Source organism: Hyperolius riggenbachi, chromosome 3 (genome assembly GCF_040937935.1).
Source record: "Hyperolius riggenbachi isolate aHypRig1 chromosome 3, aHypRig1.pri, whole genome shotgun sequence".
Lineage (NCBI taxonomy): Eukaryota > Metazoa > Chordata > Amphibia > Anura > Hyperoliidae > Hyperolius > Hyperolius riggenbachi.
In genome coordinates this window covers 139,844,711-139,916,799 of record NC_090648.1, presented here as the reverse complement: position 1 = coordinate 139,916,799, position 72,089 = coordinate 139,844,711, and the positions used below count along the sequence as shown (strand labels likewise).

At 44.4% G+C, this 72,089-nt stretch overlaps 2 protein-coding genes across 4 annotated transcripts in view; one reads left to right on the top strand and one right to left on the bottom strand.

The window, feature by feature from the left end:
- The window catches only part of SLC51B (SLC51 subunit beta), a 49,707-nt gene extending 38,337 nt beyond the window's left edge, over window positions 1–11,370 (top strand). For all 3 annotated transcript variants that reach the window (XM_068274991.1, XM_068274993.1, XM_068274992.1), the window contains exons 3-4: window positions 10,464–10,554; window positions 10,674–11,370. In XM_068274991.1, the coding sequence (XP_068131092.1) occupies window positions 10,464–10,554; window positions 10,674–10,890 (308 nt within the window). In that variant the 3' untranslated portion in view covers window positions 10,891–11,370. The remainder of the gene's footprint in view (window positions 1–10,463; window positions 10,555–10,673) is intronic.
- Window positions 11,371–22,872: 11,502 nt separating this feature from the next.
- Window positions 22,873–70,348, bottom strand: RASL12 (RAS like family 12). The gene is made up of 6 exons (XM_068274990.1): window positions 69,758–70,348; window positions 52,567–52,693; window positions 45,550–45,606; window positions 35,463–35,536; window positions 30,411–30,601; window positions 22,873–24,199 (listed from the first exon to the last, which is right to left on the bottom strand). Exons 2-6 carry the CDS (start codon window positions 52,688–52,690, stop codon window positions 23,812–23,814), a joined length of 834 nt encoding a protein of 277 aa, XP_068131091.1. The 5' UTR covers window positions 52,691–52,693; window positions 69,758–70,348; the 3' UTR covers window positions 22,873–23,811.
- Between the last annotated feature and the right edge of the window lie 1,741 nt (window positions 70,349–72,089).

Genomic DNA, 72,089 nt, shown 5'->3' with positions numbered 1-72,089 from the left:
CCACCGACAGACAAACATGAAACAGAGGACGCAAGCGCTTGCTTAACGGTTACCTCACCGAGCCTCCAGCAAGCGTTCGTAGCAGACAAGACAGACACACGAAAACAGGGACAAGCGAGAGATAGGATCCACAGCACTAGCGAAAAGATGCCAGTGCGATCCAGGGAGACAGAGAGATGGAGATCAGACGGATCCACAGCACTAGCGCTAGGCGAGTGCGATCCAGGCAAGACAGATAGAGGAGATACGAAACACACCGAAATTTAAATATTAAGGAAGTGTAGCCTTATGTGCAGGTACCAGCACTGGTAACTAAGAAATATGAAAACACAAAGAGGACAAAACCAGTATATGCTGCTCAAAAAAACTGCACTTTATTCCAGATAATTAAAAAGGCACACACATATATAATCAGAAAAATGTCAGGGAAATAACCTGGCATGTAATTTTATGTATTGACAAATACAATACTATGTGCTGCAACTGTCAAGGACAGTACAAACAATCCAATATAAATAGCAATTTAATAGATCGGGTCACATCCAACTTGCAGTGGCGTGATATATCCCAACAGAGCTGTAAAACACACAATACTGGCTAAGAGCTAGATAAAGCTCAATGGGTGTAGGCGATAACCATAGACCCTACTCCAGATGGTTCATTGCACCTTGGTGACACCACCATAATGTTCCCGTGAGGAGACCCAGGTATATAAAACAGCTATGGTCATAACCACTCACAGAGGGCAAATGTTGGTGCAACCAATATGGTCAATGTCAAGAAATGCCAGTATAAGGTGAAATAATCAAATTAACCCCAAAAATCTTAGTTATCTTTTGGGGTTATTGAAGACACCGTAGCCATAAAGACTACTACTCCAGATGGTTTATTGCACCTTGGTGGCACCACCATAAAGTTCTCGTGAGGAGACCCAGGTAGGTAACACAACTATGGTCATAACCACTCACAGAGAGTAAATATTGGTGCAACCAATATGGTCAATATCAGAAAATGCCAGTATAGGATGAGATAATCAAAGTAACCCCAAAAATCTTATTTTATTTGATGTAGTTATTGGGGACACCGTAGCCAACCACTGTGAGGAAACCAAATAAGATAATGAGTATGGTTATAACCACTCACAGAGTATAGAAACGATGTGACCAACATGATCCAACATAAGCTATTCATAGAATATCAGGGAGCCGAGAACTGATAACAGTAATTGAACCGCTTCATAATCATCAAGCCAGAGCCACATGTAATAATCGACCAAATTGAATAACTACAGGAGCCATAAGAATTCTTATATCAGCAGCTGCTAGGTAGAGTCAATCCAATGAGCTTAGATCCTGTCACAGTACAGTTGATGGAGCAATACTGTTAATAAGGCAATGCTGCCTCCATTGTGACACCGATGAGCCATAAGATTGCGAAAATTAGCTCAGAAAGTTCTCAGTTCAGTGATGCGTTTGAGATGCTGAAGAACATATAGACAGGAGGGCTATCCGGATCAGGGCTTATGCAAAGCAGGAATCAGAGTATTCAAAAGGTGTCCTTGTACCAGACGTCCATTATAATCCAAAGCATACATATGGGTTATCAGGCAAATGTTAGTGGTTATATGGCGGCTTTTTAAACCAAGCAGTATTGTGGAAAAGCTGGTAGTAACCCACTCACGCCAGACCGCCTGATCTGAAACGCAGTATTTTGAATGCTGCAAACAGGCGTTTTGGATACAAAGTCATTGTATTGCAGACATTGTCCTTGCATATAAGAAGATATCACTTATCTGATCCGGTAATGTAGCTCCTAAGCAGCCAACTCCATTGGTTGAAAAGCGGCCCGTAATGACTCCAATGTGTTGGTCGATCAAAGGCTCATGCATGCGGCAATGGCGGCGGCCTGTATCAATCAGAACACGGCTCCCAATAGCGTGTTGCGTAGCATAGCGTCTACGCGTTTCGCTCCGCCCACCGGAGCTTCGTCAGGACGTGCTACGTCACCACGGTGATAACCCATATGTATGCTTTGGATTATAATGGACGTCTGGTACAAGGACACCTTTTGAATACTCTGATTCCTGCTTTGCATAAGCCCTGATCCGGATAGCCCTCCTGTCTATATGTTCTTCAGCATCTCAAACGCATCACTGAACTGAGAACTTTCTGAGCTAATTTTCGCAATCTTATGGCTCATCGGTGTCACAATGGAGGCAGCATTGCCTTATTAACAGTATTGCTCCATCAACTGTACTGTGACAGGATCTAAGCTCATTGGATTGACTCTACCTAGCAGCTGCTGATATAAGAATTCTTATGGCTCCTGTAGTTATTCAATTTGGTCGATTATTACATGTGGCTCTGGCTTGATGATTATGAAGCGGTTCAATTACTGTTATCAGATTCTCGGCTCCCTGATATTCTATGAATAGCTTATGTTGGATCATGTTGGTCACATCGTTTCTATACTCTGTGAGTGGTTATAACCATACTCATTATCTTATTTGGTTTCCTCACAGTGGTTGGCTACGGTGTCCCCAATAACTACATCAAATAAAATAAGATTTTTGGGGTTACTTTGATTATCTCATCCTATACTGGCATTTTCTGATATTGACCATATTGGTTGCACCAATATTTACTCTCTGCGAGTGGTTATGACCATAGTTGTGTTACCTACCTGGGTCTCCTCACGAGAACTTTATGGTGGTGCCACCAAGGTGCAATAAACCATCTGGAGTAGTAGTCTTTATGGCTACGGTGTCTTCAATAACCCCAAAAGATAACTAAGATTTTTGGGGTTAATTTGATTATTTCACCTTATACTGGCATTTCTTGACATTGACCATATTGGTTGCACCAACATTTGCCCTCTGTGAGTGGTTATGACCATAGCTGTTTTATATACCTGGGTCTCCTCACGGGAACATTATGGTGGTGTCACCAAGGTGCAATGAACCATCTGGAGTAGGGTCTATGGTTATCGCCTACACCCATTGAGCTTTATCTAGCTCTTAGCCAGTATTGTGTGTTTTACAGCTCTGTTGGGATATATCACGCCACTGCAAGTTGGATGTGACCCGATCTATTAAATTGCTATTTATATGGGATTGTTTGTACTGTCCTTGACAGTTGCAGCACATAGTATTGTATTTGTCAATACATAAAATTACATGCCAGGTTATTTCCCTGACATTTTTCTGATTATATATGTGTGTGCCTTTTTAATTATCTGGAATAAAGTGCAGTTTTTTTGAGCAGCATATACTGGTTTTGTCCTCTTTGTGTTTTCAGATAGAGGAGATAGCTGGTAGCAACCGCTGCTCCAGCTAAACTCCAAGAACAAAGATCAGAATGACGTCCTGTCGACCACCGCAGGGACAGGACAATCGCAACAGACAAACAAAACAGATATGCAATCCTAACTGCACTAGGGAAACCTGCCTAAGTGCAGTCCCAAGAATTACTCTTAAGCTATCTTCAAACAATGAGCAAGGCTGACACTCTCCAGAGTGTTTCACAGGAAGACTCCTTATGACCAGCGCAGTACTGTGGAATCACATGGCATATATAGGGCAAGCCCACAATGGATGTGGCTAGGCAATCTGCATGAAAAACGTATGCAAATTCCTCAGCAGAAGCAAGCTGCAGAACTGACAAAAGGTCTCTCTTAAAGAGACCTGCAGAATGCAGACCTGAACAATGGTAAAAAAGCTGCCTGCCTGCACAGGCAGCTGAGCAGATCATCACAGTACCCCCCCCCCCCCCCTCTAGGGTCGAATTCCAGACGACCCTCAAAACTGCTATTAGCAAAGGACTCTAACTGAAGACTCATGAAGGTAAGGACAGCCCGACAAGGCCCAATTCCAGAGTCAGTCCAGCCGAAACTGACCTCATCGGAAGCAAACGCCACCGAAACATGCCCATCAGTACTACCAGTCTCAGTATAACACCCATCAGGACTGTGAACACCAGAGAAGAAGCCATCGACACCCTCCAGACAATACCCACCACCTTCCAAGGAGCGTCCGAAAACACCATACCTGCCACAATACCTGTTCGAAGTGTCTCTTTCAAAACAAAAGCCACTGTTGATCTTATCCAGGGTACCAAGCAAACTTTCTTCCGGAATCTCCCAGAACCTTTTGAAGCTCCACAGAGATCCCAAGAGGGCAGAACAATCACCAGGCTCACATGGAGAATTACCAAGAACCCCCATGGAACCAATGACAATTCCGGATTCAGAATTACGAGGACACCCATCAAGATCAAGACTTTCAGGGACCACTTCTGGGCATGCAAGCAGGCAGGCCATATCAGAGCATGTCTCCACCGAGGAAGCATCTGAGCATGCTGGTAACCGAGGCACACTTGGGCTTTCTGGGTCACAGAGCACATTGGGGTACACCAGCACAGGAGAAACCTCAGAACATGTCGGGGAACTGCCAACCTCAGAGTCCGGCACGACAGGACCAAAACCAGTACCGGGCAGAGGATCATCATGAGCAGTGGTCTCAAGCACTGGACTTTCAAGAAAAAACTCATCATTGACTACGCATAACTGAAGCTCCACCAGAGCTGAAAAAGTAGTCTGCAAGGCAGTAATGCCTACTGAAGTGGGCAACACCTCAGAAGGTCTTGGGTGGCAGGAGACGTCTCCTACAAGTTCTGCACCCTTTGGGAGGAACTCGGAGGTCTCCAGGACATCAGACAAGACCTCAGGAACATCATTTTTCAAGTTTTCTGAGAAGGATTCTGAACTATCCATGTTACAGGGCAAAACTGGAACTTTATTTTGTGAACAGGGCAGATGTCCCAGGGAAGGTTCCACCATAAACTGAGACTGAATTTCATCATCAGGAGCGGAACGTACAGGAATTTTTGCTGGAACACACACTGACTCCCTAACTTTAATCTTGCTGCACCCAGAATTCTGCGTAGCAGTCAACTCTAGCTTGCAACTCCAAAACTGCAGAAAAACAGGTGAGTATAGTGGCAATGCCTAGACGAGCCTCTAGGGACACTGCAGGAGACTCTAAACAAGGCCATCTTAACTCATCCAGAGTACAGGGTGCAGAATCAGCATTTTCCTCAGAACAAGAAAGGGACTCACAAATGTCAGTGTGATTGGACATCATTGTGATGATCCGCTCAGCTGGCTGCACAGGCAGACAGCTGTTTGTCCATTCCTCTAGTCTGCGGGCTGCAGGTCTCTGGAACAGAGACCTGTCTTTTCATTGCAAGTTTCTGTTCTGTTCTCTTGCTGGGGAATTTGCATACATTCGTTATGCAAATCCCCTACCTGCCTTCTTTGATGACTGGCACTATAAGAGCTTTATGTTTCCCAGAATGCTTTGTTGGTCATTTCCCTTCCTTGCTCAGTTCCTGATGGACACTGCTGGAGTGTCAGCCATTGCTATCTAGTATAGTTAATTCCTGGGGGTTGCTTTTAGCTCCCCTTCTAGCCCAGTCAGGTTGTATTATCTGTATTGCCTGTTCTGTCTTGTCTTGCCTGTTTGCCATTGTCCTGTCCCTATGGTGGTTGACAGGAAATGGTTCTGATCTATGTTCTTGGAGTATAGCTGGTGCAGCGGTTGCTACCAGCTATCTCTTCTGTTCTGTTTCCTGGGATCGCGCTAGCTACTTTGTGCTAGCGCTGGGGATCCTTCTGTTCTGTTTCCTGGGATCGCGCTAGCTACTTTGTGCGAGCGCTGGGGATCCTTCTGTTCTGTCTTGTCGGTCGCGATTGCGCTGTCACCAACGGCGGTTGATAGCGAATCGTTCTGTCTTGCTGAGATCGCACTAGCCGCTAGCGTTAGCGGCTGTGGATCTTTCTGATCTATGTTCCTGCTTGGATCACACTTGCTCTGGCGGAAGAGCAGTGGATCCTTCCTGCCTAGTTCTTGTTTTTTTGTGCGTCTGTCTTGTCCGCTGCGCTTGCTACAGGCTCGGTGAGGTAACCGTTAAGCAAGCGCTCGCGTCCCCTGTTTCATGTTTGTCTGTTTATGGTTAGTTAGGCGTGCTTGTCTCTATTGTGCTTATCACGTGGAGATCGCGCATAACCGCGTGCACTGTTGCGAATGAGTGCGGTGTTCGCGGTTAGCTAGCGGTTGTTATTTTCCGTATCTCCTTATTGTATTTGCTGTGCCTTTGCTACCCTTGTATTCTATTCTGTTCTGCCTTGTGTCACGTCTCGCGATCGCACCTCTCGCGATCGCGTTCCTATTTCGTATCTGCTGTTGTGTGTGTGCGCGGTCGCGGAGTGGCGACTGGATTGGCGCACACACATACAACCTATCCCTTTTGCTCAATCTCATTCACAATCGCCTCTCTTGCGATTGCATTCTGCGCTTCGTACAATTCCTGTCTGGCACTTGTGGAGGTACAGAGGATTGGTTCCTCTGCACTCCCCAGCGCCATCTGCCGACAGGAATTTCCCTCTACAGGTGCGTAGCACCTTTTGCTGGGTTCCTGCAAATTATACGCTTGTGGAGGATCTCCGCCGTGTCAGCGCACGCGTTGTGCGCTGATCACGGGGAAAGTTCCACAATCGTGACAATCATATTGTTATTCATGGTACAGGGCAGGCTCAGAGAAACTTTCTCTGGACCCAGCAAAGATGTTTCAGAGTCAGATTCGCAAAACCGAAGCGCTGTCTCACTCTTAGATTCAGCTAACAATGTCAAATCCGAGGAGCCAGAACGCAAAACCTGCGAATCAAAAATCGCTTTAGGTTGTGAAACTGACGCTTCCATAGCGCAAACCTCCGATCTGCGGGGCAGACTGTAAGGTGTTCAGGACAGAAACACTGGAGCAACTGTCACCAGGCAATGGGCCCCTACAGGTGTGAACAAGGTGAGACAAAGACGCATCTGCAGTAGAAATAGCGACAACATCAGGAAAAGTTTTATTAGACATATTACTTTTACTTTTGATGCTGCAAAATTTAGGAATTTTCCCCATGGCAGAATCACAGATGGAAGATCTTAAAGATCTGTCTCTAAATGATAAGGGGTCCCACACATCCTTGAGAAAACTGGCACATTCATGCTGATCACAATCTCCAGAAACATCAGAGAAACAGGCATCAGATCGCACAGATTTAAACTGCACGCAGTCAGGAGAGAATCCTCCAGGATTCGCACAGGAATTAACCACAGTGGCACACCCACTCATTTCAGATCGCACAATGTCACGACTCACATGCTTTACCCCAGAAATGCAGGAACAATCATCCGACAACGATGTCTCTTTATTGGAATCAATTGATTGGTGTGTGTGCAACTCATCCAAAATCTTCTGCCACACATACAACACCGGATCCACAAAGCACCTGTCACACTCATCAGAATCTATCAAAGTGTACACGGAATTGAGACAATCATTCAAGACATCTTTGCTTTTTGCGATGTAAAAATCGCAAAAGGCTTTCCAATCAAAATCGAATTCCTCCATCAAGGCCCCAATGTCCCATGAGGCAAATGGAGGTTCAAACAGGCCAGTATCCAGATAATCTCCATATGGGTGGAGTTCAGGAACCAGAACAGATTTTTTAACTGCTTTAATATAGTGCGCGATCCTACCTATAATAGGATCCACATAAGCTTTGGATTGGGGCAAAAAACCTGGAGACTGAGCAAAATCATTGCACACATCTTTAGGGAGTGTTTTATTCAGATGCTTGCGCTTTTTAATTTTTCCCTTTTTAGCCACTTTGCATGTCTGGTTAAATGCAAGAAACGTATCCAGGCAGTTCTCTTGCATTTGTTTAGAAACCAAAGTGGCACGAGAAACATTGAACTGATTATCATACTGAATGGTTTTGCACATTTCAGACTTAACAGAAACAACCTCTTTATTTGTGGTTGCCATGGGCAATGAATCTTTTGACTGACAAGCCAAATCAGCAGATTGGCCTGCAAGCACCAACTCATTAACATATGATAATGACACAGAAATGTTGCATAAGCTAATCTGATCAGCATCATGCTCTGCAGGAAAAAACTCCTAGAAATGCCCTGGCAGGGGAATTCTAAGCTTACGAGAAAATACATGACTCAGAAATCTGCGAGGATTATGTCTCAAATTCACATGTTTGGCGCACTCATCAGCCCACATGAACAGATCACCTTGGAAAAGATTGTAAGCAATCTGAGCACTCCAAGTGGAAATGCTGGTGGCCTGAAATTCAGGATTTGCCAAGAATCTGGAACATTCTGATATAAAGTCATCTCTGGTTTCAGAGTCCAGTATCTTAAACCTCTTAAAGATACAGGACCCATATTCAACAAAATCGTACAAATCAGAAATTCCCTCTACACTGGGAAATTTGGTTTGGCTGGTCATACTGTAACGGTTGTGGAATTCTCTCTGTGATCAGCGCACGAGACGTGCGCTGACACTGCGGAAATCCTCCACAAGCGTGTAATTTGCGGGAACCCAGCAGAAGGTGCAATGCACCTGCAGAGGGAATTTCCTGTCGGCAGATGGAGCTGTGGAGTGCCCTACCACACACGCCAGACAGGAATTGTACGAAGGGAAGAAACGCAATCGCAAGAGAAGCGATTGAGAGTGAGCACAGAGACAGATTGTGTGTGTGTGCACCAAACTAGTCGCCAACCCGCGACGGTGCACACACCACAGCAGATATGAAGTAAGAACGCGATCGCGAGAGGTGCGATCGCCAGACGTGACACAAGGCTACAGCAAGGCGGAGCACGAGAGTAGCAAAGGCACAGCAAATCATACAATGGGGAGATAAGGAAAATAACAAACGCTAACTGAACACGAACACCGCACTCATTCGCAACAGTGCACGCGTTCATGCGCGGTCTCCACGTGATAAGCACAATAGAGACAAGCACGCCTAACTAACCACCGACAGACAAACATGAAACAGAGGACGCGAGCGCTTGCTTAACGGTTACCTCACCGAGCCTCCAGCAAGCGTTCGTAGCAGACAAGACAGACACACGAAAACAGGGACAAGCGAGAGATAGGATCCACAGCACTAGTGAAAAGAGGCCAGTGCGATCCAGGGAGACAGAGAGATGGAGATCAGACGGATCCACAGCACTAGCGCTAGGCGAGTGCGATCCAGGCAAGACAGATAGAGGAGATAGCTGGTAGCAACCGCTGCTCCAGCTAAACTCCAAGAACAAAGATCAGAATGACTTCCTGTCGACCACCGCAGGGACAGGACAATCGCAACAGACAAACAAAACAGATATACAATCCTAACTGCACTAGGGAAACCTGCCTAAGTGCAGTCCCAAGAATTACTCTTAAGCTATCTTCAAACAATGAGCAAGGCTGACACTCTCCAGAGTGTTTCACAGGAAGACTCCTTATGACCAGCGCAGTACTGTGGAATCACATGGCATATATAGGGCAAGCCCACAATGGATGTGGCTAGGCAATCTGCATGACAAACGTATGCAAATTCCTCAGCAGAAGCAAGCTGCAGAACTGACAAAAGGTCTCTCTTAAAGAGACCTGCAGAAATGCAGACCTGAACAATGGTCAAAAAGCTGCCTGCCTGCACAGGCAGCTGAGCAGATCATCACAGCCTTGCTCTGTATTGTCATGTCTGCTGGACGTTTACTGACCTGCAGGGGTCAGTGAAGTCCTTCTGATCCTGATAGTTAGATTCTGCCAGCACCACATTGGTGACTGGTAGTATTCCTTCTAGCATTGTTCTTGAGGACGAACTATAACAGCGGTTGCCATTAGTTCGCTGCTACCTGTTAGTCTTGTCTATCTCAGTGTGAATGTCGCCGTCTCTGAAACAGCGACTAGATTGGCTGAGCATTCCATCTGTCTGTCTGTCTGTCTGTTGTCTGTCTTGTTAATTGTCATTACTTGTGCTTTAGCTAGTGAGTTATTTGAGAGCTACATTTCATATATTGCGCATCAGCACAATATATATGTACTCTAGTCAGTCAGTATTGTATTATTGTAATATTGTATTGTGTACCAACCTTTGCCTGCCTCTCGACTACGAATCTGCCTAATCCTTCCAATACGACTTACATCTGAATTAACTTTTATGACCCAAGCCTGTTACCGACTACGTCTGTTGTGTATTGTATCACATAGCATCTAGCCTGATAGGTGGCCCAGAGCTGCAGTTGCTCTGGGCAATCTTGCTCCCTTGTTTATTACTCCTGTGTCCACCCAGCGCAACAAGGCTAAGTAGCTGGATAATGGAAGAGGCTCCCTCTTCCATTATCCAGCTACTTAGCCTTGTTGCGCTGGGTGGTCAAAGTATGGCCCCCCAGCATTACAGCTGGGAGCAAGTCCATAAGAAGAGGGCCCTGGCCAGCAACACTGGGCTTGAAGAGGATCTGGGAAGCCTCTGGACCATCCAGAGGCTTTACAGATACAGAATTTAACCCTCCTTCTCCTCACAGGTTTGTTTTAATGGTTTACCTAGAGAATGACAATCCTTTTCTTTCACAGTGACGGTTTGGAACTACGTCATCCTTTCTCTGGCTTTCGTTGGGTTGTTGTTGGGTCTGTTTTTTCTGACCAAGAACATCTTGAATAACAAGTAAGTTCACGCTTTTGTTGAGCAGTGTTTATTTGTGCAGTTTTAAGCATATCATATTTTATGAAGAGACGTACTTTCCGCTCTTTGGTATACATATATTTGTGTGTATTGTGTTTCAGGAAGCGGAAGATGATTGCCTTGTATCAGATGAGGATGGCTGCTCAGCAACCGGAAGAATCGGATGGCAAGCAAGCTGTGGTGACTCTGGAGAAAGAAGATGCATCTCAGGAGGCCTCCCCTGTCCAGAAGCAGCCTCAGCCTGGCGACATCACAGTGCAGTGGAGGGACGGGCAGATCTCAGCCCTGTACACAGAGGTGCCAGAGGCAGATGTGTAACATTCCTGGACATATTTATTTAACTGGCACTGGAGAGCACCAGGCTCATTATTTTGTTATTTCACGGAGAGCCGTAGGAAACCACTGTTAGGAAATAGCCATACTTTTACTAGTCTTTCTGTTTATCCTGTTTACAGTATTGCCACTTCTGACCTTTTTTACTGCTCAGTAGAAAAACGAAATATTTACATTTTAAGGGACATCCGCAGACGAAACAAAGTAGTAAGTGCATTAGCAATGGCAGAGGAAGAAGTTTATAGGAGTTTAGTGTACATTAGCGGCAGACTCGGAAGTGAAGCTAGGAAAAACATTATCTTGGAGAAAAGGATTACTTTACAAAGCATTTACTGTATGATACACGCCGTGTGTGAGGTTTGTAACTTATCTGGGATTTTCAGGTGTTTTTTAAATGAATTCATGATGTGTTCTCAATGAATTCTTACTAAAGCAATAAAAGAAAAAAAACATGATAGAACAAAAGATGTGCTACCAGAGGCATAACTACAAATCATGAAGCCCCTCCCCCCGCCAGAGTGTCGTGGGCCCCCCAATGTTCATACTATTTTCCCAATCTCCCACTGCCTGGGGGTCCCATCTGCTGGGGGTCATTTATAATGTGGCCATCAGGAAACCCTCACCCATGGATGGAACTCTGTATCAATGAGAGGAAGGATAAGTAGCTGGGCCCCCCAGAGCTCTGGGCTCATCTGTGTCTGCACCTCCTATATTGTAGGCAACAGCTGCATAAGGCAATGCGATAAGACAGAATGCCCACAAGTGTGCCATGCTTCAGAAGGGATGGAATGGTAAAGAAGGACACCTTTAAAGTGTACCGGAGGCAGATTGTGACCTATGATCTTACCTATGAAGAGGGAAACCTCTGAATCCTCCAGATGCTTCCTATGTTCTCTTCTCCCCCACCATTGCCAAGCACAGATCCCCGGAACATATCCGAGCTGTTCGGATACAGTATAATCTCATAGTAAACACCAAGGGACCAGGAAAAGTGGTTTGCTATATCAGAAGTTTGCTTTATCAGAAATTGTGCTACAAATGGCCCAGCATGCCAGGTACATTCTCTGCTGCAAAGGACCATCTCTGTCCCACCATTAGAGGTACAGGACAAGCACTTGCACATTTGGTGAATTACAAAGTTAAGTATACTTTAGGGCTGCATAGCCAGGTTGGAAAAATGTAGTATAGTTTTCGGGGCTCCTTAAAAATTGCAGCCATCATTGAATAAAGGCAGCCACTCTCTTCCTGTGAATGGCACTGATACCTCGGTGGGCAGAAATTGCAGCACGTGCCATGCAAAACTTTCTGCTTACATTTGAGCCAATCATGAAGCCTCTCTTCAAAATGCAGCCAATCATAAGCCACTCGCATCTGTAATGTGAGTGGCTCCGATACATCCATGGGCGGGACTTAGCACTGTACTCTCCACTCTACTTAGTTTTGCAGCGAGTAGGCCTGCTCTGATCTGCACTACAAGTGAAAGTAGCCTTTACTGTACTCCACACGCTACCAGGAGCGTAATCACTAACAAGGGAAGAGATACCCGGGAGTGTGAACAATCCCATGGGAGCACTGTGATGATACTTTTATCAGTGTTTGCAAAGTGGAAGTCGTAGTTCACTTTATTCATCATTTTCCTTATGTATACAGTACTGTATATCCAGCACTGGTGCCATTCTTCTTGTCTTACAAATGTTATCAGACATCAACTCACTTGCCAGAAGAGAGCAGCAGATTATGGGTTTCACACTAACGCATGGCGCATGCACCGCCCACTGTTTATTATTTCCAGAGTCAGCATCACGTGGCGGCCAAAAAACATGTTTACTTTAACAGAAGTTTTTTTTATATCAGAGATTACTATACCAGGCGTTGCTCCCATAGACTTATAATGGAGATTGGCCGAGACGTGAAGATGTAGTTTACTATACCCAAATGAGTACTATTTCAGAGTTTATTATAACGAGATTATACTGTACTAGTAAAAAGGCCCGCCTGTTAAAAAACGGGCACTAGGTCACAGCCGCTACCCCCTGCAATGCGCGCACATACGCGTTCCGCTTGCTCGTTCCCCACCACTGTCTGAAGTATACGCACACAGGGAACTGCTTGCTTGGCAGTTGGAAAAAGCTGTTATTTCCCACAATGCAATGAGAACCTCTGTGAACCACACACAGCAAACTGTCAGATCCGGCCCTGTGTCCTAACTGCCCTGGCTGCGCACATGCTCAGTACAAAGAAACCAGGGACACACAACCATTCAGTTGATGACGCAGGGACACTTGCATTTTATTGTATAGGATACTATCATGGCCACACTCCCAGCCTTGTGCGACTGCGGCCATACTGTGTCTGCACAAGTACAGCCGCACGCTCCATGCTAATGGCCTTGCTGCACATGCGTGAGTACGGACTCACGCATGTGCAGCAAGGCCACGCTTGTGCACAGCGGGGAGCATGGATCAAACTTCAAGAGGACGGCAGCCGTGGTCTGTAGGAGGGCTTGGAAAGCCACTGGAGGATGCAGAGGATTCCCTCTTCCTGTCTGTTTTTTAGGTCACAATCCACCTCGGGTTTTAATGCTTGATTCTCATCACAATGGACCCAGCTGGAGCAGTAGCGTATCTGATTTAATACAGATATGATGTACTGCTGTGGAGGTTCATTGTAATGTCTGCTGCACTGTGAAGAGGTGTGCCACTCTATTGGATGAATAGTAATGTATCTGTTGATAATAAAAGATGTGCAGGCCTGTTTTATCACAGATGCACCTGGACATGGTGAAAATGGACATGTTTGAATGAGCCCATAGGAAATCATGGATCCATTCCGTGTGTCCATTTGTCCGCTGCCATCCACTTCAGGTAACAGCCTGACTGCAGAGTTCTGCAGAGTTAGTGTGAATCAATCCTCAGTGCAAATATATTTTGGCAAAGAACATGCCCACTACCACACCTACAGATATGAGGAACATGGCAAATTCATACGTTAAAGTCAACTTTCCCTCCCCCTATGTCTGTGATGCTCAAACCTGCTTTAGAAACATATACTATAAAATAAGCAATACAATAATTCTGAGGTTTTGTGTAAAGTATTAACACTCAGGGCTTGTTCACACTAAGGGCGCTTTCGGGGTTTTTTAAGCGATGGCGATTTCTGAAATCGCCCTAAAAGCGCTTGCACAATGATTCCCTTTGAGAGTGTTCACATATGAGCGGTTAGTTTCCGATCCGCTCAGCAAAGCGCTGCCTGTACCATTTTCTGAGTGATTTGGCTCAATGGAAGGTATAGGGAAATCGCTTAGCGCTTGAAAAAGCGCTTTGTATAGTGATTTCCCAAGCACTTTTAAAATTAAATACATTGTATTCATTATTTTCCGGGTCAAAGAGTTCACTTCCTGACTGATGTCAGGAAGTGAAAAAACGAATCGCTCTGCAAAAGCACTTAGAAAACGCTTTACAAAAAAAACACTAGCACGTAGGTAAGCGCCGGGAGGCGTTAAAAAAAAAATCGCTCGCAAAACACTGGCGTCGGGGATTGCGATTGATAATGTGAACAAGGCCTTATAGTAGTAAAGAAATGTTTTAATTGACACAGTCCTATGCATAAGACCTGAAACTGGAACAGCTGAGGAGAAAGGATGGACAGAGGAATGTGGTTCTAAAATTGGGACAATCCTTCAGAACGTGAACAGTTTGCTAATGCACACTGTTTAGTTTTCTACATACTATTTTCTACATATTCTTTCCCTGATGGAATATGAAGGAAACTATGAATTTCCAGTATTTTTTTTTACACATTACTGCCAAGTGTGCTGAAAATACTCCTTCCTAATGCTGGAATACATGGTTCATTTCTGGCACTCGAATCAGCGGGAGGGAAGGGATGCGGGCGGGGAGTGCCGATACGGAGGAGGCGGGGGAGCGGCGCTAACAGACAGGCAGAGGTAAACATTGTGCTGGCGACACGCTGTGTGTCGCCAGCACTGCGGGGGGTATAGCGGCGCGCAGAGGGGTCCTGGAGGCACACCATGGGGCGACAGAGGCTGGTGTTAGTGTGCACAACCAGTTTCTATGCCCCATTGACATAATTAAATCCCACCTCGGGTTCTCTTTAACACGTGTATTGCTGATATGCAGCCGGATCTGAGATTGGTGAAATGCAGGTGAAAAATTAACTGAACCTATTTAACAATGCAGATATGTCAGTAATTAAAGCAATGATATCCTCAGAGATGGTGAATGAGATGCTTTGAAGGACAGGTGTCAAACTCAAGGCCCGCATGTGGCCCTCGAGAGCATCCAATGTCCATCATTGTAAGCAGCAAAAGAAAGACAGCACACTTCCTTTCCATCCAAGAGCACACTGGTGACAGTGATTCTGATTGAAACATTGTCAATTTGAGCCCAATTTCAGCAATAACCCATGGGACACTGCCAATAAAATTAGCATGGGTCCCCCTCCTTGGATCCAACAATGCATAGTGTCTCTCCTTTTCCTCCTGGCTGTCACATGCCCTATAGTTCCACACCTCCATACCTTTTCCCAATCACATGACATACCGCAGGAGCCTGAGGTAAGCAGCATACAGCGTGTGGCTGACAGGAAGATCAGAGACCCGAAACACCAATGGAGCAGGTAACTATTAAACTTCTCCAGGGGGCCCCTCTGCAGAAGGGGGAGGAGCTGGCCTTCCAAGTCGCTATTGATCCACCACTTTGTGTGAGACTCTTCAATAAATGTTAAATCTTAATAAACAATTTAGCGCACGATTTAGGCTACGTTTTAGATTTTAGCCCCTTAGTAATTGAGTTTTTCACCCCGCTTTAAAGTGACATGTGGACCACTGTTACTGTCACAGCTGAGACCCTATATATGATGTGTGGGACAGACACGTGGACCACTTAAAATGAGAAGTGGGACATATGAAATGTGGCACAGAGAAGAAGTGGTGCTAATGAAACCTGAAAAAAAAGCTAGAAGTGAGGATGGACATGGTCATGACACGAGGGGCTGAGATGTAAAAGGGGCCCTGAAATTGGGAAATACATGAAGTGGGGGCAAATAACATGTGGGCCACATGTACTGGGAAAGACAAGCGAGATTTGGGCCACATGTACTGGACAGGCAAGGAGTGGGGCACATGAAGTGGTCAACAGGCAAGAAGTGGAGGACAGACATAGTATGGTGGGGCACACAACATGAGTGGGTGCAACGTAATAGTTTCTCATTAAATGGGAAAACACAGTAAAAGTGGTGCCACGTGAAGTGGTGAGGGGTGGTGATGGGGCACATTTGATGGGGCTCAACATTTGGTTTGAAAGTAGTAGAATGTTGTGGGAGGGAGTAGAAATTATGGAGATGTTATTTGGGAATGGCACATGGAATAGTGAGCAAAACTGAAACACAATGTATTTGGGGCTCATGTGTGACAAGTTTGCCTCCCCGCCCACCCCTCATTGCTGTAAAGCTGTGATGCTAATGCAAATTTACCCTGTCTGCCCACAAGAGGGTGCTGCCACCTCAACACTGAAATTACCTACAGCAGACGTAAAGTCAAAAGAAAAAGTCTTCATCTGTAGACTGGCTAGATTGCAGCATTTCAGAGAATAAAATATTCTCTTTTTTAAATAAATCTTACATTTTTTATAATTTTCCTTGAAAACATTTGTTTACTGCCTAGTTTGCTGTTTATTTTGGAATTGTATTAATATTAGTCTCAGACGACACTGCCCCCTCCCCTCCTTCTGCTTTGTTACATATAGTCAGGCCGGCGCTTCCATACAGACAAAGGGGGCAATTGCCCTGGGCCCCAGAGCCTGTAGCGGCCCTCAAGGTATGTGTCACTTACCTTCCAGCTATGGTGACCCATACATGCCTGCAACTGGCTACCTAATACTGATATACACTCACCTAAAGGATTATTAGGAACACCATACTAATACGGTGTTTGACCCCCTTTCGCCTTCAGAACTGCCTTAATTCTATGTGGCATTGATCCAACAAGGTGCTGAAAGCATTCTTTAGAAATGTTGGTAGAGTTGAGCCGAAATTTTCGTAATTTCGCATTACTATAATTACGCATGCGAAATTTGCGATTACGATGCGAAATTACGGTAGCGTAATTGCCATTAAAATCGTAATTGAAAATACCGTAAGCGTAATTTTCAACACGTAATTTCACGTTTCGTTCATGCCGTAATTTCGCATTAAACGCTACCGTAATTTCGTATTAAACCGTAACGCTCCGTATAATATAAAAAAGCCGCCGACTTTAAGGGTTAATAGCAAAGCCCCCTTAAATGCTAAGAGCCTCAAATTTGAAGAATATATTAAGGAGATCAGGAGGAATAAGAGGAAAAATTTTTCTTTCAAAAAGACCTTATAGTTTTTGAGAAAATCGATGTTAAAGTTTCAAAGTAAAAATGTATACATTTAAAAACCCGCCGAATTTAACGGTTAATAGCAAAGCCTGCTTAAAGTTTAGGAACACCAAATTCCTATGGTATATTAAGGGGATCAGTGGGAATAAGAGGACATTTTTTTTTTCAAAAAGACCTTATAGTTTTTGAGAAAATCGATTTTTAAGTTTCAAGGGCAAAAATGTCTTTTAAATGCGGAAAATGTCAGTTTTTTTTTGCACAGGTAACAATAGTGTATTATTTTCATAGATTCCCCCAAGTGGTAAGAGTTTTACTTACTTCGTTCTGAGTGTGGGAAATATAAAAAAAAAACGACGTGGGGTCCCCCCTCCCAGACCTCTTTAACCCCTTGTCCCCCATGCAGGCTGGGATAGCCAGAATGCGGAGCACCGGCCGCGTGGGGCTCCGCACCCTGACTATACCAGCTCACATGGTCCATGGATTGGGGGGTCTCGGAAGGGGAGGGGCAGCCAAGCTTTCCCCTCCCCCTCCGAGCCCTTGTCCAATCCAAGGACAAGGGGCTCTTCTCCACCTCCGATGGGCGGTGGAGGTGGAGGCCGCGATTTCCTGGGGGGGGGGTTCATGGTGGAATCCGGGAGTCCCCTTTAAAAAGGGGTCCCCCGGATGCCCACCCCCCCTCCCAGGAGAAATGAGTATAGAGGTACTTGTACCCCTTACCCATTTCCTTTAAGAGTTAAAAGTAAATAAACACACAAACACTTAGAAAAAGTATTTTAATTGAACAAAAAACATAACCACGAAAAAAGTCCTTTAATATTCTTAATTAACCACTAATACTTACCTGTCCCTTTAAATAAATGATCCCACGCAATATCCTCGGAAATGTTCTATCAGTTACAATGTAACAAAGTTATTACAATGTAACAACTTTGTTACATTGTAACTACGCCGCACCCGACGTCACTCGCCGCTCAGCCGCCGCACGGACCCGACAGAGCTCTGAGCTATATAGCTCAGAGCTCTCTAAGCATCTTTGTATTTGGGCTCCAAGGAGCCCCATTGGTCCTTAGCAGACCAATGGGGTTCCTTCTGATTTGAAGGAACCCCATTGGTCTGCTAAGGACCAATGGGGCTCCTTGGAGCCCAAATTCAAAGATGCTTAGAGAGCTCTGAGCTATATAGCTCAGAGCTCTGTTGGGTCCGGACTCCGTGCAGGACGCTAAGTCCCCGCCGGCTCCGCTGCCCTCCCCGCCTCTCCCACATGTCACCCACATGTCACCCATATGTGGGTGACATGTGGGTGACAGATGTGGGCGGGGTGGACAGCGGGAGCTGCAGGGACTTAGCGTCCTGCACGGACGCGTAATTGCTGCGGCGGCTGAGCGGCGAGTGACGTCGGGTGCGGCGTAGTTACAATGTAACAAAGTTGTTACATTGTAATAACTTTGTTACATTGTAACTGATAGAACATTTCCGAGGATATTGCGTGGGGTCATTTATTTAAAGGGACAGGTAAGTATTATTGGTTAATTAAGAATATTAAAGGACTTTTTTCGTGGTTATGTTTTTTGTTCAATTAAAATACTTTTTCTAAGTGTTTGTGTGTTTATTTACTTTTAACTCTTAAAGGAAATGGGTAAGGGGTACAAGTACCTCTATACTCATTTCTCCTGGGAAGGGGGGGTGGGCATCTGGGGGACCCCTTTTTAAAGGGGACTCCCGGATTCCACCATGAACCCCCCCCAGGAAATCGCGGCCTCCACCTCCACCGCCCATCGGAGGTGGAGAAGAGCCCCTTGTCCTTGGATTGGACAAGGGCTCGGAGGGGGAGGGGAAAGCTTGGCTGCCCCTTCCCTTCCGAGACCCCCCAATCCATGGACCATGCGGGCTGGTATAGTCAGGGTGCGGAGCCCCACGCGGCCGGTGCTCCGCATTCTGGCTATCGCAGCCTGCATGGGGGACAAGGGGTTAAAGAGGTCTGGGAGGGGGGACCCCACGTCGTTTTTTTTTATATTTTTCACACTCAGAACGAAGTAAGTAAAACTCTTCCCACTTGGGGAAATCTATGAAAATAATACACTATTGTTACCTGTGCAAAAAAACTGACATTTTCCGCATTTAAAAGACATTTTTGCCCTTGAAACTTAAAAATCGATTTTCTCAAAAACTATAAGGTCTTTTTGAAAAAAAAATTTTTCCTCTTATTCCCACTGATCCCCTTAATATACCCTAGGAATTTGGTGTTCCTAAACTTTAAAGAGAACCCGAGGTGGGTTTGAAGAATATTATCTGCATACAGAGGCTGGATCTGCCTATACAGCCCAGCCTCTGTTGCTATCCCAAACCCCCCTAAGGTCCCCCTGCACTCTGCAATCCCTCATAAATCACAGCCATGCTGCTGACAAACAGCTTGTCAGAGCTGGCTGTGTTTATCTCTATAGTGTCAGTCTGCTGCTCTCCCCGCCTCCTGCAGAACTCCAGTCCCCGCCTGCATCCCTTCCCTCCCTGCTGATTGGAGGGAAGGGACGAGGGCAGGGACCGGAGCTATGCAGGAGGTGGGGGAGCAGCTGAGACTGACACTACAGATGTAAACACAGCCTCACAGCACGGCTGTGATTTATGAGGGATTGCAGAGTGCAGAGGGACCTTAGTGGGGTTTGGGATAGCAACAGAGGCTGGGCTGTATAGGCAGATCCAGCCTCTGTACGCAGATAACATTCTTTAAACACACCTCGGGTTCTCTTTAAGCAGGCTTTGCTATTAACCGTTAAATTCGGCGGGTTTTTAAATGTATACCTTTTTACTTTGAAACTTTAACATCGATTTTCTTAAAAACTATAAGGTCTTTTTGAAAAAAAAAATTTTCCTCTTATTCCTCCTGATCTCCTTAATATATTCTCCAAATTTGCTCTTAGCTCTTAAGGGGGCTTTGCTATTAACCCTTAAAGTCGGCGGCTACCTAACATTGATCCATGCGTCAACTTTTCCGCTTGGGAGCATGGCCATACGCATTAATTTCGTAATACCGAATGTAATGCGAAAATTATGCGAAAATTACGGTTACGCGAAATTTCGCGAAATCCTTCTTCATTACGATTATGTACTTACGGCCATAATCGTAATTACACTAATTACGCGAAATTTCGCGAAATCGTAATTACGTAGCATCTTGCAGATGATGGAGATTTGTGGGATGCACATCCAGGGCATGAAGCTTCAGTTCCATCACATCCCAAAGATGTTCTTTTGGGTTGAGATCTGGTGACTGTAGGGGCCATCTTATTACAGTGAACTCATTGGGTGCCATTTTAGTACAGTGAACTCATTGTCATGTTCAAGAAACCAATTTGAAATGATTCGAGCTTTGTGACATGGTGCATTATTCTGCTGGAACTGTATATGGACATATGACCACTTCTGTTTTTTGGGGGAACATGGCTACTTAATTTATGTATACATGGCCCATTTGGCTACTAAATTATTTTATTTTGATGCACCTGGCTATTTATTTTGTTCATTGTAAGACACCTGACTACTTAATTATTTTATCTGGAGGTGTTTGACTACTTAATATTTTTATTTTGCGGCATTTGACTACTTGATGAATTATCATGAGGCATGTAACTACTTGATTATTTTATCTAAAATGTATCTGGTCGGACCCACTCTCTGCGAATAACACCGCTACTTATTTTGTGTATCTTTTGTTATTTTGTGTATTTTTAAGTCTGCCCATGACCCATCATGACCACGCCCATGTTCCAGTGCGTGGTGACACCCATTCATTTTTGCTGCGGCGCGGCAGACATCTCCTTGTTATGGACTGTCCTCAGAAGTGCTCACAATCTATTTTCTACCATAAAATAATGTCCTACCATATTATGTACTGTATATACTGTAGATAAATATATATTACCGGTATGTATATAGTATATATACATTTCTAGGGTACATGCGTATATGGGGGGGGGCAAGCTACAGCTTTCCTGGTGGGCCCATAGTGCCCCAGTCCGACTCTGCCAGGGAAGGGAATGAGGAAGAGAGGCGCCTGGGGAGAAGTCCAGAGTGTAGAGCACGGTGCTGCCTCCTGTGTCTGCCTGGATTAGGTAAGATTCCAATGTGTGTACACTGTGGATTTGTAAGGGAAAGGAGGAGGGGAATAATGGGGTCCCCAAATATGCCTTTTGGGGACATATAATGGACACCTAATGAATTTGTGTGGCTGGGAGTGTGGTGGGATAAGTCCTGGGAATTGGCTCGACGGGAGGCAGCGGCATTGCTAGGGGCGTTCCCCCAAGTTACTTTTGCCCCATTGTAGCTAGGACCTGGTCCTGCATACAGTTCCACATCCTGCACTTTTCTGTACCCTGATACATTCAGCTTTATCAGGACAGTCACAGTAGGGAGATGATGGATGACTGCTCTTAGGGTTCTTACACATACAATTTTCATTAGCCAATTTTACCACTACCACGTAGTATAAGAGCTTACTTACACAATCTGTTCATAGTATTCAAAATCTGTTAGCCCTCACGCCACATGGAGGTGGTAAAATTGACTAATCAAAATTGGATGTGTGTACATGCAAAAATGTAAAAAAGGTGCTTTGGTAGCAGGGCACTGGGGATATCCGCTGGTAGAAAATTGGTAAGATTACCTATAGTAATATGGAATATTGGTAATTTTTACTGACATTTTACTTTCGCTATCGGGATATACTTACCTTGGGTGGGGAAAGCCTCTGGATCCTACAGAGGCTTCCCCGTCCCTCATTTACAACAATGGGCTCCCCAAAATTCTTCGTCTGCACGGAAGGCTCGCGCCTGCACAGTAACATGGAGCTGAGCCCCTTTTGCTTCATGCTAGTGTGCAGGTGCAAGCTCTCTGTGAAATGTGGGCCTGCTCAGTCGACAAGGCCTAATCGGTGGGCATGTTAGGGGTCGAAGCGCTAAAACGGTGAGGAGGAGGGCAACAGGAGAAGCCTCTGGAAGATCCAGAGGCTTCCCTCTCCCAAGGCAAGTACCCAAATTGGACCTTTTTTCCTTTACTTTTTTACTTTATCCTAACCCTATTCTCGCTTGAACCCTCCCTCTATTGAAGCCTAACCCCAAACAAACCATCCCGGCCACAATATCAACAAATATCGACACTGCCCTCACTGCTAAAACTCCCTTTGATATTATCAGCACTACCTAAAAACGAAAATTGTGTGCCACTAGTGCCCACATTGACCCTTCTGTGCCGCTATAAACATGGCAGTTTGTGGGGTGACCATTTTACCAAAGCACTGCTGCCATCCAAATGACCTGCTTCAATGTACGCACCCTTCATTTCTTCTCTCTGTTTCTTTTTCAGCTTCCAGGCTCAGTATATTTCATTCTTACAGCTGTATCAGTTGCATAGTGCTTTGTGAATGTCTTTGATGCCCCTGATCACTGAATGCAACTATAGACGGAAGTAAAGCATAGTGCTTTACTTCCGTCTATAGTTGCATTCAGTGATCAGGGGCATCAAAGACATTCAGCTTAGAAGCAGAAATTAACACTATGACAAATGCACCTTAATATATAGCTGTTTTCAGTTGTTTACTTGATAAAGGTATTTTTATTAACCAAAATATGTGGGTGCTAATAAATCAAATGTATGAAAATCTCTTCAATTTTCAGTAGACAAGAACATTAAGAACGACATAAAGATGCCATTCCATGCTCCAATGCACAAAATATCATCTTAATATCTGATATTGCCATGTTTCATTATATCATAGCAGAATCTAACCACGTGTTATATAACAGTGAGCTAAAAGTATCTGTGACTGAGATATCTGGAAATCGACTGAAGACAGGGTTAATTGAAAAGCAGAATACTGTTCTAGCTGCTGCTGCTGCTGAAGTGGACATTGGCAGCTGCACAAGTCTGAGATGTCAGCAGAACTCAGAGACAGCCAACAAGCACATTCTGATCACAAGTGGAAGACTGAAAACAGATCCCTGATAACATAGTGTGGGATGCAAGTTTGGCAAAAGAAATGTAGTCTGAACATCTGGCTAACACATCATCAGTTGTCTCTTAGTGCAGTCATACAAAGTGTACATGACCTATTCTGCAATAAAAAGTTGGCTCTGTTCTATACTCATCTCCTGTAAGGTGCAAATTTGGAAATTGTGCCTTCATAAGTGTTCCATCTAAAAAAACACATTCAGGTAATACTGGTAAAACGGACCTCAAAAACCATTTTCATATTCACTGTTCACCTCAAGTATAAATTGTCTCTTGTAGATGAGGAATAAATAGACATAATATCTGCTGGGTAGAACGTTGTAGTGAGGAGGATCATAAAGAAGTTCTGTCACCATGCTCCTCGACCTACCGTTGTGTTCTTCTCTGCATTGTCAACTTCAAGACTAAAATAATAGCTTGGACACAAGTCCTTGTCTTACACATTCAACCATCTCGGCAAAGTGGACTGTAGAATCAAGTCCATAAATAAGGAATGAGCTTATTACATTTTATGCCATTACCATTAAAAGATCTTAAACCCTTTAAGGAGGGTGAGCGTGGGAGCCTTGCGCTTGCTCTGAGCTCTAGATGATTTGACGGTAACGACTTTGGCTTGGGCCACAGAGGGGATCTCCTTGTAGTTCAGAGGGGATAGCGTGTTGAGTGTAGGCATACCATGGCGGCTTGATGTTCCAGAAGGGGATATGGGAGGCAGGCCAAGCAATGCCCTTTCCTCACTGATGTATAATGGTGGTCTCATGTGAGAATTCCGGTCTGCTTCTCTTCTCGCCTCTTGTATAGCATCGTGAAACACCTGCTGCACCAATCGGAAATCCAGGCAAGCGGAGACCTCCCGGAACAGGCAGCCATGACGAGAGGCAAGAGCAGAACCATCTGCCTTACTAACCTGTCTGACAGAGGGAAGAGTCATTAATACCACTAAGTCACAGTGATCCTTAAATAAAGTATTTGACAAGAGTAAACCTGCTTTTCCTATCTGCTGATACATATGAGCTACATTTCTCTTGGACTCCTTTTATCTTCCACATTCTACAGATGTTTTCTAGAAACCTATCCAGTTGCTGGTCAGCGCTGTGCATATTCCATTAATCTAACGGAATTTAATGTAATCCCTTTCTCCGAATGTTATCATAGGGCTGCCTTACTGATCATTTCAGAGACTGTTTATGAATGATTCTGTTTATATAAAGTCTATATAAAAGCTCCCAAATATAGAAGAATGCAGTTGTCCATCCTGAGCAATGCTTTTCTTAGTATTTTAGGTTGAAAGAAAACAAGCAGATTAAAATTCTGCTGCCAATTCCAATATTTTTCAATCTATCAGTAACGAAAGTAAGAGGTCCAAAATGCTCCATTTCATCTATATCACCAGTACATTGGGTGCCAAGTGCCAACTCGAGGACACATAGCACCAAATCAAACTATTCTGGTGCAAAGAAGTGATAGGAATATGGAGGTTGCCAACTTAATTCCCTTATAAACAATGTCCATTGCCTAGCTGTCATGCAGAGCTTTTGGCTTCAGTTGTGTCACTTAACTGCAACAAGCATCCAACAAGTGGAGTCAAAGCATCTGATCTGCATGCTCATTTTGGTCCTTGTATTGTTAGAGGCAAAGCATCAGCACAGAAGTCTGGCAATGTGTATGGTTTACTAGAGAATGAAGATAGCAGCTTCCATGTTCCTCTCAGTGTAGGTTCCCTTTAGACTGAATTTCTGTACAAGCATGGGGGCTTGTCACCTGCTACCTTGTTTTTGTGGTCTTCAACAGTCTCCTGGTGCTTACACACTGCCATAACAACTGATTGTAGTCTAACTGGTTGCCCACCAGACATGACACATGGCGGTCCTGACACTTGCAGTAAATGCACTGTTTCTGATCACCAAACAACCACCAACCCCAGCATCCTCTGTAGATGCCTACCATTGGTTACACCGTGGATAGGAGATGATAGTGGTTTGTTTGAATGCTGAACCTCACATTTAACGCACTGTTCACCCCCATATGAATTCGTTTTTACAGCCTTGAGCATATTTACCCGACAATCCTTATAACATATATATCTGTCATAAAATGATTTTTTTCTGTGAACACAAGAAAGCAAAGTTGCATTACAAATCATACAGAAACATACAGTGATACCTGAGATACTGGCACTGTCACCCTGACACAGAGTAAGGAGTGGGAAAAAGGCAAAGTGCTCACTGGCAGAGAAGATCTGGCAGAAGAACAGGGAAGAGGAAAGTATCCAGCTGGACTGACAGAAGTAGGAAGCAAACAATGTGTCGTGTTATAACCAAACATATCTGGAATAAACAGAAACTCCTGATGAAATATAAAGCAGTCTAAAATCTAGCCGCACACATAAAGTCTCCATTCACATCCACAGAGCTTCACCTGCCTGTATACCAGAATATTATGGCTGGTCCCAGCAGAAGACACACATCCCTTGGCTGTAATAAAACTCTCATTACACTGAATTACAAATATCCTGAATAGCCAAAATAGAAACAGGGCTGGAACTGTCCATATACAAGGTCCATCATCATCATCACATAACGTGCACAACAAAAGCTGATGGCACTTCACATGTAACTGATAGTGCACCAAATACAGTGCATTACACATTTTTGCAATTATCTATTAAAGGACGAAGTACAGGTAAAACTCGAAAAATTTGAATATCTTGCAAAAGTCAATTTATTTCAGTGATTCAGCTTAAAAGGTGAAACTAATACATGAAATAGGAACCCTTTGCAGGTGTTTTGGATTCATTAGCTGATTCGAGTCTGACACTCTGAGCCTAGACCAGGGGTCTGCAACCTTTAAGAATCAAAGAGCCACTTGGACCCGTTTCCGAAAAGAGAATAAAAACTGGGAGCCGCAAAGCCATTATAAAACAGATATGACCCTAATATGCACAAATCGTTAGCAGATATGTCCCCAATACGCACAAATCGTTAGCAGATATGTCCCCAATACGCACAAATCGTTAGCAGATATGTCCCCAATATGCACAAATCGTTAGCAGATATGTCCCCAATATGCACAAATCGTTAGCAGATATGTCCCCAATATGCACAAATCTTTAGCAGATATGTCCCCAATATGCACAAATCGTTACATATGACCCCAATATGCACAAATCGTTAGCAGATATGACCCCAATATGCAGATATGACCCCAATATGCACAAATCGTTAGCAGATATGTCCCCAATATGCAGATATGACCCCAGTATGCACAAATCGTTAGCAGATATGTCCCCAATACGCACAAATCGTTAGCAGATATGTCCCCAATACGCACAAATCGTTAGCAGATATGTCCCCAATATGCACAAATCGTTAGCAGATATGTCCCCAATATGCACAAATCGTTAGCAGATATGTCCCCAATACGCACAAATCGTTAGCAGATATGTCCCCAATACGCACAAATCGTTAGCAGATATGTCCCCAATACGCACAAATCGTTAGCAGATATGTCCCCAATACGCACAAATCGTTAGCAGATATGTCCCCAATACGCACAAATCGTTAGCAGATATGTCCCCAATATGCACAAATCGTTAGCAGATATGTCCCCAATATGCACAAATCGTTAGCAGATATGACCCCAATATGCACAAATCGTTAGCAGCTATGACCCCAATATGCACAAATCGTTAGCAGATATGACCCCAATTTGCAGATATGACCCCAATATGCACAAATCGTTAGCAGATATGACCCCAATATGCAGATATGACCCCAATATGCACAAATCGTTAGCAGATATGGACCCCAATATGCACAAATCCTTCAGCAGATCTGAAAAGAAAAACCCATTTACTCACCTAGTCAGAAGTACTCCTGTCACGATCTCCTCCTGTCCCGACCTCCGGTCCCGACCTCCTTGTGGCGCGCAACTCCCTCGGCTCCTCTTCCTTCCTTCCCGACGTCACGTCCTGCCTGCACTACACTGCAGGGCTACGGGAAAATGGCCGCCCGAAGCCCTGCACTGGTCCGGCGGCCTCTCTGATAGGCTGCCGGCCAGCTGGCAGCACACGTCACACGCGCACATGTAACAAGTGCGCCGCAGCCACTGACACTCACTACCGGTGTAGTGTCAGAATGGGCAGCCCTGCAGCACCGGAGCCGCGACTGAGCCGCAGTCTAGGAGCCGCGGCAAAAGTGAAAAAGAGCCGCTTGCGGCTCCGGAGCCGCGGGTTGCCGACCCCTGGCCTAGACTATGGAACATTATCTCAATATTCTAATGGTCTGAGATTTTCATTTTGGGGTTCTCATAAGCTGTAAGCCATAGTCATCAAAATGATAACTAAGGCTTGAAATATCTCGCTTTGCATGTAAGGAGTCTATATCATATATTGGTTTACCTTTTAAATTGAATTACTGAAATAAATGGACTTTTGTACAATATTCTAATTTTCCGAGTTTCATCTGTTATATTTATATTCACAAGAAAAAGAACGTGCACCTTTGGTCCGTTGCTTAATAGTGTTTATTAGATCATTATTAGATCAATCATGGCTTCAATAGAAGAATCTTGCAACAGTCAAAAATGAATTTAAGATCTGACCTGTGTGGCATTCATGGTGAAGGAGGTGGGTAGCGGGCACTGGTGGAGGAAAGCCTTTTGCACAATATTCTAATTTTCCGAGTTTCATCTGTAATATCTACTATCTCCGGTTCCACCTTTGTACCGTGCGCCCGCACTCACTGGTCACCAGCGGATTCTGAGGTCTGATGCTGGCTGCTGGAATGCACCGGGGACGGTCAGGGGAGGAAGACAACTGACAGTGAGTGGGGTACTTGTCGCAAAAAATGTCACTAAAAATGGGGGGGAGGAATCTGTCACTATCTACACTGGGGGGCACCTGTCGCTACCTTAACTGGGAGGCACCTGTCACTACCTAAACTGGGGGGCACCTGTCACTACCAAAACTGGGGGGCACCTGTCACCACCTAAACTGGGGTGCACCTGTCACCACCTAAACTGAGGGGTTCCCTGTCACTATACATGTGGGGTCCCTGTCACTACTTAAAACTGGGGGCACCTGTCATCACCTAAGCTAGGGGGGTCCCTGTCACTAAACATGGGAGGTCCTTGTCAATACACATGGGGGTCACTGTCACTACCTAAACTGGTGGGCATCTGTGTCTGAGGCGCTCACAATGTAATCCCTACCATAGTCTTATGGTAGGTTCACACTGGGTACCGCTGTAGCCTGTCGCTAGCACACCGGGGACGTGTGCGCGACAGCTTGGCGACAGCTCGTCGCCAGGTCCCTGTGCAGCAGCCATGCACACGGCGCACAGAGGGACAGAGATGCGGCGGAAGCTGTCGCCGAAGGTTCTTCCCCCCCGCCGGAAGCTCCGTCCATGGTGAGTGGGTTGCTGTCGCTAGTCCGCATACACACGGCGGACCAGCGACAGTTGCGGCGACAGCTGTTGCCAGCAATTGGCCACACCAATCACCTGGCAACAGCTCTGACAGGCAACGGTTCATGGCGCGCGCGTTATACACATGGGGGACTTGTCGCCGCAACATGTGCGTGCCACGTGGTTGCGGCGACAGTTGTAACCCGTGTGTATGAGGCATAAGTCTAATGTCCCACTGCTGCTAAGTTCCTGTAAATTTGGCTCCACCCGTGACCACACCCACATCCTGGTCCATGGCCACACCCATTTTTCGGCATACCCCCATTTTTCGGCAAGCCCGCTACATGGCATCGCACAACTTTCCCCACCTTTTTCGTATGGGGCATAGCTTCCCCCACCCTTCCCTCCCCCCCCCCCCCCCGTAAATTTTTCTGCGGACGCCTATGCTTGTCTGATATATGTTTAGTGGGTGCCAGTGCTGGAGCGGCAAGGTCAAGGAGCATATGGAAGCTTAGTTGACTTGCCTGCCTTTGCTTTTCCTATTTGTCCAAACCAGGCTTCTGATCATTTTAGCAGCAGGTTGCAGCTGTAAGCAATATTCTAGAAGAGAATAATGCTACAACAGCAGAACCTGAAGGCCAAAGAAGAAGAAAGAAGTTTATAGATAAAAATGATGGAAGAAGATAGAAGTATGCAGAAGAAAAAATAAGGATAAAGAAGAAATCAGTATTTTTATTATTTAACTATTTAATTTAAACCTGTAAGGGGTCACAAATGACCTCCTCATCACTTATATACCTGGGAAGGGGTGGACATTTGAGGGCCTCTTATTATTAAGCTTCCTCCAAGGACTTACATCCACCTGTGTGGGGGTCATTTCCCCATCTCTACCATCTCCTCTAGCACAAGGTAAGGGATGAACCTGTGTGGGGGTCATTTCCCCATCTCTACCATCTCCTCTAGCACAAGGTAAGGGATGAACCTGTCCTAAATACTGGGCAATTTACAAAAGCGGGGTGAGGCATTTTAGTATCGTAGGGAGAAAAAGGGGGGTTTATGGGACTTGGGGGAAGGGTGTGTTTGATCGTTTTTTAAAGATATCATTCAAAAAAAACCCAAAAAAACTTTTCCTCTTAAGTTCCACTCTTGTAACATGCATGGACACAGTGCTGTCAAACGCAACATCACTTGCCACACATTGTCATAGAGCTGTGCACAGCAGGTATAGCATCTCACACTTTATAGTGTCCACTGCTACTTACCTAGTGTTTAGGCAATCATGGGAGCACTTCCAGTCCTTCACCTTAGTAAAATAGGCTATTTGTGTTCTTATATTTTGTGGAGGTTTGGAAGTGAAGTTGGTATGTCCAGGTCAGGATCTGATGAAGAGAAGTTGTACTCCAAAAAGCTAATGCTTAAAATATCTACTTTTGTGCCACACTCTTTGTTTTTGTTTTTTTCTGGAGAGGCCCTACATCCGAGGTGCCCACACTTTTTTTGGCTTCTGAGCTACTTTAAAAAATGAGCAAAAAATGAGCAAGTCAAAATGATCTACCCGGTACAATTTTAGGAGCACATTTGTATATACAGAATGGAAACTGTAGTCTACCATTAAGTCCTTCACGATCTACCAGTAGATCACGATCTACCTAATCAGTACCATTGCCCTACACATATCATATTAGCAAGAATGCAATACAGATGAAGAATCTGATACCTGTATCGCTCCATGTCCAGCTTGTTTCCTATAAGCAAAACTGGGGTCTCATGTATGGCTCCTCTGTTGTACTGAGAGATTATCTCCAAGTATTGAAGGCAGCCTTCAAAGCTCTTCTTGTTGTCGATGCTGTACACCACCATAAAGGCATTCGCCCAGCTCAAGTACCGCTCAGGACACACTGGCCCATCCTAAGGGAGAAGGGAAAGAATATTTAATATGGAAGGATGCATGGCATTGAGAATAATACTACAGAAACATTGATAGGCAAGTACAATTAAAAAGTTTCAATACAACAACAGTGCAGCACAGACTGGCAGAGGGATGTGATATGTATAGAATGTACTGTCAGTAAGTAAAGATCCAGTTCGGCCACATATTTTTTACTTTTAATAGAACATTATTTGAATTTCTTGTGAAGGTTCTGCCTTATCTAGGTCTTCATATATATATAGGAAATGAAAGGAGCTTCAGCTGAACACCTTTTTCCTGGGCAGTTTATGAGCACCATATTTTTCGGACTATAAGACGCACCTAGTTTTAAAGGACAAAAACCAGGGGGGGGAATTATACTAAACCTGGTGCATCCATGGTGAAGGGGTATCGTGTGGATTTTGCCACCTTTGTACCTCATGCCCTCTTGTGTCCCCCTGTGTCCTCCTCTGTGCCCATTTGTATCCTCCTCTATGCCCCTTTGTGTCCTCCTCTATGCCCCTTTGTGTTTCCCTGTGTCCTCCGTTTGTCCCCCTGTGTCCTCCTCTGCATGGGCACAGTACAGGGGTCCCCGACATTGCGGTGGGTTGGAGGTTCGTATTGGCAGTCGTTCACCAGTCAGGAACTCCTTGCATTTGGACTATAAGACGCAGTGACTTTTTTCCCCCACTTTTGGGGGAGAAAAAGTGAGTCTTATAGTCCAAAAAATACAGTACTTTAGCTAATAGTTTAGCAGCTAAACTATTAGCTAACTTTAGCTATTAATTGTATACCTGTTGTGCCTAGGCAAACCAGATAAAATATAATAAAAGAACATTGTATGATGATGATAAATAATGTCGAAGGCCCCTCCTATATTTTGAAATGGCTGTTCAATATTTATATAGGTGGCCTCTTGTCTGTGTGTGTAGCTGCACAATCATGTCAGCTAGACAGATTGTTGGTGGAAGAAAGTGAATTACCCATACTTACAAAATGCTCACAAATCTCTTTGACTTACAGTGGTTTGCAAAAGTATTCAGCCCCTTGAAGTTTTCCACATTTTGTCATATTACTGCCACAAACATGAATCAATTTCATTGGAATTCCACGTGAAAGACCAATACAAAGTGGTGTACACGTGAGAAGTGGAATGAAAATCATACATCATTCCAAACATTTTTTACAAATAAAAAACTGCAAAGTGGGGTGTGCGTAATTATTCAGCCCCCTTTGGTCTGAGTGCAGTCAGTTGCCCATAGACATTGCCTGATGAGTGCTAATGACTAAATAGAGTGCACCTGTGTGTAATCTAATGTCAGTACAAATACAGCTGCTCTGTGACGGCCACAGAGGTTGTCTAAGAGAATATTGGGAGCAACAACACCATGAAGTCCAAAGAAAACACCAGACAGGTCAGGGATAAAGTTATTGAGAAATGTTAAGCAGGCTTAGGCTACAAAAAGATTTTCAAAGCCTTGAACATCCCACGGAGTACTGTTCAAGCGATCATTCAGAAATGGGAGGAGTATGGCACAACTGTAAACCTACCAAGACAAGGCCGTCCACCTAAACTCACAGGCCGAACAAGGAGAGCGCTGATCAGAAATGTAGTCAAGAGGCCCATGGTGACTCTGGACGAGCTGCAGAGATCTACAGCTCTGGTGGGGGAATCTGTCCATAGGACAACTATTAGTCGTGCACCGCACAAAGTTGGCCTTTATGGAAGAGTGGCAAGAAGAAAGCCATTGTTAACAGAAAAGCATAAGAAGTCCCGTTTGCAGTTTGTCATAAGCCATGTAGGGGACACAGCAAACATGTGGAAGAAGGTGCTCTGGTCAGATGAGACCAAAATGGAACTTTTTGGCCAAAATGCAAAACGCTATGTGTGGCGCAAAAATAACACTACACATCACTCTGAACACACCATCCCCACTGTCAAATATGGTGGTGGCAGCATCATGCTTGGGGGGTGCTTCTCTTCAGCACGGACATGGAGGCTGGTCAGATTTGATGGGAAGATGGGTGGAGCCAAATATAGGGCAATCTTGGAAGAAAATTCATGATTCCTGTTTGTGTGACAGTAATATGACAAAATGTGGAAAACTTTAAGGGGGCCGAATACTTTTGCAAACCACTGTACATTCCACATTTTAATCACTCTTACTGTAAAGATCCCTTTCCTAAATAAATGGCTAAAACTTTTCCTCCATGTGCAGATCATGTCCCCTAGTCCTTTGCACACCCTAGGGACAAAAAGCTCATCCGCCAAGCTTTTATATTGCCCTCTAATGTGTTTATACATGTTAATTAGATCTCGTCTAGACGTGTTATTCTGTGCATAGTACACAGTCGTATACATAAATACATAGACATTTCTAGCCACATTACAATACATTATATAGGACAGTAGTGTCCTAAAAATATGCATCATTTTTTAATTTTCTAAACATGAACATGGAAACGCATTGAATCTGAAAACGCCCATTGATTTACATGGCTTATCACCAGTGCAAAGTGCTTTGCCATTGGATCCTGATGGGGGTGGTCCCACAAGCAGTGCTGCTTGCAGTAGTCTGGTCGTGAACCCGGAGCAACTATATCAGTGGCTAAAGGAACCAAAACGCTATTGTTCTGGGAAAACACGCCAATTTCGAAAATTCCGCAATCTAGAAACGTACGGGTGCTTTGCAATCCCGCAAAGCACCTGTAGTGGATCCGTGGCCTATTAGTGTAAATACAGCCTCAGTAACCTATAGCATCTAGTCAGAAATAATGACTAATTGATGTAACAGTGTAAATTTGAATCCTGTTTCTATTCTGTGTGTTACCGGCTATTTCACACAAAGCAGTGAATGTGTGCAGAATGAGATAAGTGATTCAGTGTCAGAGGGAGTCTCGTTGCTGGAACTAGTGATACATTTTCTGGTCACATCTGGTCACAGAGTCCACAGCCAAGGTCAGTGGGTTTGAATAAAGATAGCAGAGTTCATGCTCTGACTGACTTGTACATTTTCTGCTAATGCCGAGAGATCTTAAACCTTTTTAACTCACTTCAAAGGGCCCTCTCAATCTGACAAGACTGAGATCAAAAGATGCATTGTCCGGTACTGGAGCGTTCTGTTCCACACCCTGAACAGAACGCACCACATGCCAGGTTGTTTGTGCCCAACAAAGCTGCATATACTTTATAGCTAAAGGTGAGAGCAGAATTAACTCTCCCTTTCATCCAGTTTATCTTATTTTTCATGTATAATAATATTTCTCACTAATTTAGAATACTTGAGGACTGGGCAGTTTCTAAGCTAAATAGATTCCCCTTCCACGGACTCGGAAACACTGTTGTGATGCGATAAGCAGCGGTGCCACTAGTATTACGTAGGTGGCCAGATGTGGCCCCCAGTTTAAATAAGCAGAGGTAACACCCAGAACTAGGTAGCAAGATGTAGACCCCCTTCCCCATAAGAAGTACTGTAGCTAAATGTGACCTCCAGTATAGGTAGCTAGAGGTAGCAACTCAGTGTAGGTAGCCAGAGGTAGCCCCCAGTATAGGTAGCCAGAGTTAGCCCCCAGTATAGGTAGCCAGAGGTAGCTCCCCAGCATAGGTATCCAAATGTAGCCTCCCAGTATAGGTAGCCAGAGGTAGCCAACCAGTATAGGTAGCCAGAGGTAGACCCCCAGCATAGGTAGCCAGATGTGATCCCCCAGTATAGGTAACCAGAGGTAGCCCCCAGTATAGGTAGCCAGAGGTAGCTCCCCAGCATAGGTATCTAGATGTGACCCAGTCCCCCAGTATAGGTAGCCAGAGGTAGCCAACCAGTATAGGTAGCCAGATGTAGACCCCCAGCATAGGTAGCCAGATGTGACCCCCCCCAGTATAGGTAACCAGAGGTATCCCCCAGTATAGTTATCTAGAAGTAGCCCCCAGTATAGGTAGTCAGAGGTAGCCCCCCAGTATAGGTAGCTAGAGGTAGCCCCCAGTATAGGTAGTCAGAGGTAGCCCCCCAGTATAGGTAGCTAGAGGTAGTCCTCAGTATAGGTAGCCAGAGGTAGCCCCCAGTATAGGTAGCTTAAGGTAGCACCCAGTATAGGTAGCCAGATGCCCCCCAGTATAGGTAGCTAGAGGTAGTCCCCCAGTATAGATAGCCAGAGGTAGCCCCCAGTATAGGTAGCCAGAGGTAGCCCCCAGTATAGGTAGCCAGATGTGACCCCAGTATAGGTAGCCAGATGTGACCCCAGTATAGGTAGCCAGATGTAGCCCCCAGTATAGGTAGCCAGAGGTAGCCCCCAGTATAGTTATCTAGAAGTAGCCCCCAGTATAGGTAGTCAGAGGTAGCCCCCCAGTATAGGTAGCTAGAGGTAGCCCCCAGTATAGGTAGTCAGAGGTAGCCCCCCAGTATAGGTAGCTAGAGGTAGTCCTCAGTATAGGTAGCCAGAGGTAGCCCCCAGTATAGGTAGCTTAAGGTAGCACCCAGTATAGGTAGCCAGATGTAGCCCCCAGTATAGGTAGCTAGAGGTAGTCCCCCAGTATAGATAGCCAGAGGTAGCCCCCAGTATAGGTAGCCAGAGGTAGCCCCCAGTATAGGTAGCCAGATGTGACCCCAGTATAGGTAGCCAGATGTGACCCCAGTATAGGTAGCCAGATGTAGCCCCCAGTATAGGTAGCCAGAGGTAGCCCCCAGTATAGGTATCCAGATGTGACCCCAGTATAGGTATCCAGATGTGACCCCAGTATAGGTAGCCAGATGTAGCACCCAGTAAAGGTAGCCCCCCATGTAGGTAACTAAATGAGCTCCCCAGTATAAAAGATGTATCCCTCCATCTACCCCGCCCCTTCATCCGTCCTTAGGCTTTACTCACCTGATCAGCTGTGTCCATTATTCTCACAAGAACCAGCTGCTGATCTACAAGTTCTTCTGTGGTGTACGTGTCCTCTGCAGAATAAAGCAAATGTAAAATAGCTTGTACTGTATTAGCTTTTTTTTCTATTTCAAATATTTTATTGAAAAATTTCAAAGATAAATTTACAACACCAGTAAGGGATCAACGTTCACCCAGAACTGGACTGTATGACAGTAATAACAAAATTTGCACAACATTTTACACAAAGGCTGATGATGGCATGTAGAACAGTCTCAACTTCAATGTGGAAGAGCCAATAGCTACTCCATTATAAGACCAACAGGGTGTCTCTAACCAGAGCGCCCAAGCCCCCCTAGAGTATGTGAACCCTATCCCTTGCCCCAGACCAATCCCTTCCCCTAGAACCCACCCCCCACCCAACCAGAGTCCCACACCCCATACCCCAAAGAGTTAGGAAAAGAAAGGAAAGAGAAGGAGAAGAAGAAAAGAAGAGGGAAAGAGAAGAAGGAGGAGAAGAATAAGAGGACCCAGACATGAAGGCTTCGACCACACGCCCCTAGAGTCGGGGGTCCACCCCTTCTCAGAAGTTATTAAGCTCTCCCTGTTATAGTCAGATAGTCTCTCCATGGCTGCCACATCCTGTCGACCTTAGGTAGTCTGTCAAGGAGTATCCCTGCTAGCCTTTCCTGTATCATGAAGTTATTCTACTTTTAACTTCCTCGAAGGGAACCAGTTGTATGAGCTTTTTTTCAAGAACGAATTGTGTAATGCTGGGAATACACCATGAGATTTTTTTGGCAGATAAATGATTCAATAGATAATTTCCGACAGGTCCAATCTGATTTTCGATCGGTTTTCAGATCGATTTCTCATAGAAGTGAATGGAAATCGGTCAGAAAAAACGATCGGAAAATTGATCGGACAGTAAATCTGCTGATAAATTTAATTGTGTATTCCCAGCATTAGACCTCTGCCGATTGAAGTGCATCTTCACTTTCCCACACTTTTGAATGGCCTTTTCCTGAAATCCTCTCCAGGCTCATCCCTGCTGTGCTGCTTATGCACCTTTTTTTCAACACTTTTCCCTTCCGCATAACTTTCTATTAATGCGCTTTGATACAGCACTCAGGGAACATCCACCTTCTTTTGCAATTACCTTTTGAGGTTTTCTCTCCTTATGGAGGGGGGTCAATGATGGTCTTCTGCACAACTGTCAGGTCAGCAGTCTTTCCCATGATTGTGATTCTACTGAACCAGACTGAGAGACCATTGAAAGGCTCAGGAACTCTTTGCAGGTGTTTTGGTTTAATTATCTGATTGGAGAGTCTGACACTTTGTGCCTTTATTCTGGTCTGAGATTTTGATTTTGGGGTCTTCATAAGCTGTAAGCCATAATCATCAAAATGATTACAAAGGCTTGAAATATCTCGCTTTGCATGTGGTGAGTCTATTTCACATATTAGTTTCACCTTTTAAGCTGAATTACTGAATTATATGGAGTTTTACACGATATTCTAATTTTTCGAGTTTCACCTGTATATGTGCTACATATATATCATTATATATCATATTTTTAGATAGAGCATACATTGCTGAATAAATATTGGCTCATTTTGATTTGGGTATAATAGGTTAGTTGAGAGAAAAAAATCAAAAATACTGTATTAAAAGGTTAACGTATTTCTTGCAATATGAAAAAGCAAATACCAGCACTACCATTGGGGGCTCCCTTAGTTTAAACTACATGTGACATGTGGTGTAATCCACAGCGTGTTCTGAACCGGACTGCACAGTCAGTGTCTGGTTAAGAAAAATGGATGTCTGGCACCTTATGCCTAACAGCCGTTTCGCTATGTTGGAACTCCAATGAAAAATCCAACAGCTGTCAGGTATAAGGTGTGTCCTGGACCCACCGCTCAATTGTCTATTGCCTAACAGGTATTTATGCGTATGTATGCACTTTGTACTGGAAACTTGAATAAGGCCTTAAAGCGGAATATAACCCTGCATTTCAACTTTGCTCTAAAACATTATTTACAGTATATTATATGCAACCAGCATTTTTTTTTTTACTAGACCAGCATTGGAAGGGTTACACAGGGCTTTAGGGCCCATTCACACTCGTGCGTCTTCAGAGTCTTCAGAGTGCGTCGTGCGTCTTCAGAGCGATTTCAGCTTTGCTGAAAATCGCTAGCGATTTGAAAAACGTGTGCACAATGAAAGTGTATGGAAGTGTTCTCATCTAAGCGTTTAGCGATTTGCTGAAACGCAAACGCGTTGCATGCAGTGTTTTCTGAGCGATTCTGGAGCGATTAGCGTTTCAATACAAGTATTTAATTGAACTAGAAATCGCAAAACGCTAATAGCTGGAAAAACGCTCTCTATACAGTGAAAAATCGCTAGGAAAAAACGCCAGAAAAACGCTCGGCGTTTTGCGTTAGCGTTTAGCGATTTCTAGTGTGAATGGGCCCTCAAAGTCCCTGGAGATTTTTGCAGACGCATCCGAACTTCAGTTAGATACTTTTTGTTTACAAATAAGTATCTAAGTGTTTATTGATTTGTCACTCACCTCTCTCACTGAGAAGGAGCTTGGAGGACAGCCAAAGAGTGTGTAACTGTTTATCAATAGATACATCTAACTAAATAGAATCTGAACGTCTGCACGGAACTTAAAACCTCTGTGTTTAACCCTTCCAATGCTGGTCTACTAAAAAAAAAAATGCTTTTTGCATATAATATGCTGTAAATAATGTTTTAGAGCAAAGTTGAAATGCAGGGTTATATTCCGCTTTAAGCAGTGCCAGACATCCTCTTTCTTGACCAGTTAAAGTACTTTTTTATGCCACTTTGGCATGTGAAATGACCCTTCTGAGTGTACATTACAGTACGTCTCAGCACATTATTGTTCCTTTTTGGGTTTTTCTTACTGTACTTACAGCTTTGCTTTGATCATACCTTGTTACATTCACATCCCAATTGCACTCTCACAGCACAGTACACAGAACTCCAAGAGCATTTCTGAATCAATCCTATGTTTAACGGTGTGTGTGTGTGTGTGTGTGTGTGTGTGTGTGTGTGTGTGTGTGTGTGTGTGTGTGTGCGCCGTGTGTGTGTGTGTGCCGTGTGAGCCGTGTGTGTGTGTGTGTGTGTGTGTGTGTGTGTGTGTGTGTGTGTGTGTGTGTTGGGATCCATCTGAAAATGGCGCCTGCGAATAATGGCGCACGGTGTTGCCGTTAATCCGTTTGTCGCTTATCTCTATTAACGTTAAAGCCTTATCGTTCTTTAGCTCTGTTTATTTTATTGAAAATTAGCGTTGACACACAGAACCCTCTCTGTACCTATCCCTAACCCCTAGACCCCCGCTGCTGGTGCCTAACCCTAAGATCCCCCTGGAGGTGCCTAACCCTAACCACCCCCCTAGAAGTGCCTAACCACCTCCTGGTGGTGCCTAACCCTAATCACCCCCCTGGTGGTGCCTAACCCTAACCACCCCCCTGAAGGTGCCTAACCCTAACCACCCCCCTGGTTGGTGCCTAATCCTAACCACCCCCCTGTTGGTGCCTAACCCTAAGCACCCCCCTGGTGGTGCCTAACCCTAAGACCTCCCTGGTGTGTGTGTGTGTGTGTGTGTGCGCGCGTGCGTGCGTGCGTGTGTGTGTGTGTGTGCATACCTCCCAACTTTTTGAGTTAAGAAAGAGGGACACTTAAACCACACCCCTGCCACACCCCTAATCACGCCCCTAGTCACACGTTCCATAAAGATTTCCTAAGAAAAATTTTAGAATTCAAACCACACCGGTCCTTTCTATCCTGGTTCATTTTCCTTCATAATTAACACATGAAAATAAGAAATATATCAATTTAAAGGATGGGAATAAAGTTTAGAGTCAATTAAACACATTTTTCAGTAGAAAAATACATATATTTACACAGATCTGTACATCAGTCCTGAAAGAGGGAAAAATGAGAAAGAACGAGGGACAGAGGGACATGGCTCCCAAAGGGACAGTTGGGAGCTATGGGTGTGTGTGTGCGTGTGTGTGTGTGTGTGTAGTGTGTTTGTCTCTGTATCTGGTGTGTGTGTGTGTGTGTGTGTGTGTGTGTGTGTGTGTGTGTGTGTGTGTGTGTGTGTGTGTAGTGTGTTTGTCTCTGTATCTGGTGTGCGTGTGTGTGTATGTCTCTAATGTGTCTATGTACTGTGTGTGTGTGTGTGTGTGTGTGTGTGTCTCTCTCTCTTCTCTGGTATATGGGTGTAGTGTGTGTGTGTGTGTGTGTATGTGTGTGTGTGTGTGTGTGTGTGTAGTGTGCGTGTGTGTGTATGTCTCTAATGTGTCTATGTACTGTGTGTGTGTGTGTGTGTGTGTCTCTCTCTCTTCTCTGGTATATGGGTGTAGTGTGTGTGTGTGTGTGTGTATGTGTGTGTGTGTGTGTGTGTAGTGTGTGTGTGTGTGTATGTCTCTAATGTGTCTATGTACTGTGTGTGTGTGTGTGTGTGTGTGTCTCTCTCTCTTCTCTGGTATATGGGTGTAGTGTGTGTGTGTGTGTGTGTGTATGTGTGTCTCTGGTGTATGTTTGCATCCTGTTCTGTCAGTTTTCCCAGCTTTTGGCAATCCACAAATGAAAAGTATGATTGCAGGAGCGAGCGAGTGTTAAAGTAGTCTTAAAGTGATGGACAGATCTGGCTTTTTGGTATTATATTTGGAATGTGGTCTATTAATAAAATTAGCTGACATTTTGATATGATACATATTCAGTTGAGCAGTGGAGTCTACAAATATCTGTAAGGTTTTTCTGATATTCTACTACTTAATTCTCATAGTAAAATGTTGGTAATCTTTACTGATATTTTACTATAACCTAACATAACCCTACTCTCACATAGAACCCGCCCTCTACTGATTCCTACCTGCCGCAAAGCAGTGATTAGTGGCAATACACGGAATTTGGGCACCCAATAAAATAGCGGGTGCCAGGGCTATCCGCTATGCAAATTACGGCTTCAGCCCTGATGGTTGCCATTTTATTGGGCACCTCTAGATGCCCACGTTTCTGTGTATTGCCACTAAATATGGCTTTTTACATTGCTGTCTATGGTGGCATGCTTTTTACCAGGTTGCCTCTGGAGCCTTTTTATTCTACTTTGCCCTTCCCTCAGGGCAATTCCTCTTAGGTGAGGGATATGATTCTACTACAACTGAGGGATCGGTTGGAACCCCCCTACCCCCATCTTCCTAGAAATAACAGGTGGTTTTGCGATCTGAGCCAGCAGTCACAAGTGGTCCTCCAGTCTGCCAGATATGACCAGTGACCCCTAGTCTGCCAGTAGTCACAAGTGGTGCTGTCCTTGCCCTTCCAACGATAGCCAGCAGTGACAATGTCATATCCAGTCTGTGTCAGTGGTCACAGTTGATACCTGTATCTATCAGTGGTCACTGAGCACTAGAAAGCTGGGAACATACTGTGTAAAATACAGGGATAACAGAAGGAAGAGAAACTTATCGGAGAGCTGGTATAAACAATATGCAGTTGTTGGCGGGTGAATGTTGGGGTAAGAGGGGTGACAGTGGCAACATACTTTTGGGGCATTGAAACTTCAGCAAGTATGTTTCAGATGACACTCCCAACTTTGGGCATATTACCTCCACCAACCTCCCCCAAGGACCACATTCCTACTCCCTGCATGAGTGGTCCTAACATTTACCTGGCCCCACCACCACACACGATCCATGCGGTGCACCATTAGCTAATGAGGTACCCTGCATCTCTTTATCTTCACCCAGGTTGTGACCTGTAGGCTTGGTGAGTGCTTGTTGGCTTGGGGAATAATATTCCAGAAAAGTAGAAGAGCACAAGAGCACAAGTCAAGTCTCATGAACATAAGAAATATTTGCAGATGGAGACTATGCCTATAACATACTTCAAAAGACAGATGGAAAGAAAGACAGATGTTACCTGGGAAACTGCTAATCCATTTAAATGAAAATGAATGTCCTGGACTGAATTCAAATGCCCTGACAAAAATGAATTACATTTCCTTGGAGAAGCACATGCAACAAATGCTGAGTGAAAACATTTACTTCACAGCCTGTCGGGGCACTTGGAACTTTTAGTAAGCATCAGAAAAAGATTCATATCTATTTAATCTCTTCCATTAATCAGCCATGGATCCTGAGCAAGTCCTGCATCTTGTCACATTAATGAAGACAATTATTCCCACATGACAGAGTCCAGATAACTCTCCTCTTGTCTACAAACACTCTTAATATCTCTGGCATTGATCTCCGTCTAAATATAACACATTTTCCAAATTATAACCTGGATGGAGGAGATGCCATGTTAATGTGGCTCAGAGCTGTAAAGGGGCAACCTTAGTGGGGTGTATCAGGGTGGAAGCTCCTAGAATGTACAAAGTTTGACATTTATGGCCTTGTAATTGTTTTTCGATGTAATTAATTCTGGCCCCAAATCTAGAGGTGTGAAATGAAGTTGGAAGAGAAACATTGAGGGCACTTTCACACTGGCATGCTGCATTGGCCTGATTTTGCCACATGCCAACGCTACGCCATTGAACGTCTATGTGGCCTTTGCCACCGATGCCATGGATGTGACGTAATTGCTGCAACCTCGATGCAAGTACATACCTACATTACCATTGATTCACGCGGCGATATGTGGCAGACCAGAAGTCATGTGGCGACGCGTACTTTTAAAAAAATTCTCGCGGCCGCATGTGGGGAAGCATATTTCAGCAATACACTTTGGCTCACTTTGTCTTTTCAGCCACAGGAAGTGAGTGCTAGAGAGTCTCACTTCCTACATGGCCTGCTGCCAAACAGGGATTACTGCGTATTAAAGCACCTGGTACCATACCGCCCTAAAAATGCCGGTTAGCAGTGTGAAACCGGCCTAAGGTCTTTATGTAAAATAGATTATTAACCCTCCTGGCGGTATAAAAAAATCTGCCAGGAGGGAGCGCAGCAGTTTTTTTAAAAAAAATTTTTTCCTATATCATGTAGCGAGCCCAGGGCTCGCTACATGATAGCCGCTGCTCAGCGGCATCCCCCCGCCCTCTTCGATCGCCTTCGGCGATCTCCGATCAGGAAATCACGTTCAAAGAACGGGATTTCCTGGAGGGCTTCCCCCGTCGCCATGGCGACGGGGCGGGATGACGTCACTGACGTCGGGACGTCATTGGGAGTCCCGGGCCACCCCTCGGCGCTGCCTGCCACTGATTGGCCAGGCAGCGCACGGGGTCTGGGGGGGGGGGGGGCGTGCGGCGATCAGTGTGCTGGCGCAGCTAGCAAAGTGCTAGCTGCGTCCAGCAAAAAAAAAATTAAACAAATCGGCCCAACAGGGCCTGAGCGGCACCCCCCGGCGGCTTACCCCGAACTACGTTCGGGGTTAACGCCAAGGAGGTTAAGAGCATTGATGTTTGACCAGCCAGGCAGAGTCATTGTATTACAGTAGAGTCTCTGTTGACGGGGATCGGCTGATGCCAGATAAGTGTGTTTTCTGGTTGCTTGAGGCTCAATGTTAAAAATAGGCCTAACCAATACAGTACTATAACCCACACTGTATATAGACCTTGAACTCTGTATTAAACATGAAAATACCGTAATTGAAAGTATGTTAGCCTTGGGGAAGGTGTAGAACCCAGTCTTTAAACACAGCAGAGCCCACAAACAGCCTAAGAAGTTGGCCTTCACTGCTATGAGTACTGCCAATGCTTTGTGCTGGTTGGTTAAGACTGCTGGTTGACTGTGACACGTTAAAGTGACACGTCAAAGCTTCTTGAGGCTAACTAACATACCCCCTGTAATGCACATGGCACATGATAAAGAGGAAGTTTAGGGAGAGGATAATTTTACAAAGGGCAAATACTGACTAAATAATCTATAAATAAATATTATAAAAAATAAGCAATTTTATTAATTATGTTATTTTCACTACAGTTCCTCTAAGTACTTTGGTTTCACAGTGTAACATTGCGGAGGTTGTTTGTAAGTTGAATTTGTTTCTAAGTCGAGTTGTGTTAAACATACTGGAATGTTTGGATAAAGTATTTACTTTCAGGCAACTCTGGATTTGGATATACAATATAAACAATGTGGTTTTGGGTTGTTTTTAATGTGCTTTAAACAACTTACAACTATTCATACAACACTGTAACATGCTATAGCAAAAATATATAATAACAAAAACATTACAGTATATTTTGGACATGAGAGCAATTTTGTGTTTTTGTTTGTATGTTTGTATATATTTTATATGGAAGGAAGCAGGAGCATTGTGCTGGAGTCATGGGCGTAGCAATCACCCCTGTGACCCCTGCCATTACAGGGGGGCCCTCCTCTACCCTCTCCCCATCCACAAGTGTAGCCAATTAGCAAAGAAACCTCCCCGTTCACTCGCAAAAACCGTGTGCAGGGGTATGTGTAGTTTTTTACCTGCTTGCAGAGGCTGCTTCTCAGTAGAACACTCTCTGCTGCCATTCACCGGCTCCAGATCCCGTGGGGTTCAGGGACAAAGGGGGCCCCATGCAGGGGAAGAACAAATACACTGCATGTGCATAACCCAAATCTCCCAAAGACTTGATAGGAATATATGAGTAGCTTCTGCAAAGCATTATTTGGTGGAGCTGGAATGGGAGGAAGGTCTTGCTACTCCTGTAGCATTATTAATGGATTTAGTACAGGGAGTATCACTAGCACTAACATAGCAAAAGTCCCTGCGAGCCCCGACATCGCAGGAGGGCCAAGGGCAGTGGCAGCTGCTTGTGTGCGCTCGCTCCCACCTCACCAATTTACCTAATTAAATCCGGCAGGACAGGACCTCTTCACTAGTGATGGTCGCGTTTAGGAGAACTCATGGAGAAGCATGTGATTAGTTTGGTCAGGTGATAGATATGTAAGTCTCTGATTTGCTAGTCATGATCATGTGCTAAAGCACAGCAAATCAGAGCTTTGCAAATCTATCAGCTGATCACGCAAATCACATGCTTCTCCACATGGGCATAGCAATCACCCCTGCTTTGGAAGCCGCTCCACCTTCCTCTCCCCAACCGCAAGCGCAGCCAATTAACAAAGAAACCTCCCCATTCACTGATAAAAACCTCATAAACAGTGGCGTAGCTAAGGAGCTGTGGGCCCCGATGCAAGTTTTACAATGGGGGCCCCCAAGCACTCTATACATAACAATTGATACGGCGCACCAAAACCTGCCAATGGTAACTACAGTGTCATAGGTGCAAGAAGTACATGGGGAACAGTTTATTAATAATTAACACTATTCAAAGTATCTATACAAGCGATTATTATGAGCACAGGACCAATAGAGAGCTAATACTGTTGTCGAAGGAGGGCCCTTCGGGGCCCCTCTGGCCCAAGGGCCCGATGCGGTGGCTACCTCTGCAACCTCTATTGCTACGCCCCTGCTCATAAAAAATGTGTGCAGGTGCGTGTGTATTTTTTTCCCTGCTTCCAGTGGCGGCTTCATAGCAGAACACTCTCTGCTGCCATTCGCCAGCTCCTAATCACGTGACCCGCATGAAGTTCGGGAAGAAAGGGAGCTCCATGATATCATTTTTGCAGGGGGGCCCTATTAAGCCTAGTCTGGAGTAGTGAGGTCCTGTCCTGCCGGAATTAGGTAAAGTATATGCTCCGCTGCAGCTGCCGATGCTGTGAATGATCACAGGTGGGGGGTAGAAGAGGTGTTCGGGAAACTCCTGGGGGGAACTTGCGGCTGAATTTTGTTGGGGCGCCCAGGTTGTGTATGTTACACCCCATTCACTAGTAAATAAGTTCTGGTAGCAATGAGTTACAGGTGATTGATTGGTATATGTTAGATCAGGTATGTCAAACCGGTCCTTTGAGGGCCGAGGTCCACACACATTTTTGGCACAGCTCAAATGAATTGATGGATCTGAATCAGGAAAGGTGTGGTCCATCAGGTAGAACACATTCCTCTCTTTCTCTGTCCATCCTAAACACTGACATGGATCTGGCCCTCCAGGCCTGGAGTTCGACACCTGTGTGTTAGATCATCATTAGGTTATAGGTGGTGGGGTCTGTAAGAGAATACTCACCAAGATAAGGGTCATATTCACTAATGAATCTTCTGGTCAGAAACTTCACAGTCAGTGCTGGAAAAATAAACAACACATCATATTTATTTATATTGCCTATCAAGTACATTTTTTATTTTGCTTTTTTGGGGGGGACAAGTAAGGACGAGCTTAAAGGAAACTCAATGTGAAAATAAACCGATGAGATAAACAGTTGTATCTATCCTCCTGTTCCTAAAAATTACTTCTTCTTTTTTATATCCCACAGTTTTATTTTATTTTTAAATCTACTTTTTAAGCTTTTACTGTTTCTTTGTCTCTGCTCAATGACGCAATCATTAACGTATGCCAGAACTAAAATCTATGAACTATTGACCCCTCTTATCTCTTTCCTGCTCTCAGAAGCCATTTTTGTGCCAGAAAAAAATACATTTATTTATTAAAAAAAAAAAAAAAGAAATAAATATTTGTATATAAAAAAATAAACATCCTGGGAGAAATTATAGCCCACCATTAGAGAACTCTGTTGGTGGGCAAAAAAAAGGGGGGGGGGGATAACTTTTGTGCTGAATTGTGCGGCCCTGCAGCGAGCCCTTAAAGCTGAATTATTTGTAAAAAAAATAGCCTGGTCACTAAGAGGTTTAACACCGCAGTCTTGAAGAGGTTAAGGCAGAGAAAGAAAAAAAAAGGAACACAGCATATTTATTTGCTTGCTTGGCACTGTACATACCCATGTCTATCTCATCATGTCACATGTCATCTCAGTATTCCTTTAAAGTTCTGCCAGGTGACAATCATATTCTGGGATATCCCCTCACTCTCTGTCCCAAAGACATGGCAGGAAGTAAGAAATAATAATTCCCATAAAGCAAATTCCATCTTTGACAGATGCCACTGTCACAAGCAGTATTACCAGTGATGAGAGAATTTGGGTTCCTTCACTCCAGATGCATTACTAAGCATCTGCACTATTAAGTATTGTACCCAGAATGTAGCAGACACAATATCCTCATTCAGCGTGATAATACCCTTCACAGCTATAGCAGAGTCCTAAACAAGTTCTTCATGCTACTGTTAAAGCGGACCTGGACTCAGAACTTCCTCTCTGCTTTAAAAGATAAGCAACAGCATAATAACCTTTAAAGACAAAACATTTCTGTGTTACAGCTGATACAAATCCTGCAATAAATCTGCAGTGTGTCTACTTCCTGCTTTCATGGAAGCAGACAGAGTTAACATCCTGTGTTTAAAAAATAGCTGCTCTGCGGAGGCAGTCCACTGACACAGCCATGAGATCAAATTACAGTGGTTATTAGGCACACATGAGGAGGATTAGACAGGCTAAACTATCTGAATACATACAGGGTGCATTTATCTATGTTTTCTTTCTGTCCTGTGCAAGAGTTCAGGTGCACTTTAAACTGTAAAAAATGCACTCTTACTATTTAAATAAATGAGTTTAGTATTGTGCTACATCTTCCAAGCCTACAAAGATGCAGAAGCAAAGTAAAATCAACTAGCCCTGTTTTAAACGGAAGGCTGAACCTTGCACTTGTCGGGCAGTTCAGCTTCCTGCCTGTCTGCCTCCCACGGGCAACATTTGGGTGCAATTAAAATGCAGCCGAATGTCAGGTATTGACACATGGTGGTGTGAACCAGCTACAGAGAACCACGACATGTTACATCTGCCAACAGCTGCGGAGATGTGACTCCATGGTGGGGGGGGGGGGGCTACCTGTCTACCGCCGTTACTGAGCACTAACAAGCACCTAGCTGGTGCAAGAGAGCAGCTGACAAGTGGTAAATACATCATCTCCAGCTTCCCGTATGAAAAGCCCTTACTTTAATGCTATGCAATTATTAATGATATATAGGGCACCATTATCTTCTGTGATGCTGTATAGAGTAAGAAACAGACATACACACATTGGTACATAATACAAAAGTGGTAGACAATATAATTGTTATAGTGACAAACGCATATTAATTAACATAATGTGTAGCAACTTCCAGGTCACAAAAAGGAGACAGCCCTACCCTTGTGAGTTTACAATCTAAAGCAATATGGAAGAAACAATGAGGTTTCCATCCAGGGTGCTGTGTTTTTAGACTTTATTCAGAAAGCAGCACAGCTTCATCAGAGGCTCATGGTTGAATGTCCTAGGGTAGATTGTATACTTGTCTGAAAGGTACATTTTAAGGTTTCAAGATTTAGAGAGTGACAGATGTAGTTTGGAAGTAATTCCAGAGGCGGGGAGAGGCTCTTAAGAAGTTCTGTATGACTAGAGGAGGTTACTCTAGGTCTAGGGGGAAAAAGCAGAAGGTTGTTTTCGGAACAGAGGTTGCAGCTGAAATGGTATTTGTAGAATAGCGAGGAGCTGAAGCAACAGTTAGAACTGAGCATGGAATAACAGACTGGTTCACAGTTGGTAAAGGAGTACAACAAGGTTGCATACTATCTACTTATGCATTTAACACAGTCGTTCCCAGACTGTGTTCACAAGCGTGCATTCAGCAAGGCAATTCAAAAGGAACAAACTGCGAAACGGCAGGCTGCCTGAATCACACCCTGCACCCGCTACCATCCGTCTCACTTAATGGTAGAACTGTATTGTTCCTTTTGAATTGCCTCGCTGAATGCACGCTTGTGAACACAGTCTGGGAACGATTAAATGGTAATTTTTATCCACTGCTGTGCCGGATTTTTCTCTTCTCTTCTGATTGATGCAAGTGACTCTGTGTTGACATCCTGAGCATGCAGTGTAGTATTATTTATTTATTGTATTTATAAAGCGCCAACATATTACGCAGCGCTGGACATTAGTTTAGGTTACAGACAATATTTAGGGGTGACATACAGTAATATGACAATACATGAATACAAGAAAGACCAGATCATGCAGCACAGTATGAGTACCAGGTAATGCTTAGTCAGTCACTAGATGGGAGCATGGAGATTAGGCAAGTTAGGTTCACTCAAATGCATAGCATGGGTTCACAGTAATGGAGGTGCTGGATCAGGTAGGACACAAAAGGAGCAGGACCTTGCCCAAAGGCTTACAATCTAGAGGGAGAGGTAGGGACACGAAAGGTAGGGGACCAGAGTTCAGCTGTGGGTTTAGAGCACTTGTGAGGGGTAGTAGGCCAGAGTGAAAAGGTGAGTTTTGAGGGCCTTCTTGAAGATGTTGAAGGAGGGGGCTGCCCTAATGGGTGGAGGTAGGGAGTTTCATAGTGTAGGAGCAGCTCTTGAGAAGTCCTCGAGGTATGCATGGGACTGGGTGATGCGGGGGGCAGTCAGGCAAAGTTCATTGGAAGAACAGAGTGAACGGCTAGGTGTGTACCTCTGAGTAAGATCAGAAATGTAGGTTAGACAGGTTTTGTGGACAGATTTGTAGGTCAGACACGGTATCTTGAATCTTATTCTAGACTGGATAGGAAGCCAGTGGAGGGATTCAAGGAGGGCGAATGGTAGTGTGGCAGTGACATGCACATCTGGGAGGTTCATCGATGGCCGGGGTGGGAAGATCATAAATTCCGTTTTGTCTAGATTTAGTTTCAGGAACCTAGCGGACATCCAGGACCAGGAGGAGATGGCTGATAGGCAGGAGGAGACCTTGTCCATGGTAGTGGTGGATATGTCAGGGGTGTGGAGGTAGATCTGGGTGTCATCTACATACAGATGAGATGATAGTTAAAACCCATGGAGGAGATAGCCTTGCCAATGGAGGATGTGTATAGGGAGAAGAGTAGGGGGCCAAGGACCGAGCCTTGGGGGACTCCCACCGAAAGGTGGTTGGGGGTGGACGAGGACTCATTGAAGGAGGTCGTGAAGGAGCGGTTGGAGAGGTAGGATGAAAGACAGGTCAAGGCGAGATCGTGAATGCCATGGACTGGAGGGAATGGAGGAGTAGGGGATAATCTACTGTGTTAATAAGCTGCTGAAAGGTAAAGGAGGAGGAGAATGGAGTATTTACCTTCAGCTTTAGCTAAGGCAAGGTCATTGACCACTTTGGTGAGAGCAGTTTCGCTTGAGTGGGCAGGCCTAAATCCAGATTGCAGTGGGTCTAGCAGTGAGTTGGCATTAAGGTACTGGATCAGGCGTTTGTGAACCAGACACTCAAGGAGTTTTGAGGCAAAGGGGAGGAGGAAGATAGGGCGGTAGTTGGAGGCTAGCGAGGGGTTGAGGGAGGGTTTATTGAGCAGGGGTAGTACAGTGGCCTGCTTGAAGTCTGAGGGGAAGGTGCCTGTGGATAGGGAGAGGTTAAACAGGGTAGTGAGGACTGGGGTCAATTCCGTGAAGTGAGGCTGGAGTACATCAGAAGGGATGGGGTCAAGGGGGGAAGTAGTGGTATGGGAAGTCTGCAGTAGGTGGTTGACTTCCTCAGTGGTAGTAGGAGTGAAAGAGGTGAGGGGAGGATAGGGTGGAGGAGGAGCTGGTTGGGAGGGGGTGGGAGGTGAAGATTAAAGATGGGATATTTCCTGACGGATGGAGACAATTTTGTTGGTGAAGTGGGTGGCTAAATCTGTGTCAGAGAGGGAGGAAACGGATGGTGGGGGGGAGGTTTAAGCAGGGACAATGGCAGGGAGGGGGTGGTAGAGGCGTATGGTGTGGGCCTCGAATTATGTGAATTGTAGGGAGGTAGGTGGGGTGAGGACATGGAAGGTGCAAGATGGGGAGAAAAGCAGACCCACCCCTCCCCTGGTCCTGTTGTCTGGTCTGGGGGTGTGACTGAGGTGAAGGCCACCGTAAGTGAGGGCAGCCCCTGCGGCAGAGTCAGAGGGGGTGAACCATGTCTCAGTGAGTGCAAGGATGGTGAAGGATTTGGAGAGGAAGAGGTCGTGGAACGCTGTAAGTTTATTGTGGACGGATCTGGCATTCCAGAGCCCGCAGGGTAGGGGAGCATGTGTTTGTGGGTGGGATGGATGGAAATAAGGTTGGGGCGAGGATGGATGTTTATGTTATTTGTGGACAGAGGACTGTAAAGTGTGTGAAGCAGTCGAGCAGGGGATGCTTGTCCGTCAGCAAGCTGTGGCCCAGGGTTAGGTGATATATCACCAGCTGCAAGTAAAAGCAGGAGGGAGAGAGTAAGCAAATGTGAATGGGATTTAAAAGTTTGTTAGGTTTTTGAGCTGCTGGTTGGAGAGAGAGATTTCAGGAGAGCTGAGTAAGGTGAGGAAAGCAGAGCAGGTGAAATTAATATGGAGTGTGGTACACTGGGAGGATGCATATTGCAATGCAACTTGTAGATGTTTGCAGAACATAAGAAAAAGTGCAGTAAACACGGTAAGGGTCTCTGATTATAACCAGGAAATTTCCAACCACTAAACAGTTTATATGAGTATGCAGTTAGCGCAAGCAAACCTGTCTAAATAAAGAAGCAGTCTACTTGGCTGTGCAACATATATCCAGCAGTGGCACTTTTAGCAATAGCATTGGAGGCAGTTCTGGATGCAGAGTAGTAGTTTCCAGCAGAGTCCTGTAGCTGTTGAATCCTGTTTGAATTCCTGGGTGAATTCTTGGTAAATTCTTGGTAAGTTGTAAAGCCTCACTATATGTAACTCCTGCCAGTTTATATCAGGCTGTTTACCGTGCATAGTGCCGACCACTAGTTACTCCTTCTTTCTGCTGGACTGCACTACCAAATGTTGCTAATCTAATGCGAATTTTTAATGTGAAAAAAAATCTAATATGAAACTCACAAGTGGAAACCTAGCCTAAAGAAATTAGGCCACAATGTTCACTAGAAGGGTTGATACTATTAAAGCTCAAACATTTGGCCACATAAGGAGAAGACCGGATTCTTGAGAGAACTCCTTGATACTTGGAAAAATTGAGGGCAAAAGAAGTTGAGGACGACAGAGGCTAAGATGGATAGACAGCATATGTGAGGCTATGAATGTGCCAAGGCAACAGCTGAGAGAAGCAGTGATCGACAGAGACATCTGGCGTGCAGAGTACATATCAGAGTTGACTGAAAGAGTGAGGAAGAGGAGATGTAGAGGGCAGTGCTTTGATGGAAAAGACCTGGTTGCTGCATTTTATAAGTGTATAGACCTCTTCACATTCACAAGCTTCAAAATCACAGCTTCATGCATCACATACAATGCCTCAGGATGCAGATATTTTTGGAGTAAAGAAGCCCTTATCCTCTTGCATGAGAGCAGTAAAATTTTAGAATTGATTTAACTTTGGGTCACAGGCAAAGGAAGTGAAAGAGTTTACCACCAAGTGGGAAAGCTATGGCTATAAAGACTGAAATTAGGTTACAGTCCTTTTATTAAAGCAACCAAAAAAAATGTGGGCAGGAGTTACACTTTAATCGCAGAATATTATTATAGATGGCTGTCAGGTTGCTATCATTGACCTAGCTTTGAGAAAAGAGGATGGACCCAATGCGTTGTAACTCATTAAACCGTGTTTGAAAACCGCGTGAAAAACGCATGCATTTTAATGCTTTTTTAGTAGTAAAATGTTTCTGTACCGTGTTAGCCAAACAAATTATGAAGGTAGAAAAAAGCAAAGTCTTGTAAAAGTAATACCTTTTAATGGCTAAGTGATAAATGTAAATTATGCAAGCTTTCTGGGATCTAGTCCCCTTCTTCAGGCATGATCCATGAAGAAGGATCCATGATCCATTCAGCTAATATAAATTCCAGATATTAGCTGAAGTAAAACACTGATGTAAGTAAATAGTAAACACGAACATGATTACGTTTATTATGATTACGATAAAATCTTCATGCTTACTATTTACCTACATCAGTTTCTTACTTCTGCTAATTTCTGGAAATATGCCTGAAGAAGGGGACTCGATCCCAGAAAGCTTTTTTCTACCTACATAATGCATTTTTATAAACGCAGCAGTGGGCTCAGGCCCATATGTTTGTGAAAATGCATGGGAACATTCCTACAGAGCTGCTGTGCTGTCCATGGTGCAGCGTGACAGGGTAAGCCCACCTCTCATTCTAGATATGTGCATATGATAATGTGTGCTCTAGAAACCATTTCACTACTCTTTACAGAAGTTATCACCTTACCTGATTTTCCAGCTCCTTTGCACCCCAGCAGCACCAGGTTACACTCTGCATGCGGGCTGCGTTCATTTGAAGTGGGGAAATGAGCAGCATTGATAGCTCTGGGTTTCCCAAACATCAGAGACATGATCTGTGGTCAGGAAGAAGGAGAATACTGCATTAGACAGGTAAGCTGCAGAAAAGCAGGTCACACGTCAAGTACCTGTAAGGAAAAAACTGCTCCATGTAGATACTTACTTCAAAGAAAGCCTATCCAGAGGCTTCCCTTGTCCCTCTTGAATCCACCGATCCAATGCTGGGACTCCTCGAGCCTTGCCAACAAGGGCTTGTGGAGCAGTGTGAGGCTACGCCCCCGTCTGTGAATGAGCATGGCTCCACCCATCTTCCCATCTACTCTGACCAGCTTCCCTGTCCCTGCTGAAGAGATGCACATATGTCAAATATGATGCTGCCACCATCATATTTGACAGTGGGGATGGTGTGTTCAGAGTGATGTGCAGTGTTAGTTTTCCGCCACACATAGCGTTTTGCATTTTGGCCAAAAAGTTCAATTTTGGTCTCATCTGACCAGAGCACCTTCTTCCACATGGTTGCTGTGTCCCCCACATGGCTTCTGGCAAACTGCAAACGGGACTTCTTATGCTTTTCTGTTAACAATGGCTTTCTTCTTGCCACTCTTCTATAAAGGCCAACTTTGTACAGTGCATGACTAATAGTTGTCCTATGGACAGAGTCTCCCACCTGAGCTGTAGATCTCTGCAGCTCGTCCAGAGTCACCATGGGCCTTTTGACTGCATTTCTGATCAGCGCTCTCCTTGTTCGGCCTGTGAGTTTAGGTGGATGGCCTTTTCTTGGTAGGTTTACAGTTGTGCCATACTCCTTCCATTTCTAAATGATCGCTTGAACAGTGCTTTGTGGGATGTTCAAGTCTGTTGCCGTATCAGTGCTTTTTGGAATGACAATAAAAAATGTAAGATTTGCTCAAAAAGGGTCGAGTCCAGATTTGGATTGTGTGTGTATGGACATTATGCTATGGGAGGCTTGATGAACCTCCTGCCTTTATCTGTGACTCACCTTTGTGATATTGACCAGAACCTGAGGCCTGCAGACATTTTGTTTTTGTTACTAAAAAAAGTTTGGAATCATGTATGATTTTCTTTCCACTTCTCACGTGTACACCACTTTGTGTTGGTCTTTCATGTGGAATTCCAATAAAATTGATTCATGTTTGTAGCAGTAATGTGACAAAATGTGGAAAACTTCAACTTGCAAACCACTGTAAACACAATTTAAGATATCCCATGATTTTATTTTATATTTAAATCTAGTTTTTAAGTTTTTAAGTTCCATTGTCTCTGCTCACTTACACCTTCATTGAAGTATGCTAGAGCTCAAACCTATGAATTATTGTCCCTTTTTATCTCTTTCCTGCTCTTAGAAGCCATTTACTGACAGGAAAGTGTTTTATGGCTGTAACTACTTATAAGTGAAGGTTATGCTATAGTCTGACCCAGTCCCGACCTGGGCAGAAACTGTCACTTACATGTACATTACTGTTTAGTTTTTTGTTACTGTCTGTCACTTACATACCTGATGTTTAACTTTTTCAGGCACAGAAAGAAAAAAAGGAACACAGCATAGTTATTTGTGTGCTAGGCACTGTACATACACATGCCTATCTCATTCATGTCATATGTCACCTCGGGTATCCTTTAAGGGGGCCAAATGTAGAACTTGCACTTGGGCCCAGAGCTCCAAAGCTACACACCACTGTTAATTGCAAGGAATCTGCCTCACTACAATTAATCAGCAGATTTGCTGGGGATGGTGGGAGCAATTGCCAAAATGTAGCAAAGAGATAAAGGAAAAAAAAAAGAGAAATTATGCTGGAAACTTTAGTAAAACTCCGGAATAAAACACTCATCTCTCATCATTCACAGACAGTGGTCTAGTCTGGCTAATTGTCATTTTAAATGGAAGGGAGACACTGCCAAGAATTCCAAATTATTTTTTCTGCCAGGAACTATGATTTATAATGCGATAAATCCAAGCTGAATAACAGCTGGAGAGATAAGTACTCAGAAACACAAATATACAGAACAGACCAGAAATAGTTGTATACTGTGTATATATATATATATATATATATATATAGAGAGAGAGAGAGAGAGAGAGAGAGAGAGAGAGAGAGAGAGAGAGAGAGAGAGAGACACTGAACTATTCATACAAGCTAAATTTATGTCACCATCACTCCTATAAAACACAGAGGATTTTTCGAAACATCTGTTAAAGGTCATAATTAAATAAACAAGCTATTATTAAATTTGCAACTTTCATATGTGAGCAGTGTTAAGAATCTTGTCTATGACCTGTTCTGACCTCTAAGCAGGGCAGCCATCAGGGGGGGGGGGGGGGGGGGGGCGGACACTGACACTGCAGTGAGGGGCCCAGAGCTTCTGGGGGCCCTGGGCTCCCCACAAAGCGTTGGAAGGGCCGCATGTGCAGGCTGCTGGCCTGTGGTTCACTAACCAGCACACCGCGTTCCAGCACGTGGGGAGCAGATGAGTGAGCCAGCTACAGCGGTCTTTCTATACTGGGGCACCACCTATATCTGGCTACAGGACGCCTATACTGGGCCATCACCTATACTGGGGCACCACCTATATCTGGCTACAGGACGCCTATACTGGGCCATCACCTATACCTGGCTACCTATACTGGTGCGGGAACCACCTATACCTAGCTACCTATACTGGGGCACCACCTATACTTGGTTACCTTTACTGAGGGCACCACCTGTACCTGGCTATCTATACTGGGGCACCACCTATACTTGGCTACTTATACTGGGGCGGCTATAGCTTTCTACCTATACTGGTACCTGGCTAACCTATACTGGTGCACCACCCATACCTGGCTACCTATACTGGGGGCAACTATACCAGGCTACCTATACCAGGGCACCACCTATAGTTGAATACCTCTACTGGAGCGCCTGTATCTTGCTGGCCTATACTGGGGCACCTGTATCTTGCTAGCCTATACTGGGGCACCAGCTATAACCAGGCTACTTATACTGGGGGCATCTACACCAGGCTACCTATACTGGGGCACTACCTATAGCTGGCTACTTATACTGGGGGAACCTATACCTGGCTAGGGCAGGGGGACGAGCTGAGACAGAAGGGGACAAGAGGTAACACAGGGGGATAAAAGAGGCACAGGGGGAACAGAAGCGGAAAAAAGAGGCACAAGGAGAAAAGAGATGAGACGGGAACCTGAGGTCACACAGAGGGACACAAGAGGCACAAACTGAGGTGAGACAGAGGGGGACAAAAGAGGCACAGGAAGAAAAGAGGGAGACAAAAGAGAACGAAGAAAGGATAAAAATGGACCTAAAAGTCCCTATTTCATTTGTTAACCAGGGACTACCTGTTTTTTGGCTCCGGCCACAACATGACACTTTTTGCCGCACCATGCTGTGCATGCCACTTTCTTCAGTGTCGGAGCCATGCACATTTTTCGCCGCAGCGCACTTTGCGCACGGACATGGGGACGAGTAGCTAGTGGGTGGGCACAGCAACCAGTGGGTGGGCCCTGGGAGGAGGGGGGGGGGGCAAGCCTGATAATGTGCGAGGGGCCCCAAAATTTCTGGTGGTGGCCCTGCCTCTAAGGCCAGCTGTAGCTCTTTCATGATCTGTGGGAACGTTCACATCCCAAAGTAATATCTTCTGTTATAACTGGGCAGGAAATACTGTATGTCCTTCACTCTGTACATTGTATGTAAGCAGGGGCGCAGGGGGCGTAGCAATAGGGGTTGCAGAGGTAGCGACCGCATCGGGGCCCTTGGGCCAGAGGGGCCCTTCCTCAACCAAAGCATTAGCTGTTTATTGGTCCTGTGGTGGTAATAATCACCTCTATAGATGCTTTGAATCGTAGTAATCATTAACAAACTGTTCCCCATCCGATTCTTGCACCTCTAATACTATGTATGACCAAGGCAGGTTTTGTTGCGCCGTATCAAGTGTTATATATAGAGTGCTGGGAGGGGCCCCATGTAAAACTCGCACCGGGGCCCATAGCTCCAAAGCTACGCCACTGCAGGGGCGTAGCAATGGGGGTTGCACAGGTTGCGACCACATCGGGGCCCTTGGTCCAGAGGGACCCAAAAGGGCCCATCCTCAACTACAGTATTAGCTTTCTATTGGTCCTGTGCTCATAATAATCACTTCTATAGATATTTTGAATAGTGGTAATCGTTAACACACTGTTCCCCATCCCCTTATTGCACCTCTGACACTGTAGTTGCCTTTGGCAGGTTTTGGTGTGCCATATCAATTGTTACGTATAGAGTGTTTGGGGGGCCCCAATGTAAAACTTGCATTGGGGCCCACAGCTCCTTAGCTACGCCACTGTATGTAAGCATGAATGGTTCCTTAGCTTAAACGGATTTTCCACTTTGAAGAGATGCTCATCTTTTTTATATATACTGTATCTATATAGTATTTATATCTGCTAGGCAAGCTGAAAAAAACTCACTGAAAAATGCCATTTAACTGAGACCTCAGCCAGATAAAACGTCATAAAACTGGAAATATAACTTGTGTTTGTTTGCAACCATGACAACACTACGCTGGTTAGTACGCAGGATTTCCAAGAATTCTTATCCTTGTCTTTTTGTTATTGGTTCCCTACTTGAAGGAAACCTGTAAGTTTACCTCCAATCTCCCCCCCCCTCAACCCCCCCCCACCCCCCCCCAAAAAAAGTTACATACTTACCCACGTTAGGGGAAACCTCTGGCTGGTCCAGGGACTTCCCAATCCATTCAGGAGCCCGCCACTACTCTGCAGGGTCCCTCTGAACATATCTGACAAGAGCTTGTCAGATATGTTCCCGTGGCATTGCTCCCCTCCGTGAACACCTGCGGCCATACTGCCCATGTCTGAGTACAGCCATGCCTGTGCAGTAAGCCCAAGCCGCTTGTTCATCCTGAATACACACGATGCAGTTTCCGGTCCAATTGATGGGAATTGGACAATTATTTCCATCATGTCCGATCTGCTTTTTTCACAGGACATCAGAGGACATGTACACATGATGCAACTTCCTGTCAGATTACACGCCGTTCAGAAGGGGAAATTGCATCGTGTGTACCCAGTATTGCACACCTAAAACAAGCATGAATCTAATGTAGTCAGACTTTCATTGGATACCTCTGATCTGCTGCATGCTTGTTCAGGGTCTATGGCTAAAGTTATAAGAGGCAGAGGCTCAATGGGGCTGCCAGGCAATATGCATTGTTTAACCACTTCACAACTGAGGGGTTTTACCCCTTCAGCATCCGAGCAATTTTCACCTTTTAGTGTTCCTTACATTCATTTGCCTATAACTTTATCATTGCTTATCGCAATGAAATAAACTATATCTTGTTTTTTTCGCCACCAATTAGGCTTTCTTTAGGCGGGATATTATGCCAAGAATTATTTTATTCTAAATGTGTTTTAATGGAAAAATAGGAAAACATTTGGAAAAAAAATCATTATTTATAGTTTTTAAATAATGCATGCTACTGTAATTAAAATCCATTAACTTATTTGCCCATTTGTCCTGGTTATTACACCATTTAAATTATGTCCCTATCACAATGTTTGGCGCCAATATTTTATTTGCAAATAAAGGTGCATTTTTTTCAGTTTTGCGTCCATCCCCAATTACAAGCCCATAATTTATAAAGTAACAGTGTTATACCCTCTTGATATAAATATTTAAAGATTTCAGTCCCTAAGGTAACTATTTATGTTTTTTTTTTATTGTAATTTTTTTTAATTTATTTTTTTATTACAAAAAAAAAAATGGTAACAATTGAGGAGTGTGGGAGTTAATGAGTTAATTTATATTGTAAAATAATGTATTTGTATATGAAAAAAATGTTTTTGGGTGTAGCTTCACTTTTTGGCCACAAGATGGTCACAGTAATTTTTGTAAATGCGTCCTGCAAGCGTAGGAAGTACGCTTGCAGGAAGTTCAGGGATGCTGGGAAACTTTTTTTTCACAATGATCGCGCTGCTTCTCATAGAAGCAGCCGATCATTGCTGGGGGGCAGAGATCAACGAACGGGAATGGTTTTTCCCGTTCATTGATCTCCGGGCAAGCAGGCGGCGGTGTGCACAAGTGTGGGAGCGCAAGCACGTGTGAGCGGGAGCGTGGACAGCGGCGGCAGCGGCTGTAGCGGCAGGGGTGCGTATATATCTATGCTCCGGGCGGGGAACTGAAGTCCAAAGGAGCGTAGATATACTGTACCCGGGCGGCGAAGTGGTTAAAAGGAAATACATAAGGCAGCCTCCATATCCCTCTCACTTCAGGTGTCCTTTAAAAATTAAAAAGAGTAGGAACACTGCCTAGTTCTGTTTAGTTTGAGGCAGGGAACACATTTGACTGTTTTCTGCACAGAAAAACTGAGAACTCATGTTAATCAATGGGCTAGTTCACACTTAATGTGTTTTTTGCGCGCAGAAAATTCTGCATCATGACTGCACATTTTGTCAGTTTTATGTATCAATTACATTAGCTGCTGTGAAAAAAAACGCGGGCGTTTTTCTGAATAGAAACTTAGTGTGCAGGAAAAGTACGCAGAAAAACGCGTGCAGAAAACTGAAAGACAAGTGTGTTTCCTGCCTGAACCTTTTACATAGACATGTTTATTTGATCACTGTCACTTCAGGTAGAAGTCTGGACAAACCAAGATGAAGCATTTCTGACATGGTCTGCACTTTTTCTTACTTCCAGTTAGAAACTCACTAGAAAAGCTTTTATTACTAAGTCCAGGTTACACTTGACAATACTCATAAAGCACACTGAAGTTATTGCAGATTGATATTGCGAGGATAGTTATGCAACCAGCAGTCTGGATAAAGTATCAACCTATTTAATGTGACCATAATACATGAAGGACTGAAATTCAGTAGCTGTCACTTTTACTGCGTCACCTCCTTGACCTCAGATCCACCTCCATGACCACACAGATGCTGCACATTCCATATTCCCTGTGACATCACAAGCACATTTTGGAAAAGATCATTTGTATCTTAATTGACCAACCCTATTATTCCTCTCTATTTATTCACCTAGGTTTGGATGGTCCCCAGATCAGGCCCATATCACTTCACTTGTAGCTGACCACAGCAATCAGAATTTTCCTCCTAGGCAACATGGCCTTACAGTGCTAGGGTTCCAATTTCATAATACCATCTGCATGGAGTTTGTATGTTATCCCCAGGTTTGTGTAGGCTTCCTGTGGATACACCAGTTTCCTCCCAAATCCTGGAAACATACTGGTAAGATTATTGAGTTACCCGAGAATGGCTTTGGATTGTTAGAGACACTATAAAAGGGCTGGAAGGGATTTGATTGTGAGCCTCTTTGAATGACAGTTAGTGACATGCCTATATACTCTGTAAAGGGCTGTGGTGGAAAACAGTGCTATATACTGTAAATGCACAGGAGCTTAGTGGATGGTAGTTTCGCCTTGCCGCACTGGGCCCTGGGTTTAAATCTGGACCAGGACACTATCTGCATGGAGTTTGTATTGTTTCCCTTTGTTTGTGTGGGTTTCCTCCAGGCACTCTCTTTTCTGTTCTCATTCCAAATATATACAGATAAGTTAATTGGTTTCCTTCAAATTGGCCTTAGATATAGGGACATATATCAGTGGCAGGGATTAGATTGTGAGCCCCTCTGAGGGACAGTTACTGACAAAACAATATACTCTGTAGAGTGCTGCAAAAGATTCCAGTGCTATAAATACTAAATAAATAATACTAATAATATTACAATCATAGCCAGCAACTATAATTGGCAGCTTTGTTAACATGAGATAAACAAACTGCAACTGCCAGAGTCACTTTATTTCCAGTTATGTTTGGAAGATCCTCTTTGGTCATAGCCACAAATTGCAACAGCGCATGGAGTAATTCTAGCTAGTTGAGTTTCTGCTGTCACAGTGCAACATTTAGAGGGAAATACAAAAATAAAAATAGTGAACTGAAGTAACAATCAGGAATAATCTGTAAACCATCCACCATAGACAGCGTGCCTGCCTATACGGCTCACACCCATTGAGATCCTTGGAAAAGTAGCTCGTAGCCTCTTACTAAGCTAATGTCACAGCCTGCCAATGACCACCAGATGGCAATAATAGTGGATTCCTCAACCAACAGCCCCATTTGGGTGCATGAAATGCCACTGGTGCCAGTAGCCTATTACAGGATGGAATGGAGTTTTCTCCCAGGAGATAAGTTTGTCTAAAAAAATTACTTTTTAACTCTTAGTAACTGAAAAAGTAAGTCAAAAAGTACGGTAATATCAAACATACTTTTAGTAATTTTTTGATTGTGTGGATAAAAGTTTTTTTTATTGGTAACATTTAAAAATATCTCCTTGGAGAAAATTCAGGGGAAAAGGTAATAGGGTATGGGCCAAAAGAGTTAAAGGACATCCGAGGTGAAAATAAACTGATGAGAAAAACAATTGTATCTATCCTCCTTCTCCTAAAAATGACAGTTTTATTTTATATTGAAATCTAGTTTTTAAGTTTTTACTGTTTCATTGTTTCTGCTTAATAACACCTTCATTTAAGTATGTCAGAGCTCAAATCTACGAATTATTGACCCTTTTTTTCTCTTTCCTGCTCTCATAAGCCATTTAATGACAGGAAAGTAATTTATGGCTGTAATTACTTATCAGTGAGGGTTATGCTATAGTCTGACCCAGTCCGACCCGGACAGAAACTATCACTTGCATACATGATGTTTAACTTTTTCAGGCAGAGAAATAATAAAAGGAACACAGCCTAGTTGGCACTATACATACACATGTCTATCTCATCATGTCACATGTCACCTCAGTTGTCTTTTTAAGTGACCCTGTAGTCAGAGGGATGTGAAGGCTGTCATATTATTTACTTTTAAATAATCAAAATTCTCTGGCTATCCGCTGATCCTTTTGGTTGCTGTAGTGTCTGAATCACACACCTGAAACAAGGGTATGGGCAATATGTCCTGACAACCACTTCCCTACCTCTGTCATGCATATCTACACCCTTGTGAACTTCATCTCCGGCTCAGTGGTGTAGATATACATCTTTGTTTATTTACTTCTGCCACACGCAATCGTGGGCACGCACCCGTTCACCTCTGTTGCCATCCTGCTGGTCCATGATCGGTGAATGGGAAAATGAGAAAAGCCGATCAAAGTGTCCGTAATGAATAAACACCGGCATCAGCGAAATGCCTGTGTTTATTCACAACGTAAAAGTAAAAAACACACACTGTTCACAGTGCACAGGAATAAAGTGTGTGGACATCTAGTGGCCGAAGAGTAAACATACACTATATTACATAAAATAAAAATAAATCACCCATTATTTAGTATCCAATTATTCCCCACTCACCCATATTTACCACCATTAAACACTAATTGACAGCATTTAAAAATATCTTAAATAGTTACCTTGGGGACTCAGCTTTTTAACCACTTCACCACTGAGGGGTTTTACCCCTGAAACACCAGAGCAATTTTCATTTTTCAGCGCTCCTTCCATTCATTCGTCTATAACTTTATTATTACTTATCGCAATGAAATGAACTATATCTTGTTTTTTTCACCACCAATTAGGCTTTCTTTAGGTGGGACATTATGCCAAAAATGATTTTATTCTAAATGTGTTTTAATAGAAAAATAGGAAAAAATGTGGGAAAAAATCATTATTTTTCAGTTTTCGGCCATTATAGTTTTTAAATAATGCATGATACTGTAATTAAAACCCATGAAATGTATTTGCCCATTTGTCCCGGTTATAAAACCGTTTAAATTATGTCCCTATCGCAATGTTTGGCGCCAATAATTTATTTGGAAATAAAGGTGCATTTTTTTCAGTTTTGCATCCATCCCTAATTACAAGCCCATAGTTTATAAAGTAACAGTGTTATACCCTCTTGACATAAATATTTAAAAAGTTCAGTCCCTAAGGTAACTATTTATGTTTTGGTTTTTTTATTGTATTTTTTTTTTTATTACAAAAAAAATAATAATTGGGGAGCGTGGGAGGTAATGAGTAAATTTACTGTGTAAAACTAATGTATTTGTATATGTAAAATGCTTTAGGGTGTAGTTTTACTATTTGGCCACAAGATGGCCACAGTGAGTTTTTGTTCATGCAACCCGTAAATGTCCGGAAGGACGCTTACAGATAGCACTATGAGACTGGGAAAATCACAATGATCGCGCTGTTTCTCATAGAAGCAGCAGATCATTTCGGGGGCTTAGATCAATGAACGAAAATGGATTTTCCTGTTCATTGTTCTCCGAGCAAGTGGGCGGCGGCGGGCACGAGTGGCGGGAGCGCATGCACGAGCGGCGGGAGTGCGGACAGCGGCAGTAGCATGGGAGGTACGGATTTCTCCGTCCCTTGGTTTTATAAGGATGGAAAAAGGGACGGAGAAATCCATACCGCGAGGGGTAAAGTGGTTAATATGTATATCTTGAGGGTATTATACTATTATTTTTGCAAATAAGGACTTGTAATTATTGACATAGTATACAGAAACACAAAGCAGAAATAAATACACCTTTATTTCCAAATAAAATATTGTTGCCATACCTTGTATTACTGACATAATTTAAATGTCGTAATAATTGGGACAAATGGGCAAATAAAATATGTGGGTTTTGTCTACAGTAGAACTTTTTATTTTTAAACTATATTGGCTGAAAACTGAGAAATAATGAATTTTGTTCTTATTCTTTGTAAAGTGCATATAAAATAAAATAATTCTTAGCAAAAAGTACCCCCCTCCCCCATATAGATCCGTTTGGTGTGATAGCGATAAAGTTATTGGCAAATTAATGTGATGTGAAAATTGCTGTGGTTTTTAAAAGGAAATATCTTGTGGTAAGGAAGTGTCAGATCACTTGATGTTCATATTTGTGTGGCTGTAAGTATTGGCCAATTCTACTACTTCCATGTAGTATGAGGGCCAACAGATTTTGAAAACAATAAACAGATTGTGTAAATAAGCTCTCACACTACATGGAAGTGGCAAATCAAGATTGGATGTGTGTATACACCTATAGTATCAGCAGGGCAGCCTGGAAATTGGCATAGTTTAAAAAAAGGCAGGCTTCACATCCCTCTCATTACAGTGTTCTTTTAAATAGCTCTTCCCCATCCACTCAGCTTGTAGAACAATACAAAGTAAAACAAATCTGTAATGGATTGCGGAGACACCGCCGCGCGGTCTGGCAGCGGGGCGACTGTCTCCGCGTCCAGGCCGGCGGTTTCCGCACAGCAGCATGCGTCTGGTGTGTCTGAGCCTAGTAGTGCACACAGATGGAGAGCTACGCATGAGCGCTAGGAGGCAGGACCTTTATGCCAATAGGAGATGGATCAGCTGATCAGGACGATCAGCTGATCTCAGCGTAGTAGGTGATTGGCTAAGTGGGGCTGGGCGGCGCTGAGGAGCGCTGCTCTATATATACTTCTTGCCTGTCAGTTGCTGGTTGTCTGCCGTTGCGAATACTTACGTGTGAGCACTCAGACCAGTCAGATCCCACAGCGTGTTAGAACCAGAAGGACCTGGGAATTCACGCTTAGCCAGAATACGTTTGTGTTATATGTTAGACCAGTTCCAGGGTGTTGAGACCACGGACCTCACACCCAAGCTTAGGGATACTGTGTCATTGCTGTGTTATACTTTAGACCAGTTCCAGGGTGTTGAGACCACGGACCTCACATCCAAACTTAGGGATACTGTGTCATTGCTGTGTTATACCTTAGACCAGTTCCAGGGTGTTGAGACCACGGACCTCACACCCAAGCTTAGGGATACTGTGTCATTGCTGTGTTATACTTTAGACCAGTTCCAGGGTGTTGAGACTACGGACCTCACACCCAAGCTTAGGGATACTGTGTCATTGCTGTGTCATACTTTAGACCAGTTCCAGGGTGTTGTAACCCACGACCTCACACCCAAGCTTAGGGACTCTGTGTCATTACTGTGTTACTCTAGACTAATTCCCGGGTGTCGAGATCAAGGAGCTCACACCCCAGTCTAGGACTCTGTTATATTTATATGTTATGACTATTTGCTCTGTCGACCTTTCTCTTGCTTTCTGATTCAGTACCTCTGCATATCTGCCTACCTGTTGCTAGACCCTGCCTGTACCGGTTACCGAATCAGTCTTCTGTCTCTGTACCTCATCTGCTCGTGTGTTGCCGACCTGGCCTGCCTGACTATCCTAGCTGTCACTCTCCCTAAGTGCTCAGTCTATCAGTATTAGCAGTGACACCATTCCATCATGTGTCAGCTGCAACCAGGACTCCCGCTCATCAGAGAGTCCGGCCTGTTAGCAGCCAGTGGTCCCTCCCTCTGGCTGCAGTACAGTTCACCATCTAATACTGTTGTCTCTGGTTACCAGGTCCTTACTATCAAGAGATTTTTTATATCTCCCGCTCCTCGGGCGATAGCCTCCAGTTCATCTAATACATTAAACTCATTAGGTGTCCAGAGGTTAGTCATACTTGTATTATTGGTGATTCTGCAGATCATCCATAATCGAGTATACATCTGTATTGTTGATGATTTTGCAGATCATCAACAATCAGATTCTCTCTGTGTGCTGACACCAATCGTTACAAAATCATAATTATTCTGCACTGTATTGAATTACACCAAACTCTCTTATAACGTTGTCTTCATATAGTAGAGTGTTATTTGGAAATGAACACAGGTTTACTTTCTTCAAGCAGAGAAGAATATGGGGCCGAGCTGGTTAGTACAGAAAGCTAAGGGCCTTTCTGGTGACAAACTCTGAAAATCTGGGCCTGTGTCTGGACTGGAAATTTGGGATTTGACATAAAGGTACTGTATGGATGGGAGAGAATAAGTGGACAAGAGGAGGAGGCATACTTTAATCTAACGTGTGTATGAACCTTTACGTTATTAATCTGTTTTGGAAGAAGGCTATTGAAATCCACGTCCTGTTTGCAGCCTCTAATCTCTGCTAGGAAGTAGATTTCAATAGGCCACCTCCGCACACTCTTTCACTTCTGCACAAAAGTTTCACTGATCTGCTGACCCACTACTGTGATCGGGCTTTTACACTTACCATGCGTCACCATAGACCTGCATTACTGTATAATCGGTGCAGTAGGCAGGGATCATGCTGCAATGCATTGCATAGTTTGCAGTGGCTTTGCGTTGATTTTGCTACTTCCATCGCACCATGTCACCATAGTGTGTAAGTCTATGCAGACTTACATTGCCCTCACGGTGAGCTGCGGCAGGAGTTGCGGAGGGGGAGAGTCCCCCGATGCCATGCAACTCAGGAGGTGTGAAAGAATCCTTACAGTTGTTTAGTGAATCAACCCCAGTGTTTTCTACTAAATCCTGGACAACCTGGATTACTGCACTATAACCACATAATCAGTATTTTGCTGCTATTTTAGCAGTTCTTGCTATGAACTACTGACTCATGTGTCCCCAACTAATGTGCCCCCTTTCTCTATGCAGAGCTGGAAGGGGATCTGCTGTATCTTACATGCCCCTCTGTCATTCTCTTTCTCTGTGCAAGGCTGGATCTAGGCTTTATGGGGCCCTGGGCCATAATGGCATAGGACCTCCTTACAGGGCCGTTTCTAGACTTTTTGCTGCCTGAGGCAAAATTGTGAGGATGTATGTATATGACCGCTATGGGAGCCGCTCTCCTGTTTCTTCTTCACTGTGGCGCTGGGAGTTGCTGCTGTTCTATTAGCGAGGGGGCACCGGGGACTGTCATAGAGGAGGCGTCTGCCGACTCAGAAGGTAAAACTAGTGCCAGCTGTGGGGAGGGAAAGAGGCGGATGGGATGACATTCATTTTACCTTCGGCCAGCAGGGATGAAGACGAGGAGCCCACAAACTGATGGATGAGCGGACAGGTGAGTTTGCTCCTCTGCCAAATACTCTTCAGGGACCTCTATATACTTTGTATCTGCTGGCTCGGGGGGCCATGGACAATTGCCGAGTTTGCCGCTATGGAAGCACCATCACTGCCTCCTCAAGCAACCCTTTTCTGCGGTCTGCTCTGCTCTCTGTGCGACTATGATGCTGAGAGCAGAACAGATGGGGGTCACTTTAGGAGGAGGCAGAAACACCTGCAGGGACACGTAACTATGTTACAGCTGCCAGCTCTGCAAAACCACACCCCTTCCTGCTGCCCAAATCCCAGGTCCAGCACCCTTCAAAGAAGAATATTGTGACTCCCTGCAAAGGTCACTCAGGGTAAAGGTTGAAGGTTTTACCATTTTATTTAGTGAAAACCCAGTAAAATTGTGCACAAGCAGTGCACGGGGGTTTCATGAATCATCCCCACTGAGAGGGAAATGGAACAAGGGGCGCAATGAGGTTGATAAACACCATACAGGTGATGACACAGAGCTTATAATTTCTGATATCTGGAGACGTCTATGAATATCAGGCACAACAATCACGCATATTTCCTATTTCTATAAAACCATTTCCTAATCTCTTGTAAATTGTAAAAAGCAGGGGCTTTTTACAATTGGAATTGTAAAAGCAGGGGCGTAGCTAGAAATAATGGGGCCCCATAGCAAAATTTTGGTTTGGCCCCCCACAGAATTTTATGGTACCTTTGTGCCCCAGTATAGGGAGCTAGAGATAACCAGCAGTATTAGGTAGCACACAGAATAGGTAGCCAGAGTAGCTAGAGGTACCCCAAGTATGGGAAGCCAGAGAGGTCCCCAGTATAGATAGCCAGATTAGCCCCCCCCCCCTCCAGTATAGATGGCATCCCAAGTAAAAGGTACCTAGATTAGCTCTACAAGTATACAGTAGTTAGCTCCCCAAGTGTAGGCAGCCCCCAGAGTATAGGTAGCCAGATTAGCCCACAAGTATAGGTAACCCCCCCCCCAAGCATAGGTAGCCAGATTAGTCCTCAAGCCAAATTCGTCCTCATGTAGCTTGTCGGTGGAGCCCTAAGAGGTATGTTGTTTCTCTCTAGTGCTCAGTTCTAATACTCTGCAATTCAGGGAGGCCCACTGCGGGTGTTCATGAGGCTCACTGTGGACCCCTTTATTGCCTGCAGAGACCACCGGGCCCCCCTTGGCTAGGGGTTGCCTCATTGTAGCTGCTATGGTGATCCCTACGCCAGAATGGATTGAGTCTGGATTCTGGACTGTGACGTGCAGCACCTGGGAGCTTCAGAAGATGGAGAAACCTTCATGAAGTGTAGCCAGCCAATAGCCAGTTTATAACCAGTTTGCATTTATAACCATGTAATATACCATAAAAATGGATCAGGGTTCTGTGTCAGTGCCTAAATGGTTGTGACATTATTATCAATTTTTTTTTATTAAGCTCCAAACTATATAATATATTAGTAAGGTATGTAGATTAGGAGCACTAGATAAATCACAAGAACTTGACACAGGATGGGAGTCTTGCCTTACCCCATCAGAATTACATTCTACAAGGCAGGGACATTCCTCTGACCATACACTCAGCAATCTCACTGCACTATCTTGGGCTACAAGACATGACTATGGACTTTATAAAGAGCTGGGGAAGATATAAGCACTGTAAAAATAAAACAGATTAATATTGTGTGAGGCCCTATGTAAATAATATATTGAGTCTGGTTGATCTTCTACAATTTTTTGTAGGGTTGCGCAATCTTTACTATGTCTTCACTCTGTCTATGCCATGTGTACCACAAATAATTCCGATTATGGCTCTTGCTGTACTTGGCGAAATAAAACTGATTCTGATTCATTAGTTTGTTGTAATCATCATTAGTAGTGAGCATTGGATTGTCAGCTCCTTTGGTGCAGTGAGTGATGTGATTATATTTCATGTACACTGCAGAGAGCTGAAGGCTATGCTGAATATTTATGATTTGATAATGAGTGGGTATAATGCTGCATACATGTAATAAAGGCGCCTGGAAAAAAGGGCGCGGGGATTGCCGCTAGTAGAATATCGGTAAATTAACAGATATTATACTACTTTCTTCTGATAGTAAAATATTGATTTTGTTTACTGATATTTTACTATGACCTAACCTAACCTTAGTCTTACACTGAACTCTCCCTCTACCGATGCTTAAACCTAATACCGCCCTGGTGGTGCCTAATGGCCCATACTCACGAGGGACTTTTGTCGCCTCAACACGCGGTGCGCGCGTGTTGCGGCGACAGGTCGCCCGTGAGTATGGGCCGTCGCACGCGCGCGCACCCCGAACTGTCGCCCGCCGCTCATGTCGCCATGCGATTGAAAGTTTCAATCGCATGGCAACAGTCGCCGCCGCACCTCCGCCGCAACTGTCGCTAGTCCGCGTGAGTACGCGGACTAGCGACAGCAACCTCCATAGAGGTGAATGAAGCTTCCGGCGGGGGGAGGAGGAACGTCGGCGACAGCTTCCGTCTCGCCGCTGGTCCCTCTTCCGCGTGTGTACGCGGAGGGACCTGGAGAGAAGCTGTCGCCGGCCTGTCGCTAGCACGCTCACGTGTGCTGGCGACAGGCCACTTCTGCAGCCCGTGAGTACGGGCCATTAACACCAATACAACCCCTGGTAGTGCCTAACCCTAATACCCCCCGGTGGTGCCTAACGGTAATACCCCGCTGGTGGTGCCTAAACCTAAAAATCTCCCTCATGGCACCTAAACATTAACACACACACACACACACACACACACACACACACACACTATATACACACACACACACACACACATACACACCACAAAGCCGTGATCACCATCAATAGATAGAATTTTGGGCACCTGTTATTTATAGTCACAATTTCCAGGTGCCCAAAATCGCATCTATTGCCGCATTTTATCGGCGCCTCTGTGCACCCAAATTTCCCTCTATTGCCGCTAATCGTGGCTTTTATCATTGCACCCTATGGTGTCTTCCTTCTATGCACTTTGCTCTGTGCGCCCTTTTTTTCCTCATTCGCATAATGCTATCTATGAGTAGCTCCACATGTCCAAATATGGCACTTTTCATCATTACTATGTTTTTACTGCCATAGTGAGAAATGATAAAGTGAAATCAGCACATGTAGCCTTGTATTAGAGGTCATGTGATAAAAGCTGTACAAGCTATTCCAAGTAATGACACTATTATGCCCTCACCTTGCATTGGAGTTTCTGGATAGGGCTCCTAGGTTCTTCCGAGACACAGGAATAGTCTTAGGAATCCATTAGGGAACGCGCTGGAGGAGCTCATTCTGTGTCAGGACGTTGATTCCCGGTCCCTGAGGCTGAGGAGAAAGTTCCTGCCAGATGCAACAACTTGACTTGCTCCTTAATCCTTGGTAATGCTGCTCTCTGTGCTGTGATCCTATTGCTTCCTCCTACTTCAGCTCCAGCTGCCTCTTCTCTAACAGCTGGAATAAAAGCAGCCCTCCCCTCCCTGGCTTCGCACTCCTCTCAGCTCCTCTTGATAGGTGTTTATCAGGCTATATTCCAGGCTCCCATTTTATCACTGCCGTCACTCAGGTTACTGGTATGTGCTTATTGTCAGGTTATTCCTCCTGTGCTTATTGTCAGTTTTATCACACTACTAGACTATCTGCTTTCCCTCACATACAATTCTTACACATTCTAGTTTTCTCTTGCTGAGTTCCGGGTGCTGATGCGTCTCTCTGTAGCTTCTGGATGCCCCTGTGCCAGTATCTCTATGTTTCTTCAGTGTCTTTCCCCTTCCATCACTCTGCAGAAGGGCAGTGCTGTTCTACTGTTCTGGACAGCCTGGGCCTGTGCCAAACTCCTTGTATGGGAAGTATTTTTCAATGCCCCAGAGGAGGAGAATGAAAATCATCTTCTGTGTGTCACAGGCCATCCGCAGACTTAACAAATTGCCCCTAGACGTAATACTACTCTTTTGTAAATGCTATTTTTCATTTAAACAAGCTGCCAGATCAGATACATTTGTTTAATGCTGCTAATGTACATAAGATGGCATCTGAACAGCCCAGGCAGCAATCATCTTTTTCCCCAAGACAGTTATATAAGCATTGAAGATGGTTACTATAGTGAGCATAGCCATAGTGGAGTCCAAGAGTGTGTACACTGGGGGGGGGGGGACGGGGGGGGGGGGGGACGGCAGGATGTGTGCAACAGGGGACTGCTGTGTTGGGTACAGCAATTGCCCTGAGTAAACCTGTTGGAACAGCAAAGAGTTCTGAATACGCCAATTCCGGCTTACAGGACTGCGCAGGGGAGGACCTGGCAGTTCAAGTATGGAGCCATCCTGGGCAGCATGGTGGCATAGTGGACAGCACAGTGGCATAGTGGGCAGCATGGTGGCATAGTGGGCAGCACAGTGGCATAGTGGGCAGCGTGGTGGCGTAGTGGGCAGCACTCTCACCTTGCAGCGCTAGGTCCCGGTTTGAATCCCAGCCAGGGCACTATCTGCCCTGAGTTTGTAAGTTTTCCCTGTCTCTGTATGGGTTTCCTCCAGACACCCTGGTTTCCTACCACATCCCAAAAACATAAAGATAAGTTAATTGCCTTCCCCTAAAATTGACCCTAGAATTTGATACATGCACTTCACAATACATACATCAACATATGACTATGGTGGGGATTAGATTGTGAGCCCCCCTGAGGGACAGTTAAGTAACAAGGCAATATATATGTACAGAGCTGCGGAAAATGTCGGCGCTATATAAATGCTAAATGATAATAATCCTGCCTTATAAAGCTTCTCCATGCACTCTACGGGCTTGATTCACAAAGCGGTGCTAACAGTTAGCACGCTGGTAAAAAAGCCCTTTATCACGCCTAAACTCAGTTTAGGCTCTTCCTACTCAGTAAGCCAGCACCTACAGTATTCAGTAAGGAGTTCATTGGGCAAGTCTCCCTAACACTGCTACTGCCTACTGAGTGCGCTCTTGTGGCTGCCTCGAGTCGCAAGCACTTTGAGTCCGACAGGACAAAAGGCGCTATACAAAAAAAGGAATTATTGTTAATTATTATTATTAAGTTTAGGCATGATAAGTTTAGGAGTGATAAGTTTAGGTGTGATAAGTTTAGGCATGATAAGTTTAGGAGTGATAAGTTTAGGTGTGATAAGTTTAGGTGTGATAACTATAGCACCAACTGGGTTAGCACCGCAGTGCACAGCTGATCAAAAGTTTTGCGCTAGCAAAGTCTGGTGCACTTCGCATAGACATTAATTGACACAAGGGTACGGGATATCAACCCAAATAGGCTTGTCTCACCCATAAAAATAAGGATATCAAAATATTGAAAGTATAGGGAGCACAGAGCTGGTGTATAAATGTATGAAATTTAATGGTATCAAAATTCTAAGTGTCGTGACGAAACGCGTAACGTAATACGCCCACGCATCCCGGAAGTGGACTACGGTCGGCTCACCCGTGCCTCCGCATCTCTTCCTCCCCCCTCCTTCTGCAACGCTGTACGCAATGAAAGTAGAGGTGATGTACGGTTCCGCCAT

What these genes read in the sequence shown, in the direction of transcription:
- RASL12 (XM_068274990.1), bottom strand. Translation starts at nt 52,690, where the DNA reads ATGTCTCTGATGTTTGGGAAACCCAGAGCTATCAATGCTGCTCATTTC. An exon ending in CAAAGGAGCTGGAAAATCAG is followed by an intron (nt 45,607 to 52,566) that starts GTAAGGTGATAA and finishes TTATTTTTCCAG; the next exon opens with CACTGACTGTGAAGTTTCTG. An exon ending in TAATGGACACAGCTGATCAG is followed by an intron (nt 30,602 to 35,462) that starts GTGAGTAAAGCC and finishes CTTCTCCCTTAG; the next exon opens with GATGGGCCAGTGTGTCCTGA.